Here is a 72089-nt window from a genome sequence, read left to right on the forward strand (position 1 = left end):
CTGTATGTTTATGGCTGAAGTTCTCATTCTCATCTCATTATCTCTAGCCGCTTTATCCTTCTACAGGGTCGCAGGCAAGCTGGAGCCTATCCCAGCTGACTATGGGTGAAAGGCGGGGTACACCCTGGACAAGTCGCCAGGTCATCACAGGGCTGACACATAGACACAGACAACCATTCACACTCACATTCACACCTACGGTCAATTTAGAGTCACCAGTTAACCTAACCTGCATGTCTTTGGACTGTGGGGGAAACCGGAGCACCTGGAGGAAACCCACGCGGACATGGGGAGAACATGCAAACTCCGCACAGAAAGGCCCTTGCCGGCCACAGGGCTCGAACCCGGACCTTCTTGCTGTGAGGCGACAGCGCTAACCACTACACCACCGTGCCGCCCCATGGCTGAAGTTGATGACGTAATATTAACCACTACTAAAAATGTAAAATTTCATTTATAGAAAGAGATATAAAGTGTATAGTTGAAATTGATTCAGTATTAGCAATTGTAACTGTCATATCTGGACTCCAATTTCCAGAACACACATTGGGCTACAAACATGGCCACCATGGACTACAACGCCCATACACCCTGCTGATTTTCATGTTCTCAATCACCGGACTTCTAATCACACATACCTGTTCACAATCACAGTCACAAATGATTTAATAACTCTAAACACACACTTTGTGAAGTATATGCTTTGTGTCATTATTGGCAGTCGTTACCAAGCCTTTTGACCTCATGTGCATTATCTTTGAGCCACTGATTCAAATTTTTTTCCTAATCATGGCAGAACTCGCTGTGCCATGGGAGGAGGTTATGGAGGCAGCCTTCAAGAGAAAAACAGAAGTAAAGTGAGCTTGCTGCATCATGCAGAGAAGCAGGGTGGAAGGCATGCACCTACCCTGTGGAAGTTGGATACAGAGGCTTCATTGGAAAATCTACTCAGTGGCTATTGAAAGTTCTTGGAGTCACTGGGTCCAAGCCAAAAAGGACACTCAAGGAACTGGCTGAGGAGGTGGAGAAAAATAGCTTCTGGCTATGGCTTAAAAGGAAAGCCCCAAAAGGGGGGGGGGGGGGGGGGACTAAGGATCTTAGGGCCAGCTGCAGAAAGCAGTAGGTCGGGAGATGTCCCTACCATTGCCCCACCACCCAGAGATGTTCTGGGATCAAAGGGGTGAAACATCTGTGAAGGGTGGCTCCCAGCTGATGATGCTACACCTGGCCCTCTGGCACTGGCGGAGGTGTGGCAGGCAAACACCTTGCAGTTGCCAAACACTTGTGATTTCAACTAACTTTACCTCTGATATTCTGTTTGCTCATCTGACCCTGTGCCTGTTTTCTGCATACGAGTCTTGATCACATTTTGGATTTTTTTGCCCTGCATTTATTAAATGCTTTAAATTGTAGCTGTATTCACCTCCAGCAACTGCAATTCTGCCCCTGTCTTATGCCCCTGACTGTCATGAAGATCTTGTGCAAGTAGTGATTATGACTTGGAGTTAGTAGTTATGCCTTGGAAAATTAACTTGGAAATTTTCTGAGAAATTAGATCAAAGGTGTATTTGAATATCAAATTGGTAACTTTACATGACATACAACAATATGTAGTAAACATAATTTATTGGGAATCGGAGCTTCTAACCATTCTTGAGCAAAAACGGGAATGGTACAACATCCTATATATCTGGCATATTTCAATGGCCAAGATAATGCAACCTCTCTTTAAAAGAAAGTTTATCTAATTAATTATTTACTAACAAATAAAAGCAACTATAACAGCTGATATGAAATTCTAGCAAAACAAAACAGTTAAATAAGCACTCATGGATTCATCCATTATCTGTAGCCACACAGGGTCGCAGGCAAGATGGAGCCTATCCCAGTTGACTATGGGCAAGAAGCGGGGTGCACCCTGGACAAGTCGCCAGATCATCACAGGGCTGACACATAGAGACAAACAACCATTCACACCTATGGTAAATTTAGAGCCACCAATTAGCCTAACCTGCATGTCTTTGGATTGTGGGGGCAAACCAGAGCACCCAGAGGTGACCCACACAGACATGGGGAGAACATGCAAACTCCACACAGAAAAGGCCCTCATCGGCTGCTGGGCTTGAACCCAGGACCTTCTTGCTGTGAGGCAACAGTGCTAACCACTACACCACCGTGTCGCCCCAGCATAATAGATATAACATTTTGAATTGTACTTTATATTGGGCTAATCATAGTTCTTTTGACTTTATCTGTTTATGTATGCTTTTCATGACATGTAGTAATTCCCATGAGGGCTTGGGTACATAAAGCATTTGAAGTAAGCAATCTACCACATCCTTTGCAAACTTAACTACAAATCTTAACTACAAATATGTAGTTTGCAAAGGCTGTAGTAGATTGCTTAATTAAATGATTCAGGTGCCCAAGCCCTCATGCTTGCACACTACAGTTCTACTCCCCTCTTTTGGGGGGGTTTACATTGTCTTGCAGGAGGTGATCTTTTGGGCCCAAAGCAGGTAGCTGTCATATCAAGTTAAGTTAAAATCTACACAGTCAGTAAGTTAATTGTAGCATTAAACCTCACCAGAATGAGTAGTTAGTGATTGCTTCCAAAAGTAGCAATGAACTTCTCTGATTATTATTAGCCCACATGAGTGATCAGCTTCCTCATGATCAAAATTTACCCCACACAATTATTTGCCACATATCATACATAATTAGAGCTGAGCAGGGAAGAGCGGGGAGACTTGGGACAGGGGAGACTTGGGACAGTTTGTATTCCCATAAATTAATTTTAACCAATCAGGTTTTAGATTACATCAGAAGTTAGATGTTGCCCCTTAGAGTAACCAACTTCCTTTGGAACCACGAAGCTGGACACTGCAGTAAGGTTTGTGCAGTTCAATATTTTTGTCAACCAAAACTTGTATTTTCTACTTTGCCTCCACCTCCATTCTATGATGTAATGTATGCTGGTGAATTCGGGATTTGTTAGGAATTAAAATATGTAGCCAAGAGTTACCACATATTATTTATTACAATTCAATTCTGGTGATTTTTAATGGCCTGGTGGGGAGAGTTGGGACAGTTCATCATGTTACAGGTTTTCTTTTCATTGTTTATTTTTTTTTATTGGTTTGCAAGTCTAAAATTGTTTAAAAATTGTAGTTAACAATGTGGGCATTTCCTTGCATGAAGATACTAAAGCTTATTTCATTCCTTCTTGAGAATGGAACTGTTTCGTCGAGGCAGGTTTGGGGCAAACTGACTTTTTTCTATTGCAGTACCAGCATTATGTGTTCATACAGTTCATATGGGACAAGTTTTGATCATGAATAAAAATTAAACATGTCAGCCTAGGTATTTTATTTTTGTTCCATGTCTCCCTGCAAAAAAAAAAAAAAGACAGAAAAATTGAAGTCTGAAGGCCAGTATATGTGGCAAGCTGAGAAACTAATCTTGTGATAAGAGAGTATAAGAGGTAAATGCTCTGTAATGCAATATGAATGTGAGTGATACCTGCAAAGAATGTCACACAATCTACAAAAGCTGAAAACTGATCCCAAGTCTCCCTACTCTCCCCTACTGCTTGGTTGTCAACATTTTTTCGGTCTGAAAGTCAAAGTTGTGTTTAACTTTGGATTTGATGGTTGTACAGTATGAGCTTGCATGAGTTCTGTTCAGTCAGTTAACTGCCAGAGGGGATTTTTTAATAGTTGAGTAAAAACAAAAAAAAAAACAACAAAAAACACCTTGGGGACAAAAGCAGTCACGCTCCTTCACTACAAAACTTCCACTGTACTATACTGTGCACATTACAAAACCTTATCTACCGATTGGAACACTTCAGCTTATGCAGACTAAATTTTTGCAATCATGAGTTTATCGAGATCAGACGTTTCTCAAAACAACTGGTTCTGTTCTAACACCTGCTTCCACTCTGGACACCAGCAAGTCTCCAATCCAGTAGGTTTATATCGTGTATTTGCAATATTTGAATGAATGTCAATGTCATATACAGGTGTAAATGTTTTAACAGTTCATGTTTCCACCTAACAGTGAACAAGTACATGTGCACTTTGCTTTTGTTTCTATTAAACATTATGTATGGATGTGAAATCATTTTTCATCAATTTGTAGCTTTTTATCATAGATTATACACTGTCTTTTGTGCTACAGGTAATTCCCTATGTTGGACCAATAATATCTGGTGGATTAAAGCCAGGAATGGTTCTCAATGTGCGAGGGGTTGTTTCTGATAATGCCAACCAGTATGATTTTTATTTCTATTTTAAGTACTGCAAATACTAAATGTTTAAACTGTTTATGGTAAAAATTAGATGTTTACGTTATCTAATTTGACTGTGAGGTTTGAATGATTTTACTCTGTTTCACAGGTTTTCAATAAATTTCCAAACAGGCCAGAATAAATATGATGACATTGCTTTTCACTTCAATCCCTGGATCGGTCAATATGTATATTTAAACAGTTTCCAAAAGGGAAACTGGAAGGTGAAGGAATGTATTCCTGATGACTGTTTCACTAGGGGAGAAGCCTTCAATATGTTCATTGACATCAATAGAGATGGTTATGAGGTGTGTTTTATGAATTGATTCACTGTTATTTGTTGTAAATATAACATAATTTCATACAGTTTTCCTTTTCAGGTTTATGTGAATAATTTACGGCACTACATGTTCAAGCATCGCATTCCTTTAAAGAAAGTTACAACACTTCGAATTTGCGGAGATGTTAGCATTGAATTTTTTGATTTGTGTGAAGTAAGTAAAACAAACAAAAACAAACCCTTTCATTCCTTTGTATCATAATGTCATCTGCAATATGTGCATGTAATTTTAAAGTCGAGGTGGTTTACTGAAAATGTTATATATGAGTACTGTGCAAAAGTCTTAGCTCCCCATTTTTTTAAAATACAAACTTTGTTATAGAAGCTATTTTATGACTTCTCTATTATCGAGTCAGTACAAAAACATTTTAGCATTCCAAACATTCAATTTCCAGCACAAAATTAAATATTACAGAAAAAAAGTTTGTATCTGAGCAGCACATTCCATAAGAGACCACTTTTCAGATTAAAAAAGAACACATAATGAAGGCTACTGGGTTTTGCTGCAAAATTAAGAAGCAAACATGACAAAGTGTCCAGAAGAACTGTGGCTGGTTCTGCAAGATGCTCAGTAAAACCTACAGCTCATTTCCTTATAAAACTGCACTCATTGTACCTGAGACTTTTTTTTAAGCAAAGGGTCATCACACACTGAATATTTACTTTGTTTCATTTATTATGCCTTACTGCTCTTTATAGTATTTTTGTATGTTACAACATTTCATTTTATTGTTTTTAAGCCATTTTTGGTCTACAGCATTTCTTTACATGTGACTAAGAATTTTGCACAGTAGTGTGTGTAATATATATATATATATATATATATATATATATATATATATATATATATTTTTTTTTTTTTTTTTTTTGCCATAAGAACTGGAGAAGCTCATGCTTTACAGAGCAAGCAATTACAAGCTCAGGGATCTCATTGCTGAACATGTTCCCAAACCCATCAGAGGTGTCACATCAAGTCATTCAGCCCGTGAGTAAAACAGCACATAATGGACATGAATTTTGTCTGAAAGAACTTCCTAGTTATTTGCTATAAATTTGCATCTCTCCCTTTTTCTCCAGAAATGACACCAGTTCTACATGTTGCACTTTTCTGTCCCCTTGTTAAATTTTCTGCTCCTACTGCCCAATATTTTTGAGTTCTCCAGGCTTTCTTGAGTCCCACGGTCACTCGTGTCATTTAGTTATTAGTGTGCTAAAATATGTGTTGTGTGCACTCATGACTTAGTCCAATGATATGTTTGTAATGAATTTAATTCAAATTTGAATCGAATTAGATTAGCACTTTGAGATTTCATATCAGTATTTTCGTAGAAATACGATAACTGAATGACTAATAACACTTAATGCATTTCTTTTGCTAATTCCTTCACTTTATGAAGATAAAATACCAGAAGTGTCATATGTCATTTGTGTAATCATGAATTGTGTGTTTTTATTTTATACAGACACAGTTCAGTAGTATTTAGTTAATCGTTGGGTGAAGAAGCTTAATTACAGTCAACTAGGGTGACATACAGTAAATATTGTTCATCCATATACCATGTCCTAAGAAATGTGACCTATAATCCTTTGCTTGAAGAAAAGTGCCATTTTTTGCCTTCTGTCAGAGCTTGGAAGGGGTCTGGAGAAGAAGAGATGTTTGCGTAATTTTGAACCAGTTAGGGTTTGAAAACATCACTGCACTGGCAGATTTTGAATATCACACCTCCTGTTGCATTTCTCCACCAATGGCAGCACATTTGCATTGACTTACCCCTAAATTATTTGTATGCCTGCATGAAAACAGTGCCATGGGCTTCTATTTGCATGGGTTAATGCTGGTTTCTTACTAATAATACAAGAACACAAGCAAATATTTTCAGGTTTGCAAGTTGATGCTATTTTTTTTTCAGCCATTAATTAATGCACTGTGGGTGGAACACCATTTCATACCTGTAGTTGGTCGCTTATCTAAAACCCAAGCGACCCATTGTGAACTACTGAAGCTCACTCAGCAGCCTTGGCTTCTTTTGGCTCATGTCTATATAACACTTTGCTTACTGCTTGAGAGAGAGAGAGAGAGAGAGCGCATCACCCCCCTCCCACTTTAGCCTGCTGTTAAACCACACCCCTATCGGCTACAACACCAAAACCTTTTATGATACTTCTTTTAGTCATACATAAACTTCTATTTAAACTAGCTGAGACATTTCAGCTTTATGCATCCTTAAAAATAAAGCAGAATGGTGTTGTGTATATTTTCTCACAAATCCATTTACAAATAAAATTAGATTAGATTAGATAGAACTTTATTGATCCCTTTGGGTAGGTTCCCTCAGGGAAATTAAAATTCCAGTAGCATCATTACAGGATAAACAGAAAACAGAAATAGAGAAAACTTCTAGATAAATTAAATTAGGTATTTACATATACAAATATAAAAAAGAATAAGATATGGGGAAGAGGAAGAAAAAAAGGCCAACAGAAGAGGTATTGCACATTATATTGCACATTGTCCAGTATTGCTTATTGTCAGGCTAGGCTACTGCTCCTTCCCATCCTCTGTCCTCCTGTTACCCCTCCTCCCCCCCAGAGAGGAGTTGTACAGTCTGATGGCGTGAGGGACAAAGGAGTTTTTTTTAAGTCTGTTAGTCCTGCACTTGGAAAGGAGCATTCTGTCACTGAACAGGCTCCTCTGGTTGCTGATGACGGTGTGCAGAGGGTGACTGGCATCGTCCATGATGTTCAGTATTTTGTCCATAGTCCTCTTCTCTGCCACCGTCACCAGAGAGTCCAGCTTCATGCTGACCACAGAGCCGGCCCGCCTGATCAGTTTGCCCAGCCTGGATGTGTCCTTCTTGGATGTGCTGCCCCCCCAGCACACCACGGTGTAAAACAGGACACTGGCGACCACGGACTGATGGAATATCCACAGGAGTTTCCTGCAGATGTTAAAGGACCGCAGCCTCCTCAGGAAGTATAGCCTGCTCTGTCCCTTCCTGTACAAGTGGTTGGTGTTGCAAGTCCAGTCCAGCTTGCTGTCCAGCCACAGCCCGAGGTACTTGTAGGAATCCACAGCCTCCACCTCGACTCCCCCGATCAGAACTGGTCGTGACCTCCCAAAGTCAATGACCAGCTCCTTGGTCTTCGAGGTGTTGAGCTGCAGATGGTTCCTGTTGCACCACACAGCAAAGTCCCTCACCAGGCTCCTATACTCCTCCTCTCTGTCATCCCTGGTACACGCCACGATGGCTGTGTTATTGGCGAACTTCTGGATGTGACACAACTCAGAGTTGTAGCAGAAGTCCGTGGTGTACAGGATGAAGAGAAGAGGGGCCAGCACTGTGCCCTGGGGTGCTCCGGTGCTGCTAATCACAGTGTCAGACGTGATGTCCTTCAGCCTGATGTACTGCGGCCTGTCGGTGAGGTAGCTGGAGATCCAGGTGACCAGGCAGGGGTCCACTCACTATGACCCTGATCAGGATAAAGGAGTTACTGAAGATGAAGGAATGATTTAAAGTCATGACTCAAATCTTTAGGTGCAGTTTTAAAAATAAGTACTTGTTTTTTGCAGTTCTATATTTCACAATTTCACATGAATATTGCATTTTACACTGTTTGTAGTATAAAAACCATGCTAATATGGAAATGAGGGTGTCCACAGTACACTGCCAATTAACTTTGTGTCATTCGGTCTATATTTATTATTGGTCCTTAGTCCTGGGTATGACTTTAAACTGCAACTGGTGGTGAGTTTCAGATCTGAGAGGATGAGAGTACTGGGGAAAGTGGAGTTACCCTTTAATCACCATTGCTTCCAGGTCCGCTCTGACCCGAAGTGGTAGCACCTGCCTGGGTTCAAGCTACAGTGGTGCTTGAGAGTTTGTGAACTCTTTAGAATTTTCTATATTTCTCCATAAATATGACCTAAAACATCATCAGATTTTCACACAAGTCCTAAAGTAGGTAAAGAGAACCCAGTTAAACAAATGAGACAAAAATATTATAATTGGTCATTTATTTATTGAGGAAAATGATCCAATATTACATATCTGTGAGTGGAAAAAGTATGTGAACCTTTGCTTTCAGTATCTGGTGTGACCCCCTTGTGCAGCAATAACTGCAACTAAACATTTCCGGTAACTGTTGATCAGTCCTGCACACTGGCTTGGAGGAATTTTAGCCCATTCCTCCGTACAGAACAGCTTCAACTCTGAGATGTTGGTGGGTTTCCTCACATGAACTGCTCGCTTCAGGTCCTTCCACAACAATACGATTGGATTAAGGTCAGGAATTTGACTTGGCCATTCCAAAACATTAACTTTATTCTTCTTTAACCATTCTTTAGTAGAATGACTTGTGTGCTTACGGTCGTTGCCTTGCTGCATGACCCATCTTCTCTTGAGATTCAATTCATGGACAGATGTCCTGACATTGTCCTTTAGAATTCGCTGGTATAATTCAGAATTCATTGTTCCATCAATTATGGCAAGCCATCCTGGTCCAGATGCAGCAAAGCAGGCCCAAACCATGATACTACCACCACGATGTTTCACAGTTGGGATAAGGTTCTTATGCTGGAATGCAGTGTTTTCCTTTTTCCAAACATAACGCTTCTCATTTAAACCAAAAAGTTCTATTTTGGTCTCATCCATCCACAAAACATTTTTCTAATAGCCTTCTGGCTTGTCCATGTGATCTTTAGCAAACTGCAGACGAGCAGCAATGTTCTTTTTGGAGAGTGGTGGCTTTCTCCTTACAACCCTGCCATGCACACCATTGTTGTTCAGTGTTCTCCTGATGGTGGACTCATGAACATTAATATTAGCCAATGTGAGAGAGGCCTTCAGTTGCTTAGAAGTTACCCTGGGGTCCTTTGTGATCTCGCCATTACACACCTTGCTCTTGGAGTGATCTTTGTTGGTCGACCACTCCTGGGGAGGGTAACAATGGTCTTGAATTTCCTCCATTTGTACACAATCTGTCTGACTGTGGATTGGTGGAGTCCAATCTCTTTAGAGATGGTTTTGTAACCTTTTCCAGCCTGATGAGCATAAACAACACTTTTTTCTGAGGTCCTCAGAAATTTCCTTTGTTCGTGCTATGATACACTTCCACAAACGTGTTGTGAAGATCAGACTTTGATAGATCCCTGTTCTTTAAATAAAACAGGGTGCCCACTCACACCTGATTGTCATCCCATTGATTGAAAACACCTGATTCTAATTTCACCTTCAAATTAACTGCTAATCCTAGAGGTTCAAATACTTTTGCCGCTCACAGATATGTAATATTGGATCATTTTCCTCAATAAATAAATGACCAAGTATAATAGTTTGTCTCATTTGTTTAACTGGGTTCTCTTTATCTACTTTTAGGACTTGTGTGAAAATCTGATGACATTTTCAGTCATGTTTATGCAGAAATATAGAAAATTTTAAAGGGTTCACAAACTTTCAAGCACCACTGTATGGGTTAAATAGAACATCATCTATAAGGTGCTAGCAGCAGGGCACTTTTCATTGCAATGTGGCAGATGAACCCAACAGGGTCAATGGCACACTACCAGATGGCATGTGGAAGAGCCACTCAAATGGCATCACTCGGCAAGTCAGTTGTCACTGTGGGGCAACTTCCATACCTGTCAGGTCTGTGGTGCTTTTGTACACCACTTGGCATCGGGTCTGGAGGTCCAGGGAGACAACACAATGGGGGCATGACATAATTTGTCTTACCTTACCATGCAAGGTGCTTCATTAGGAGAGAATAGTATGCAAGAGCTCACGAGGCCAGACATTTCCATGGTGGCTTGGCCGGGCTGTTCGTGCCACTGCTGCGGGCGACTCTGTCGCTCTGGTGTGGGCCCATCTGTGTTTCTGCGCATCCTAATGAAGCAGTCATCATCACTAGCAATGGACAGCCGCCACCAATGATCATTGGTCCTGCACTTTTTTTTTTCATTAGCCTTTATGTTCAATTGTATCTTTTACATGTAACCACTTGCATGGTGAGTGTTTGTGGATTTTGTATCATACCTAAAGTACATGCTGTTTGTGCTCTCCCTAGGTACTTCCCCATGTGGGTAAAATCAGAGACAGGTTAAAACCAGAGATGGCTATATTTTTCCAAGGAGCTCTTCCTACACATCCCAAAGAGTATGTGATCACTTTCATTGTTAAGTAAAGCATGGGGGAAAAACAGCTATAAAAATATACATTTTTGTTTTATTTCGTTTTCATAGATTTGAGATAAATTTCCAAACAGGACAATCTGATGGTGATGACATCGCTTTTCACTTCAACCCCCGTATTGGGCAATTTGTTTACCTGAACAGCTTCAGAAATGGAAGCTGGGAGAAGGAGGAATGTGTCTCTGATGAACTCTTTACCAAGGGAGCAGCCTTTTATATGTTTGTTATAATCAGCACAGAGGGCTACGAGGTTTGTTTTTTGACTTAATTTGCACACAATGCTTTTAAGTATTACAATCATATAAAATAATTAACAGTTATTCTACGAAATCAAGTCATACATAAGCTGATAGCCGATGAGGCGTGTAGCACCTAGTTGGCTATAAGCCATGTACCACGAGATTGAGTGAAATAATTGTTTTATTCTGTCCACATTTACTGGATTTTCAGAAGCAGAGGATTTTTAGTTTTTGCAAATTCGATAAGTAAAACCTTTATACAAAACGCCTGACAAAATAATTTCTGCTTAGAATGTAAACAAACCGGTGAAATGACAGTAGCAATCTGTGAAAAATGCTACAATAATAATTCTTGAAAAATAGAAAAAAGATATATTCTTCCCATGAAATACTTTTATTCCATATTTTGTTACTTTTTTTGTATTTTTTGGGGATTTGTTTTCGAGTAGAGTTTTTATTTTGTCCTCGGTTGGTTCAGCAACACACTTCACCATTTTGTTTATCTCTACTCACAGTATATGAGCAGATTGGCTACTCTATGACTAGGCTATCAGAGCATGTGATTGCTCATATTCAGTGAATGTGGATAGAATAATATATATACAAAAGCATTAAAATTCTTTAAATTATTCTGATGTGTCTTCCCAGGTTTATGTGAATGGCATGCAATACTGTAGGTTTAACCATCGCATTCCTCTAGAGAACATTTCAGCAATAAGCATTTACGGAGATGTTACCATCCCCATCTATGGTTTCATTGATGTAAGTAATACAATTTCTTGTTAATATTTTTAAATGGATGAAATGTGTTTTCTTGTTAAGCTGCTTCTTAAAGATAACTTTTGATATTTCTATTTTCTTATCAGAACTGGAGCAAACCCTTTACTGTTATGGACCTTTTAAAAATCACAGGCATGGGAAGCTCGTTCTCGAGCATGTTACCCATCCTGTCAGAGGCTTCACGTCCAGTCATCCTTCCTGTGAGTTAAAAAGCAAATGCTTTGTCTATTTATTCTTACTCACACAATTGAAAATTGATCAGGCATATTGTTTTGCCCCACAGGCACTTCCCTATGTGGGTACAATAAAAGGAGGGATAAGACCAGATATGGCCATTTTGTTCCATGGGGCAGTTTCTGAACATGGCAAAAGGTAATCACCTGAGTTTATTATTAAGGTTAATTAAGGAAAAATTCAAGGTACAACAGCTACATGAACATCACAATTAATTTCAGTATTGAAGACCTTAGTATTGTCTTTTGAGCCAAGCCAATGTTTCACCCAAATATTTCTATGACATTTCTTTTTATTCACAGCTTTGAGATAAATCTTCTGACAGGTGACTCTGATAATGATGACATTGCTTTTCACATCAGTCCTCAAACTGGTAAATCTGTGGCCCTAAACAGCTTCATTAATGGCAGCTGGGAGACTGAGGAATATGCCTCGGACAATCCCTTCACCAAGGGAGCATCTTTTGATTTGGTTTTTGTTATCAACTCAGAGGGCTATGAGGTATGTTTCTTAAATTCAATGCAGAAAATTCAGTATTTAGACTCTTAAGTCAGTTATATATATATATATATATATATATATATATATATATATATATATATATATATATATATATATATATATTTATATTTATTTATTTTTATTTTTTTATCATGCTTCTACAGGTCTATGTCAACAGCTTGCAACACTGTACATTCAAACACCGAATTCCTTTGGAGAAAGTTTCAACACTTGGCATCCGTGGAGATGTTACCATTAACTACTTTGATTTTGTTGACGTAACTAAAACTCTTTTCTTTCACTAATGTACTTTATGTGAATTGAAGAACCATTTTTTGAATAGTGTAACAATCCTAGCTCACTAGAATATGCCATATGTTCAAGAACATGGGATACCTGGCAGTCATCTGACTCTGCCCAAGCTGTAATAAATCTCTAATACTCAGATGTTTAGTTCGTGCAAAAAGGAGTCTGCCCAATTCAAAGCTGATTGGAACACATTTAGTCCAAAATGTTCTTGTGCTATTTGGGTCACATTCAGAGTCGACAGTTACAGTACTCAGCGTAAATGAGTACACCCCCTTTGAAAAGTAACATTTTAAACAATATCTCAATGAACAAACAATTTCCAAAATGTTGACAAGACAAAGTTTAATATTAAATTTGTTTAACTTAACAGGAAAGTAAGGTTAATAATATAAACTTAGATTACACATTTTTCAGTTTTACTCAAATTAGGGTGGTGCACAAATGAGTACACCCCACAACAAAAACTACTACATCTAGTACTTTGTACGGCCTCCATGATTTTTAATGACAGCATCAAGTCTTCTAGGCATGGAATGAACAAGTTGGCGACATTTTGCAACATCAATCTTTTTCCATTCTTCAACAATGACCTCTTTTAGTGACTGGATGCTGGATGGAGAGTGATGCTCAACTTGTCTCTTCAGAATTCCCCACAGGTGTTCGATTGGGTTCAGATCAGGAGACATACTTAGCCACTGAATCACTTTCACCCTGTTCTTCTTCAGAAATCCAACAGTAGCCTTAGATGTGTGTTTAGGATCATTATCATGTTGGAAAAGTGCACGACGACCAAGGGCATGGAGTGATGGTAGCATCTTCTCTTTCCGTATAGAGCAATACGTCTGTGAATTCATGATGCCATCAATGAAATGCAGCTCCCCGACATCAGCAGCACTCATGCAGCCCCACATAAGGACACTGCCACCACCATGTTTCACTGTAGGCACCATGCATTTTTCTTTGTATTCCCCACCTTTGCGACGCCATACAGTTTTGAACCAATCAGTTCCAAAAACATTTATCTTGGTCTCATCACTCCAGAGTAAAGAGTCCCAGTAGTCTTCATCTTTGTCAGCATGGGCCTTGGCAAACTAGGCGGGCTTTTTTGTGCCTGGGCTTTAGGAGAGGCTTCTTTCGTGGACAGCATCCATGCATGCCATTCCTCTGCAGTGTACGCCGTATTGTGTCACAGGAAATAGTCACCCCAGTTTGGCTTTCTACAACTCCGATTCCAAAAAAGTTGGGACAAAGTACAAATTGTAAATAAAAACGGAATGCAATAATTTACAAATCTCAAAAACTGATATTGTATTCACAATAGAACATAGACAACATATCAAATGTCGAAAGTGAGACATTTTGAAATTTCATGCCAAATATTGGCTCATTTGAAATTTCATGACAGCAACACATCTCAAAAAAGCTGGGACAGGGCAATAAGAGGCTGGAAAAGTTAAAGGTACAAAAAAGGAACAGCTGGAGGACCAAATTGCAGCTCATTAGGTCAACTGGCAATAGGTCATTAACATGGCTGGGTATAAAAAGAGCATCTTGGAGTGGCAGCGGCTCTCAGAAGTAAAGATGGGAAGAGGATCACCAATCCCCCTAATTCTGCGCCGACAAATAGTGGAGCAATATCAGAAAGGAGTTCGACAGTGTAAAATTGCAAAGAGTTTGAACGCATCATCATCTACAGTGCATAATATCATCAAAAGATTCTGAGAATCTGGAAGAATCTCTGTGCGCAAGGGTCAAGGCCGGAAAACCATACTGGGTGCCCATGATCTTCGGGCCCTTAGATGGCACTGCATCACATACAGGCATACTTCTGTATTGGAAATCACAAAATGGGCTCAGGAATATTTCCAGAGAACATTATCTGTGAACACAATTCACTGTGCCATCCGCCGTTGCCAGCTAAAACTCTATAGTTCAAAGAAGAAGCCATATCTAAACATGATCCAGAAGCGTAGACATCTTCTCTGGGCCAAGTCTCATTTAAAATGGACTGTGGCAAAGTGGAAAACTGTTCTGTGGTCAGATGAATCAAAATTTGAAGTTCTTTATGGAAATCATACAAAGTACTACATTAAGTATGGAGGCCATACAAAGTACTACATGTAGTAAGTTTTGTTGTGGGGTGTACTCATTTTTGCACCACCCTAATTTGAGTAAAACTGAAAAATGTGTAATCTGAGTTTATATTATTAACCTTACTTTCCTGTTATAAGTTAAACAGATGTTATATTAAACTTTGTCTTTTCAACATTTTGGAAATTGTTTGTGTTCACCGAGATATTGTTTAAAATGTTACTTTTCAAAGGGGGTGTACTCATTTACGCTGAGCACTGTATGCTTATCCAAAGTCTGGTTATACAGTACATATTCTCCATTGCTTGCATACAACATAAAGCAAGCAAGAGGTAAAAGGTTCCCTTAGAATCACACCTTGCATTTACCCAGGTTACATTGCAAGTGTTGATTGAAATGCATTTTGTATGGTACAACACTTCTGAGGATCAAGAAATGGAAGATGTATAGACAGGCAGGTTAACACAACTGGTGTTTATTTTAGTTTCACTTTTCATTGCATTAAAGGCATTCAGTGGATGCTCTTACGTATCCAGAGCAACGCACAACATACCCAGAGCAGTTGGGGATTCAGTGCCTTGCTCAAGGGCACTTCAGCCATTCCTGCTGGTCCAAGGAATTGAACCAGTAACCTTTTGGTCCCAAAGTTTAAAGAAAAAGAAACCTTTATTTGTCACATGCACACTTCAAGCACAGTGAAATTCATCCTCTGCATTTAACCTATCTGAAGCAGTGAACACACACACACACAGAGCAGTGGGCAGCCACACCAGAGTGCCCAGGGAGCAGTCAGGGGTCAGGTACCTTGCTCAAGGGCACCTCAGCCCAAGGCCACACCATGTCAACCTAACTCCATGTCTTTGGATTGTGGGGAAAACCGGAGCACCCAGAGGAAACCCACGCAGACATGGGGAGAACTTGCAAACTCCACACAGAAAGGCCCTCACCGGCCGCTGAGTTTGAACCCGGAACCTTCTTGCTGTGAGGCGACTGTGCTAACCACTACACCACCATGCCGCCCCGGTTGCTTCACTAACCATTAGGCCATGACTTTTCCATGTGGCTTCTCTTTTTATTTGTAGGTATCTCACTGAGGCACACTTAAAACACATACATCTCTATGCTGGTTCTCAGCTCTTTCCCCTTTATGCCTTTGCCCCTTCACTGCTCCAGAGAACACACTCATTAGCATTAATTTGTTGCAGGTGTAACTCACCTCTTGTGGCATCACTTTCTATTCACATCTAGGTGCTTAATCCCACCACCATCTCCACATATCCTGACCGCCCGACTCAGGCCGAGGAACCGTCCAGGATACTGTGCGTTGGCATTCTTCATGCAGTGGAGCCACTGGAGCAAGGCATAACCTAAAAATGGGTGAAAGGATATCTCTGCAGTTAGTAATGGAAAGTGATGACCATTGACTTGATGGTCAGATGTTCCATTACTATAGTGCTGTACTTTGTCTCCTGCTATGAGAATTTCTGGCTGATGTACAGCACAGGGTGCTCCTCCCCATCCATCATCTGGGGAAAAAAATGCCCTTAGCCCTCTTTCTGATGTGTCAGTCTGTAAAATAAAGGAGAAAGAAAAGTTAAGACAGTGCAGGAGTGGTCTGCCACAGAGTGCAGCTTTTACCTGAGTGAATGCCTGTTGGCATGATTTTATCCACTGGACAGGCTTTTTAGTAAGGTTTAAAACCCTGGCAAATTTGTCTGCAACATCAGCAAATGGGTGAGGTAGGGACTAATTGCCAACTCAACACCATGCTTTACCCCTGAAACTGAATTAGGATCGACAGCAGGGGATACCCATGCACATCCCCATGCATACACCTCACCTTCACCCATCCTGGTGTACCTTGAACCAGGCATTGGTGAATTAAGGTCTGATTACACCATGCATGGTCAGTACCCGCTTGGATACTTACAGGTATGTGGTATGTCTCAGCTTGATTGGGGTGGCCAGCAGTGTATCAGGGATCCAGAAATTGTTTGGATCCAGAGATTGGTACCGGAAATGCCCGGTCTCCCAGGAGCACCAACAGACCAGCTCAGGCCTTACTCTCCTGCACCTGTGGCCTGGGAGTCATCCACCAGCAGTAGCTGGACTGTCCACTGTGATTCTGAACAACCCTACACCTTTGCAGTTCACTTAAACAAGTGAATAAATGGTTTGGGGTCATCCTGCAGTCCCAGAATGTTGTAGGTTACATGGTGTGAGCCATGGGTGCTGTTGCTGGGAGCTATGTCCAGCTCATTCAAAGTGCAACAAAGAAGGGAGACCCACAATTTAATTAAATCAACAATTTATTAACGATTACCCAAAATCAACCAAACTGAAGCTAACTAAGGCTAACCTAAATTACATGTGGCTAAACAAAGGATAAACTCAACACAAATCAAACCAGATGAAAGCAAATTGGGTGCCAGCTTTCCAAGTGGGAGAGAAACCAGTTTTCCATCTTAGGAGGAAACCAGCTTATAAAGACTCCCAAGCAGGTGAAGCCAATCCCTCAATGAGGTAGGAGGAGCAAAGGATAAGGACCTGAAGAGGGAAATAGAAGGCAGGCCATAGCAACTAATCCTGCTACATGGTCAAGAGCCATCACCCCCCCAAATGAAGACCACATTAATGGAGTCTTTGGAACATCAACAAGGTGCTCAAGAAAGTGCGTCAGCATTACATTTTCCTAACCTTTAATATGATGCACGTTAAATGTATAGAGCTAAAGGAAAAGTAACCAATGCATAAGTGTAAGAGGTCCCAGGTTCAGCTCCCGGACAAGCCCCCAATCAGTGAGCCCAGTTCATTTAAGGCATAACAAAGATGGGAGACCCACACAGCAACAACTTAATTAAATCAACAATTTATTAACAATAACTTAAAATAAATCAAGCTGAAGTCAAATAGGGCTAACCTAAACTACATATGGCTAAATAAAGGATAAACTCAACACAACCAAACCAAGTTGAAATATCTGGCAAACCCTGGACAACTTCCATACCTCGCTTAGATTTCCAATGTTCCCATGGGATTGTTGGTTACATACAGTTGTTGGGAATAAGCACAGACATGTGTAGTTGTAGGCTGTACTAGGTTCTCTCACTGAAATGGAAAGAATGAATATATATATATGTATGTCCCCCCATTAGAATTGGAGCACATCCTTCATGGCTATGAAAATTAATGAAGTTCCAGACAAGTTGAGCGTTTCTGGTAGCCCGGTGCACATTCCATCAGAAATTTCACATCCAGTCATCAGTCCTGTGAGTATAATTGTGTAGTAAAATTATACAACACCAATTCAAAAAAAGTTGGGATTTCTGATGTAAAATATAACGAACGTAAAACCAGAGTGTGATGATTTGCAAATCATGGAAAACCTAGATTTCATTGAAAATAGGACAAAGACAACATATCAAACATCGAAATTGAGAAACCTTATTGTTTTTTGAAAAATATATGCTCATTTTGAATTTAGCGCCAGCAACAAGTTTCAATTAAGATGGAATAGGAGCTAGTTTACAACTGTGTTGCATCACCTATTCTTGTTAACAAACTCTGTAAAGGTTTGGGAACTAAGGAGACCAATTGATGTAGTTTTGAAAGTTGTCCCATTCTTGCCTGATATAAAAGTTCAGTTGTTCAGCAGTTCATGGTCTCCTTTTTCATATTTTGTGCTCCATAATGTGACAAATGTGTTCAATGGGAGACATGTCAAGACTGCAGGCAGGCCAGTTTAGCATCATCACATTCTGTTTTTATTTGTTTTACACAACATCCCAACTTTTTTTGGGAATTAGAGAGCTACGTCTTTATCATAATTAGTACCTGTTTGCTAGAAATAATGGCTCATACAGTGCACATCTTTGATCTTTACAGGAACTTTCATGTGCAGTTGGAATCCCAGAAGATTTAAAGACAGGCACAGATGTAACTTTCCAAGTGACTCTTCCTACAGATGACAAGGAGTACAAGTTCATTTTTTTTCTATTAAGTACAACCTGTAAAAATACTCATGAGAGTTTCATCAAATATATTAGTTGAAAAAAAAAGTAATTTAGAACAAACATGGCTTTTTTTTTTAACAGTGCAGTGGACACCAAAAGTATTCCCTTGACTGAAGTAAGTGCAATTGTTTTTATTGCTTTTGCTCATTGAATATGGGGAAATTAATTCCTGGTCAACTTTGAAGTATTTAACATGAGACAGCATTTGATATTTTTATTCATCTCTCAGAAGCAGAGCAAAACAACCATTGTTACAGAAAGTAAAGACACCCAAGATGTGGCCATCACTTCTGGGAGCCTGACAGACGTCCTAGAAGAGATTTCACATCCAGTCAACAGCCTTGTGAGTTACAATGGATAACCTATTGTTGCTATTTCTTTTTCTGATAAAGCATTTGGTGTACAAAATTATATCCCTCATCAAAAAATTCCCATGCAGGGATTGGCCAAGGATGGCTCACCTGACATAAAATAGTTCCATCACTGTTTAAAGCAATGTATCTTGTGACAGCCAAAGTTAAAAAAAAAAATATATATATATATATATATATATATATATATATATATATATATATATATATATATATATATGGTGTGAGTCAATCATGGTATTGTAGCCCAGGCTTACTAATGACACCCCTCTGTCATATTTCTCTTAAAACATTCATTTTAGTGCTTGAACAAGCATACTCATTTAATGGAGGTTCAACTCATGTTTAAAAAAGGGTTATTAAAATGTGGCTAGAAATCCTTTTCACAATCCTTTTCACAGTATATTGCATTGCCTGTTTGCACCGTGGGTCAGAGAGGACTGAAATTTCATCTGTGCTGTATGTCGAGCATGTATAGCATATTTGACAATAAAGTTGATTTGACTTTTTGATAAGGGGAATGATTGATTTAAAAAACAAAAAACAAACAAACAAAAAAACCTATAGTGTTATCTGGTTGTCTGACCAAGTCACCACAAAGGGTTAATTTTATATGGGTGGTGTTTGTTCAGTTTGATGGAATTTTAAGTGAGCCAATCATTAATGGCAAGATCCCCAGCCAACCAATCAGCTAGCAGTAGGTTCCATTGGTAATTTTGGCTCTGTTTTCGTTTTTTTTTTTTTTTTTTTTTATCGCTGCTGTCTCTGGCACAGGGAAGTTGTGCCCGTTTTCTACCTGCATTTTCATTTTGTTTGTCACTGCCATCCTCAAGTTAGGGTGTTTCCTTCATTATCATTTGCTTGAACAGCACAAGAGCCATAGAGGCATTCACCAGGGTCACCAAGTGAAACGCTGTAAAATACACTCAGCGGTCAGGTTTTGGTATATGGTAAGAGTTGGAAGTACATGCAATGCCCAGAAGAGGCTCTGAAGCCAAAATCTACTTCACTGATTGATCCAGGCTTGTACAAGGTTGCAAAATCTTCAGATTCAGAGATTCCCAGTGTGAGCTGGGTGGTGAGCCAGACTGAACACTGACTGTGTAACAGACTCCCTCCACCACATCTAGTGTGGTAGGAGAAACACTGACACAAATTAAAACAGGCTCCAATGCAAGACTGAACTTTGGGGAAAACAAGGGGGGGGGGGGGGGGGGGTTATGTGCACACTATTGTTTTAGGTTATTGTGTTAAAAATTGTGTTTTATTCTTTCTGCTCTTTATCAATATATGTGCTGTTACAAAAAATTCAGTTCTTATCTTGACTCATTATTGATATTCATTTTCTGGCTCATAAAAATCTGGGTTCTTCTGATACTGGTCCTCAGTGAAATTTTCAACTACTTGACTACTATTATACTATAATCTATAACAACATCGTAAAAATGGTTAAAGAAGTGGCGAGCCAGCCAGGAACCAGTTAATTGAATATCAATATTGGGATCATGTGCAACATGGATTTCATACACAAGTCTGGTATTAAGATCCCAAATGCAGTCATTTTTAGTGGGGTAACCCAAGTAGCAGATCAAGATAAACAGGTTCTTGACTTCCTTAAGAAATATGGTTCTATTGCAAGAATCTTTTCTATCAATGATACCTCATCCAAAATTTACCAAAACCTGATTTTTGAGTATTCAAGTGGCTCAGCTCTAGAAAATTTAGAGCCACTTTTGCCATACAGGTACACCATGCAAGGTGGCCCCTGTGTCAGTTATTGTGTAAGGGCACTAAGCAGTGTGTACACTACCCAAGATTGGCAGTAATGCTATCCAGACATATCTAGCTGAGCTCAAGGGTTTAAGCTAAGCTAAGTGGCAAAGAATACAGGGAAGTGTTGAAAGAAATGATGTCTCAGATCGGTGAAGATACTGAAATTATGCAACCCATAGCTGAAGAATCTTAATCTTCCCCTACACACATTGAGACCACTAGCTTATCACCACAGCCTGTTAGCCCCAAGGAATGACAACCCCTTATCTCGTTCTTGGATATTCCTCAGGATAGCAATGCCTTAGGTGCCACTGTCTCAGTCACATTCACAAGTGAAAGGAGGGCTCTGTCCCTTTCAGTTAGTGATATGAACCCACCTGACAACTAGAAGGTCATGGTAGAGCATATTGCAAGGAGGGAATATGTTGGCCCACACTTTCACTCCCCAGTGAGTCTCCGCTCCTTCTCTGGAAAGACTCCCAGACCTGATAATGAAACAGACTACAACACTTGGCACTCACATATTGAGCTACTTCTAAATGATTCCAGCATATCCCATCTGCAGATATCCAAAAAGATCCTTGAGAGCTTGCTTCCACCTGCAGCTGATGTCATCAAGGGACTACGGCCTGAATCGCCTCCAGTAACCTACCTGCAGCTGCTAGACTCAGCCTATGGTACCACTGAGGATGGGAGGAGCTTTTTGCTCGGTACTGGAACACCCTCCAAGATCCAGGTGAATAACCATCCACCTACCTTCATCAGCTGCAGCTAGTACTGAACCTAGCCATAAAAAGGGGTGAGATTGCATCAGAAGAAGTAGACAGACACCTGCTTAAGCAGTTCTATAGAGGGTGCTGGGACAATACTCTGCTCTCTAACCAGCAACTTGAACAAAAGGAAAGCAACCCATCTTCATTCTCAGACCTTTTGCGAATGCTACACACTGAAGAAGACTGACAGCAAGCAAAAGCTAGTTGTATGAAGAAACACATTGGCACCACAAAGCAGTGAGTCCAGCTTCAGTCCCATAGTACATGTACTGTCAAAAGAGAAGCATAAGGACAGTCCCAATGCTATTGAAGAACTTAGGAAGCAGGTAGCTAGTTTGCAGAGTCAACTAACTTCCTTCATGACTTAGAAAAAGACAAAGGGGGCTGATAAGGGTGGAACAGCAGGTAAATTTCAGAGCAGGGTACCAAAAACAGACATGCCCAGACAGACAAAAAAGAATCAAACAAACAAACCCAAGCTTTGGTATTGCTTTAACTGTGGGGACGGGCACATTGCCCCATCTTGCATGGGCATTGCAAACCCTGCTTTAGTAGCTGAAAAGAGGAAGCAGTTAGAGGAAAAATAAAACAGATGGGAAACACAGAACAGCCCTAATTCAAATTTAAATGACTAACAGTCCCTGTTGTAGGACAAGCAGGGGCTGAGGAGAGCCAACAAAGTCCCTCAGATGTAGATAGCAAAGTGCTCAAATATGTGCCAGCCTAGAACATTTGAATAAGAAACAACCTTTTAATATTCCTAAATGGTTGGTTGGCTTCAAGAGTACAGCTCGAGTGACTATAAAAGGTGAAGAAATCAACTGCCCACTTGACTCGGGTACACAAGTTACAACAGTTCCCCAGTCATTTTACGAACAGCACTTTTCAGAGCAGGAGATTAAGCCACTGTATGATTTCTTGGAGGTGGAGGGGGTGAATGGCCAACCTGTGCGCTACCTTAACTACTTAGAAATGACTGTAACCTTCCCAAAGGAGTTTATGGGAGTGTCAATAGATGTAAACACACTTGCCTTGGTTGTCCCCAACATTCGAACCACCTCACAGTCTCTTGTCCTAATAGGCACCAATACCCTTGATGTATTGTTTGACATCTACTCTGAAACTGGAATGACATACTATCAGCCCATGCCACCTAGCTACAGAGCGATCCTCAAAATTCTTAAGCTGAGGCCAAGTGAATGACAGTCATCATGGCATAGTGAAAATGCAAGGAATGGACTCCCAGGTCATTCCAGCTGGTGAAACTGTAGTGGTCGAGGGTGTTGCTCTTGCAAACAGGTTTCAGAATGAGAAATCAGTTGTTATTGAATATCCCTCTTCATCCCCCATGCCAGATGGCCTGCAAGTAAAGGCTAGCTTAGTGTACTTATGACTGTTATCAGTAATGAGTCTGATCATGATAATGTCATTCCTGCAAAATGTATAATTGCAGAAATCAGTGCTTACCAGAGCATCCCATTACAGGAACACAGTGTAGCTAAGCAACCGGAGTCACTCCAAGTCACCAGAGACTCAACCATCCCAAAAGTCCAGCGTAAACTGTGATTTTGGTGAGTCCCCAATTCCATCTGAGTGGAAAGAATGCATCACTCAGCAGCTTAGCAACATATTTGATGTGTTCATACAGCATGACTTGAATTTTAGCCAGACAAGATGAAACACCACATAAAACTCTCAGATGAAACCCCTTTCAAACAGCACGCTTGACCAATACACCCACAGGATATTGAAGCTGTCTGGAAACATATCCAAGAGCTTCTTGAAGCAGAAGTTATCAGGGAGTCAGAGTCACCATTTTCATCACTAACAGTGGTGGTCAGGAAATAGTATGGCGAGGTCCGGTTGTGCATCGACTATAGGCTTCTAAATCTTCAGACCATAAAGGATGCATACTCCCTTCCAAAGCTGGAGGACACATTCTCAGCACTCAGTGGCTCCCAGTGGTTCCCTATCCTCAATTTAAAATCAGGGTACTACCAGATTGAAGTTGAAGAGACAGACAAACCAAAAACTGCTTTTGTGTGCCCTTTCAGGTTCTGGGAATTTAATCATGTGCCTCAAGGGGTGACAAATGCACCTAGCACATTTCAAAGATTAATGGAAAAGTGCATGGGGGACATGCATTTAAAGGATGTGCTAGTTTTCCTTGATGTGATAATATTCTCAAAGACCCTGGAGGAGCATGAAGCAAGGCTAATGAAAGTGCTCACTTGCCTCAAAGAGTTTGAGTTGAAGCTATCCTCAGAGAAGTGCGTGTTCTTCCAGACATCAGTCCTCTACCTTGGGCATGTAGTCTCCAAGAAGGGAGTTGAGACCAATACAGAGAAAATTGCTGCTCTTAAGACCTGGCCCATCCCTCAGACCCTGCAAGAGTTGAAATCTTTTTTAGGGTTGGCTGGTTATTACAAGAGGTTTAAGGGCTACTCTAGCATTGTCAAGCCCCTCTATGATTTAACCTCTGGTTACCCACCTCCCCCTCAAGAGATCAAGACCGAAACAGGGAGCAGATCAGTACCACAATCCAAAGGAGGCCTTTGGGAATTGGTGGATACCTGCTTGCCAGCAAGCATTTGAGCAGGTCATTCACAGCCTTACCACTGACCCTGTGATGGGTTTCACCAATCCTCAGAAGCCCTATGTATGCCATACTGATGCCAGTACCACCAGGCTCGGTGCTGTTTTGTATCAGGAGCAGGAGGGCCAGCTTTGAGTCATAGGCTATGCAAGCAGGGGGCTGTCATGAAGCGAGAGTCACTATCCAGCACATAAGTTGGAATTTTTGGCACTCAGGTGACTGAAAAGTTTAGTGATTACCTTTATGGCAACCACTTCACTGTTGTAACTAATAGTAATCTGCTAACATAGATACTGACCTCAGCAAAACTCAACACAACAAGCTACAGGTGGCTGGCAGCACTATCCACATTATCATTCAAACTCCTTTACAACCCTGGAAAGCAGAATGGTGATGCGGATGCACTGTCCCACAGGCCTCATGGGAAGCTGATGGATGATTTGAAATCTCAAAGAGAGAGAGAGAGAGAGAGAGAGAGAGAGAGAGAGCATATATGACAGTTCACCCAAGATCACCTCTCTGACCCAGAAAACATCGATGCAGTAGATCAAGCTGTGGTATGAGCAATCTGTGAGAGGCAGCTCATCTACAGTGTCAGTCATGATGATAAGAGTTGTGTAGATGGTGCTATCTTAGTGGAAACTCTTGCCATCTCCACTGATGCTGTGCCTGACAGCTATGAGCAAGAAGGTCAGTTAGGAGGATTGCCAACTATTCCCCATGTGACTAAGGCAGAGCTGGTAAATAAGCAGAGAGCTGACCAATGTTTAAAACGCATAATTTCCCAGCTTGAACATGGAGATAAATCACACCCACTTTGTGGAATGAACTCCGTGACCTCCCACTCTTGCTCAGAGAGCTAAATCACCTTGAGCGCCTCGATAACATTTTGTACAAGAGACACCAAGTAGGGCCTCAGACAACTTATCAGCTTGTATTGCCAACTGAGCTTCATGACACAGTTCTGACCAGCCTGCATGACCATATGGGTCACATGGGGGTCGATCGTACAATGGATCTTGTAAGGACCAGATCCTACTGGCCAAGAATGGCTGGAGATATTGAGAGGAAGGTTAAAACATGTGGCAGGTGTGTGTGGAGGAAGGCACTGCCTGAGAGGGCAGCGCCTTTGGTTAACATCAACACCACAAGAACTCTGGAGCTCCTCTGTATGGATTTCCTTTCTCTCAAACCTGACAAAAGTGGACCAGAGGCATACTTATGATCACTGATCGCTTCACCAAATTTGTGGTTGCTGTCCCAACTCCTAACCAAAAGGCCTGCACGGTTGCAAAATGTCTGTGGGAGAATTTTATGGTGTACTACGGGATCCCTGAAAATTTACATAGCAATCAGGGACCAGATTTTGAATCCTGCACAATAAAGGAGCTCTGTCAATTGGCTGGCATTCATTAAGTGAGGACAACCCTGTACCACACTAGGGGCAAACCTGTAGAGCGATTTAATTGCACCCTCCTAGACATGCTTGGCACTTTGCAGGACCAGGAGAAGTCTCGTTGCCATGGTTTTTTAAAACCCCTGGTCCACGCGTACAGTTGCACCAGGAATGAGGTGACAGGCTTCACCCCATATGAACTGATGTTTGGCCACCAGCCTCGGTTACTTTTTGATCTGGCATTTGGGTTGCCAGTACAAGGGGGCCAACACACATCACACTCAGAGTACGTGCAAAGCCTCAAGTCTTGAAGAAAGCTACAAGATTGCTATGGATAATGCTGCAAAAAGAGCACACAAGAACAAAACGAGATATGATGGGTGTGCAACTGTCTCAGACCTGGAAGCAGGAGACCGAGTATTGGTCAGAAACGTCCGCACTTGGGCAAACATAAGATTTCAGACAAAAGGGAGCCATGTGTCCATGTAGTGGTAAGAAGAGCAGGCACCTTCCTGGTTTACACTGTCAGACCCGAAAACAAGGATGGTCCTCTAAGGACACTGCATAGGGACTTACTACTCCCATGTGGGTACTTACCTATGGATGGGAGCAATTATCCTGTCCAGCAGAGCACAAGGCACAGGCCAAAAACCTGTGCAAATCCTACTGTAGATAAAGATCAGTTCTCGGAGGAGGAGGAGGAGGATGAATTTATTCCGGCCCACTGGTTCAGGAAACCTCAAAAAGCACAAGTCCCCACAGTCCCTGAGAGTCCAGTACAGCCTGATCCAACTATGTCTACTGTGCAGGATACCCAGCATACTGGACCCAGCATACTGGAGGCAATGAGTAACAATGAGACAATGGTACAAATAGGCACAGTTATTCCTCTCAGGAAATCAGAAAGGCACCATCAGTCTCCAAGAAGGCTTGACGACACTGAACTAGGAAACCCCTTGGTCACCATGGTTAAATCATTCTTTCAAGACTTAAGCACAGCCATTATTGATTCCTTGAATGTAGAATACTTGTTACAAAGTCAAGCCTTTGGAATAACAACGCCAATTCTGGAGTGACCATGTACAGGGACATACATGAATTCAGGGGTGGGTGTAGCCCAGGCTTACTAATGACACCCCTCTGTCATATAATTTCTCTTAAAATATTCCTTTTAGTATTTGAACAAGCATACTCATTTAATGGAGGCTCAACTCATGTTAAAAAAGGGTTATTAAAATGTGGCTAGACATCCTTTTTACAATCCTTTTCACAGTATATTTACATAAGGGGAATGATTAATACATAAACAATAGTGTTATCTGGTTGTTTGATCAAGTCACCACAAAGAGTTCATTTTATATGGGTGTTGTTCGTTCAGTTTGATGTATTTATAATCATTAATGCTGATATCCCCAGCCAACCAATCAGCTAGCAGTAGGTTCCCTTGGTAACTTTTGCTCTGTTTTCATTCTGTTTTTTTGCTGCTCTCTGTGGTGAAGGGAAGTTGTGTCTGTTTTCCACCTACACTTATATTTTGTCTGTTGCTACCAACCTCAAATTAGGGTGTTTCCTTCATTATCATTCGATTGAACAGCATGAGAGCCGTAGTGGCATTCACTGGGGTTGCCGACTTAAATGCTGTAAAACACACTCAGCAGTCAGGTTTGGGTATATGGTAAGAGATGGAACCATGTCCAATGCCCAGAAGAGGCTCTGAAGCCAAAAGTCTACTTCACTGATTGATCCAGGCTTGTACAAGGTTGCAAGATCTCCAGATTCAGAGATTCCCAGTGTGAACTGGGTGACAAGCCAGATTGAACACTGACTGTGTAAGAGACTCCCTTTCCCACATCTGGTGTGGTAAGACAAACACTGACAAATTAGAACAGGCCCCAACGCAAGACTGAACTTTGGGGAAAAAAAAGGGAGTTTTGTTTATGTGCGCACTTTATTGTTTTAGGTTATTGTGTTAAAAATTGTTTTATTCTTTCTACTCTATCAATATGTGTTGTTACACAAAATTCAATTCTTGTCTTGACTCATTATTGATATTCATTCTCTGGCTCATAATCTGGGTTCTTCTGATACTGGTCCTCATTGAAATTGTCGACTACTTGACTACTATTATACTATGATCAATTACATCATGAAAATGGTTACAGTATATCCTGGATATACCATGAACTGAGGCCACAATTTCAAGCTATATGGCCGACTCAAGTTGCAGCTGTGGCTCCATGAGCATCTGTGTGTGTAGATCTACAGATTATGATCATGCCTAGGGAGGGAGGTGATAGCATGAGACATTGCACATGTTCAGGTCGAAGGTCATGTCGATGTAAACAACAAACATGGCTGCCTCCAGTATTTATTTATTTATTTTCAGATTTCTCTCTAATTCTTTCTAGTTAACACTTAGTTTGGAATTTGTTGATGAGGGATATAAATCTAATACACAATGAACTGAGAGGCACCGGTTATTATGGAATCTCTTCAGTGACTGGCATAGTACTATTTTCTTTGGGACTGCACCACTCAGAAAATAGTACTATGCCAGTCACCTCAGAGAATCCATAATTTCAACCAGAGCATCTCAGTGTATCGTATGTTAGATTAATATACTGTACCATTAACAGATATTTGAAATTTATACATCAGTCTCGTCAATTAGTACAATTTTATCTCAATACAGGACACCTACTGTGCACATTTTTGCTCTTCGCAGGAACTTCCATATGTCGATGCAATCTCAGAATGTTTAAAACCAGACATGGATGTAACCTCCCAAATGACTATTCCTACAGATGACAAGGAGTATGAGTTCATTTTTTTCTATGAAGTATAACCTGAAAAAAATACTCATGAGAGTTACAGACATGCTTGAAAGTTTGTGAACCCTTTAGAATTTTCTATATTTCTGCATAAATATGACCTAAAACGTCATCAGATTTTCACACAAGTCCAAAAAGTAGATAAAGAGAACCCAGTTAAACAAATGATACAAAAAAAGTATACTTGGTCATTTATTTATTGAGGAAAATGATCCATTATTACATATCTGTGAGTGGCAAAAGTATGTGAACCTTTGCTTTCAGTATCTAGTGTGACCCCCTTGTGCAGCAATAAGTGCAACTAAACATTTCTAGTAACTGTTGATCAGTCCTGCACACCAGCCTAGAGGAATTTTCGCCCATTCCTCCGTACAGAACAGCTTCAACTCTAGGATGTTGGTGGGTTTCCTCACGTGAACTGCTCGCTTCAGGTCCTTCCACAAAATTTCGATTGGATTAAGGTCAGGACTTTGACTTGGCCATTCCAAAACATTAACTTTATTCTTCTTTAACCATTCTTTAGTAGAATGACTTGTGTGCTTAGGGTCATTGTATCGCTGCATGACCCACCTTCTCTTGAGATTCAGTTCATGGACAGATGTCCTGACATTTTCCTTTAGAATTTGCTGGTATAATTCAGAATTCATTGTTCCATTAATGATGGCAAGCCATCCTGGCCCAGATGCAGCAAAACAGGCCCAAACCATGATACTACCACCACAATGTTTCACAGATGGGATAAGGTTCTTATGCTGGAATGCACTTTTACTTTCTCCAAACATAACACTTCTCATTTAAACCAAAAAGTTCTATTTTGGTCTCATCCATCCACAAAACATTTTTCCAATAGCCTTCTGGCTTGTCCACATGATGTTTAGCAAACTGCAGATGAGCAGCAGTGTTCTTTTTGGAGATCAGTGGCTTTCTCCTTGCAGTCCTGCCATGCACACCATTGTTGTTCAGTGTTCTCTTGATGGTGGACTCATGAATATTAACATTAGCCAATGTGAGAGAGGCCTTCAGTTGCTTAGAAGTTACCCTTTGGTCCTTTGTGAGCTCGCCAACTATTACACACCTTGCTCTTGGAGTGATCTTTGTTGGTTGACCACTCCTGGGGAGGGTAACAATGGTCTTGAATTTCCTCCATTTGTACACAATCTGTCTGACTGTGGATTGGTGGAGTCCAAACTCTTTAGAGATGGTTTTGTAACCTTTTCCAGCCTGAGGAGCATCAACAACACTTTTTCTGAGGTCCTCAGAAATCTCCTTTGTTCGTACCATGATACACTTCCATAAACATGTATTCATTGTGAAGATCAGACTTTGATAGATCCCTGTTCTTTAAATAAAACAGGGTGCCCACTCACACCTGATTGTCATCCCATTGATTGAAAACACCTGACTCTAATTTCACCTTCAAATTAACTGCGAATCCTAGAGGTTCATATATTTTTGCCACTCACAGATATGTAATATTGGCTCATTTTCCTCAATAAATAAATGAGTAAGTATAATTTTTTTTGTCTCATTTGTTTAACTGGGTTCTCTTTATCTACTTTTAGGACATGTGTGAAAATCTGATGATGTTTTAAGTCATATTTATGCAGAAATACAGAAAATTCTAAAGGGTTCACAAACTTTCAAGCACCACTGTACATCTAAAATATTAGTTTAAAAAAGGTTATTTATTTTAAAAAAAACATGCATTTTTTTTTAACAGTGCAGTGAACTTCAAAAGTATTCCCCAGACGGAAGTAAGTGTAATTGTTTTTATTGTCTTCATTCATAGAATATGGGGAAATTAATTCCTGGCCAACTTCGAGGTACTTACCATGAGACAACATTTGATATTTTTATTCATCTCTCATTACCAGAGTGAATCATCCATTGTTGCAGAAAGTAAAGACACCCAAGATGAAGCCATCACTTCTTGGAGCCTGATGGATATCCTGCCAGAGAGTTCACATCCAGTCAGTAGCCCTGTGAGTTACAATGGGAAACCTATTGTAGGTACAACCCCGATTCCAAAAAAGTTGGGACAAAGTACAAATTGTAAATAAAAATGGAATGCAATAATTTACAAATCTCAAAAACTGATATTCTATTTACAATAGAACATAGACAACATATCAAATGTCGAAAGTGAGACATTTTGAAATTTCATGCCAAATATTGGCTCATTTGAAATTTCATGACAGCAACACATCTCAAAAAAGTTGGGACAGGGGCAATAAGAGGCTGGAAAAGTTAAAGGTACAAAAAAGGAACAGCTGGAGGACCAAATTGCAACTCATTAGGTCAATTGGCAATAGGTCATTAACATGACTGGGTATAAAAAGAGCATTTTGGAGTGGCAGCGGCTCTCAGAAGTAAAGATGGGAAGAGGATCACCAATCCCCCTAATTCTGCACCGACAAATAGTGGAGCAATATCAGAAAGGAGTTCGACAGTGTAAAATTGCAAAGAGTTTGAACATATCATCATCTACAGTGCATAATATCATAAAAAGATTTAGAGAATCTGGAAGAATCTCTGTGCGTAAGGGTCAAGGCCGGAAAACTGTACTGGGTACCCGTGATCTTCGGGCCCTTAGACGGCACTGCATGACATACAGGCATGCTTCTGTATTGGAAATCACAAAATGGGCTCAGGAATATTTCCAGAGAACATTATCTGTGAACACAATTCACCGTGCCATCCGCTGTTGCCAGCTAAAACTCTACAGTTCAAAGATGAAGCCGCATCTAAACATGCTCCAGAAGCGCAGACGTCTTCTCTGGGCCAAGGCTCATTTAAAATGGACTGTGGCAAAGTGGAAAACTGTTCTGTGGTCAGACAAATCAAAATTTGAAGTTCTTTATGGAAATCAGGGACGCCATGTCATTCGGACTAAAGAGGAGAAGGACGACCCAAGTTGTTATCAGCGCTCAGTTCAGAAGCCTGCATCTCTGATGGCATGGGGTTGCATTAGTGGGTGTGGCATGGGCAGCTTACACATCTGGAAAGACACCATCAATGCTGAAAGGTATATCCAGGTTCTAGAGCAACATATGCTCACATCCAGATGACGTCTCTTTCAGGGAAGACCTTGCATTTTCCAACATGGCAATGCCAAACCACATACTGCATCAATTACAGCATCATGGCTGCGTAGAAGAAGGGTCGGGGTACTGAACTGGCCAGCCTGCAGTCCAGATCTTTCACCCATAGAAAACATTTGGCGCATCATAAAACGGAAGATACGACAAAAAAGACCTAAGACAGTTGAGCAACTAGAATCCTACATTAGACAAGAATGGGTTAACATTCCTATCCCTAAACGTGAGCAACTTGTCTCCTCAGTCCCCAGACGTTTACAGACTGTTGTAAAGAGAAAAGGGGATGTCTCACAGTGGGAAACATGGCCTTGTCCCAACTTTTTTGAGATGTGTTGTTGTCATGAAATTTAAAATCACCTAATTTTTCTCTTTAAATGATACATTTTCTCAGTTTAAACATTTGATATGTCATCTATGTTCTATTCTGAATAAAATATGGAATTTTGAAACTTCCACATCATTGCATTCCGTTTTTATTTACAATTTGTACTTTGTCCCAACTTTTTTGGAATCGGGGTTGTATTTCTTTCCTGGTAAAGCAATTGGTGTATAAGAATATACCACTCACAAATACTATTTGAAATGTATACATCATTCTTGTTAATTAGTACAATTTTACCAAATACAGTAGACCTACTGTGCTCATTTTTGCTCTTCACAGGAACTCCCATATGTCGATGAAATCTCAGAATGTTTAAAAGCAGACATGGATATAGCCTCCCAAATGACTATTCCTACAGATGACAAGGAGTATGAGTTCATTTTTTTTTCTATTAAGTATAACCTGAAAAAAAATACTCATGAGAGTTACAGACATGCTTGAAAGTTTGTGAACCCTTTAGAATTTTCTATATTTCTGCATAAATATGACCTAAAATGTCATCAGATTTTCATACAAGTCCAAAAAGTAGATAAGGAGAACCCAGTTAAACAAATGATACAAAAATATTATACTTGGTCATTTATTTATTGAGGAAAATGATCCAATATTACATATCTGTGAGTGGCAAAAGTATGTGAACCTTTGCTTTCAGTATCTGGTGTGACCCCCTTGTGCAGCAATAACTGCAACTAAACATTTCCAGTAACTGTTGATCAGTCCTGCACACCGGCCTAGAGGAATTTTCGCCCATTCCTCCGTACAGAACAGCTTCAACTCTGGGATGTTGGTGGGTTTCCTCACGTGAACTGCTCGCTTCAGGTCCTTCCACAAAATTTCGATTGGATTAAGGTCAGGACTTTGACTTGGCCATTCCAAAACATTAACTTCATTCTTCTTTAACCATTCTTTAGTAGAATGACTTGTGTGCTTAGGGTCATTGTATCGCTGCATGACCCACCTTCTCTTGAGATTCAGTTCATGGACAGATGTCCTGACATTTTCCTTTAGAATTTGCTGGTATAATTCAGAATTCATTGTTCCATTAATGATGGCAAGCCATCCTGGCCCAGATGCAGCAAAACAGGCCCAAACCATGATACTACCACCACAATGTTTCACAGATGGGATAAGGTTCTTATGCTGGAATGCAGTGTTTTACTTTCTCCAAACATAACGCTTCTCATTTAAACCAAAAAGTTCTATTTTGGTCTCATCCATCCACAAAACATTTTTCCAATAGCCTTCTGGCTTGTCCACATGATCTTTAGCAAACTGCAGATGAGCAGCAATGGTCTTTTTGGAGAGCAGTGGCTTTCTCCTTGCAACCCTGCCATGCAGACCATTGTTGTTCAGTGTTCTCTTGATGGTGGACACATGAACATTAGCCAATGTGAAAGAGGCCTTCAGCTGCTTAGAAGTTACCCTGTGGTCCTTTGTGAGCTCGCCAACTATTACACACTTTGATCTTGGTGTGATCTTTGTTGGTTGACCATTCCTGGGGAGGGTAACAATGGTCTTGAATTTCCTCCATTTGTACACAATCTAACTGTCTAAGGCTACGTTTACATTAGACTGTATCTGTCTTGTTTTCTTTGCGGATGCACTGTCCGTTTACATTAAACCGCCTGGAAACGCCGGGAAACGGGAATCCGCCAGCGTCCACGTATTCAATCCAGATCGTGTCAGCTCCGGTGCTGTGTAAACATTCAGAATACGCGGATACGCTGTGCTGAGCTCTAGCTGGCGTCTCATTGGACAACATCACTGTGACATCCACCTTCCTGATTTGCTGGCATTGGTCATGTGACGCGACTGCTGAAAAACGGCGCGGACTTCCGCCTTGTATCACCTTTCATTAAAGAGTATAAAAGTATGAAAATACTGCAAATACTGATGCAAATACTGCCCATTGTGTAGTTATGATTGTCTTTAGGCTTGCCATCCTTCCACTTGCAAGTGGTAAGTGATGTGCGCTGGGATCACACACACAGCGGCTCAGTCCCGAATCACAGCTTGTTCACTTCACTCGCGTGCTCTGTGAGCTGCGCAGGGCCGGAGTGCGCACCCTCCAGAGGGCACTCGCTGTTCAGGGCGGAGTGATTTGGAGCGCAGGATGCCTGCGGAGCCGAGCGTATCCGTGTATTGGTATTGCTGTGTGCACGCAAATCGTGTATTGGTGTTGCTGTGTGCACACTAATCGTTTTAAAAACGTTAATCTGATGATCCGCTGATACGGTCTAATGTAAACATGGGCTAACTGTGGATTGGTGGAGTCCAAACTCTTTAGAGATGGTTTTGTAACCTTTTCCAGCCTGATGAGCATCAACAGCACTTCTTCTGAGGTCCTCAGAAATCTCCTTTGTTCATACCATGATACACTTCCATAAACATGTATTGTGAAGATCAGACTTTGATAGATCCCTGTTCTTTAAATAAAACAGGGTGCCCACTCACACCTGATTGTCATCCCATTGATTGAAAACACCTGACTCTATTTTCACCTTCAAATTAACTGCGAATCCTAGAGGTTCATATACTTTTGCCACTCACAGATATGTAATATTGGCTCATTTTCCTCAATAAATGAATGAGTAAGTATATTTTTTTGTCTCATTTGTTTAACTGGGTTCTCTTTATCTACTTTTAGGACATGTGTGAAAATCTGATGATGTTTACGTCATATTTATGCAGAAATATAGAAAATTCTAAAGGGTTCACAAACTTTCAAGCACCACTGTACATCTAATATATTAGTTTAAAAAAGGTTATTTATTTAAAAAAAAACATGCATTTTTTTTAACAGTGCGGTGAACTTCGAAAGTATTCCCCAGACGGAAGTAAGTGTAATTGTTTTTATTGTCTTCATTCATAGAATATGGGGAAATTAATTCCTGGCCAACTTCGAGGTACTTACCAAGAGACAACATTTGATATTTTTATTCATCTCTCAGTACCAGAGTGAATCATCCATTGTTGCAGAAAGTAAAGACACCCAAGATGAGGCCATCACTTCTTGGAGCCTGATGGATATCCTGCCAGAGAGTTCACATCCAGTCAGTAGCCCTGTGAGTTACAATGGGAAACCTATTGTAGGTATTTCTTTCCTGGTAAAGCAATTGGTGTATAAGAATATACCACTCACAAATACTATTTGAAATCTATACATCATTCTTGTTAATTAGTACAATTTTACCAAATACAGTAGGCCTACTGTGCTCATTTTTGCTCTTCACAGGAACTCCCATATGTCGATGAAATCTCAGAATGTTTAAAAGCAGACATGGATGTAGCCTCCCAAATGACTATTCCTACAGATGACAAGGAGTATGAGTTCATTTTTTTTTCTATTAAGTATAACCTGAAAAAAAAATACTCATGAGAGTTACAGACATGCTTGAAAGTTTGTGAACCCTTTAGAATTTTCTATATTTCTGCATAAATATGACCTAAAATGTCATCAGATTTTCACACAAGTCCAAAAAGTAGATAAGGAGAACCCAGTTAAACAAATGATACAAAAATATTATACTTGGTCATTTATTTATTGAGGAAAATGATCCAATATTACATATCTGTGAGTGGCAAAAGTATGTGAACCTTTGCTTTCAGTATCTGGTGTGACCCCCTTGTGCAGCAATAACTGCAACTAAACATTTCCAGTAACTGTTGATCAGTCCTGCACACCGGCCTAGAGGAATTTTCGCCCATTCCTCTGTACAGAACAGCTTCAACTCTGGGATGTTGGTGGGTTTCCTCACATGAACTGCTCGCTTCAGGTCCTTCCACAAAATTTCAATTGGATTAAGGTCAGGACTTTGACTTGGCCATTCCAAAACATTAACTTTATTCTTCTTTAACCATTCTTTAGTAGAATGACTTGTGTGCTTAGGGTCATTGTATCGCTGCATGACCCACCTTCTCTTGAGATTCAGTTCATGGACAGATGTCCTGACATTTTCATTTAGAATTTGCTGGTATAATTCAGAATTCATTGTTCCATTAATAATGGCAAGCCATCCTGGCCCAGATGCAGCAAAACAGGCCCAAACCATGATACTACCACCACAGTGTTTCACAGATGGGATAAGGTTCTTATGCTGGAATGCAGTGTTTTACTTTCTCCAAACATAACGCTTCTCATTTAAACCAAAAAGTTCTGTTTTGGTCTCATCTGTCCACAAAACATTTTTTCCAATAGCCTTCTGGCTTGTCCACATGATCTTTAGCAAACTGCAGATGAGCAGCAATGTTCTTTTTGGAGAGCAGTGGCTTTCTCCTTGCAGTCCTGCCATGCACACCATTGTTTTTCAGTGTTCTCTTGATGGTGGACTCATGAACATTAGCCAATGTGAGAGAGGCCTTCAGCTGCTTAGAAGTTACCCTGTGGTCCTTTGTGAGCTCGCCAGCTATTACATGCCTTGATCTTGGAGTGATCTTTGTTGGTTGACCACTCCTGGGGAGGGTAACAGTGGTCTTGAATTTCCTCCATTTGTACACAATCTAACTGTCTAACTGTGGATTGGTGGAGTCCAAACTCTTTAGAGATGGTTTTGTAACCTTTTCCAGCCTGATGAGCATCAACAACACTTTTTCTGAGGTCCTCAGAAATCTCCTTTGTTCGTACCATGATACACTTCCATAAACATGTATTGTGATGATCAGACTTTGATAGATCCCTGTTCTTTAAATAAAACAGGGTGCCCACTCACACCTGATTGTCATCCCATTGATTGAAAACACCTGACTCTAATTTCACCTTCAAATTAACTGCGAATCCTAGATGTTCGTATATTTTTGCCACTCACAGATATGTAATGTTGGCTCATTGTGGCAGTGGGGGCATGGTCAAGCGTCGGTCTGTGACCAGAGGGCGGAGTCAGGGAAGGTAAGTGGCAGAATCACTGCACCTGAGGTTGATTAATGTGTTTGTGTGTCCTCCCCAGTGACCGCGCCCTATTTAAGGAGGAGAGCAAGAGCAGAGCGGGCTCTCTCCCGACCAGAACATGTGTGTATGGCGTGTGTGTATGTATATATAAGTAAACGTGTAGAAGCTGAAAAGCTGACAATAAAAGAGTTATTGAGAACTCAGTACTGGCCTGCCGTGCTTCTGTGCTCCACCCACCTAGAACACTTGCTACAGTGGTGCCGAAACCCGGGGCGGAGCGCAGGAGAGAACAGCCCCATGGAGTCCTCCCCCTTCAAGGACCTGGTCCATGCCCTCGCCACGGCCCAACAGAGCCAGCACCAGGCGCTGGTCGCCCTCCGGGAAGAACAGGAGCGAAGGTTTGAGGCCCTGGTGCTGGCGCAGCAGGAAGATCGCCGGGCGTTCCGGCACCTACTTGCGTCGGCGGGGTCCACCACCGTGGGCCCTTCCCACCTCACCCTGACGAAGATGGGCCCGCACAACAACCCCGAGGCCTTCCTCGTTCTCTTTGAGCAGGCAGCAGAGGAGTGGGGTTGGCCGGTGGAACAGCGCGTGGTGTGCCTCCTCCCCCTCCTCACGGGCGAGGGGCAGCTGGCCGCGCTACAGCTCCCCACCGACAGCCGGCTGGTCTACGCGGACCTCCGCAGGGCCGTTCTCCGGCGCGTGGGTCGCACTCCGGAGCAGCAGCCGCAGCGCTTCCACGCGCTGCGCCTGGAGGAGGTCGGCCAGCCATTCGTGTTTGGCCAGCAACTCCGGGATGCCTGCTGCCGGTGGCTGAGGGCCGACAACCGTGACACTGAGGAGATCATTGATCTGGTGGCGCTGGAGCAGTTCGTCACTCGACTTCCAGAGGGAACCGCGGAGTGGGTCCAGTGCCATCGCGCGGCGTCACTGGATCAGGCCATTGAGCTGGCGGAGGACCATATGGTGGCCGTTCCAACGGCAGGACAGCATGTCTCCCCTTCTCCCCCCCCTCTCGCTCTCTCCTTCTGTTCCTCTTCCTCGCCCCATTCCCCCACTGCGGAGGCAGGGGCCGGCTCCACCCCAGCGGGCCCGCCACACCTGCGGTGTTCTATCTTCTCCTACTTCCATGTCTGTGTCTTTCCCCCCTCAGGTGAGTGATATCCGGAACATCGGTGCAGAGAGAGAGCCCGGGCCAGTGTGCTGGCACTGCGGGGAGCCAGGGCACCTCCAGCATCAGTGCTCGGCGATGGAGGTGGGCACGGTGGTCCAGATCCCCGATGTGCCAGGAGCCACCCTTGATCGGGCCGGAGCGTATCGCATACCGGTGAGTATCCAAGGGGATACATATCAGGCTTTGGTGGATTCCGGCTGTAATCAGACCTCAATCCACCAAAGCCTGGTGCAAGACGAGGCATTGGGGGGAGCACAATTGGTGAAGGTGTTGTGTGTGCATGGGGATGTTCACAGCTACCCTTTAGTGTCAGTCCACATTCTGTTTCGGGGGGAGAAATTTAGAGTAAAGCCGGCGGTTAATCCTCGCCTCACCCACTCTATAATTTTGGGGACTGATTGGCCTGGATTTCGGGATTTAATGAGTCACCTAGTGAAGAGTGGGTCCTGCCGTAGTTTAATAAGGGGAGGTCCCGGTGTCGCGTTGGTGGGAGCAGCTGTCACAGAGCCGTCTACGTCAGCTCCGCGTCAGAGTGAGGAGCCGCTGGCTCCTCCTCTCTCTCTTGGGGAATCCCTCGCGGATTTTCCATTAGAGCAGTCGCGAGACGAGACTCTGCGGCATGCGTTTGACCAAGTGAGAGTAATCGATGGTCAAATGCTCCAGCCAAACGCCACCCCGTCCTTCCCCTACTTCGTGATTATGAAGGATAGATTATACAGAGTGACGCAGGACACTCAAACTAAAGAGCAAGTCACGCAGCTTTTGATTCCAAAGAGCCGCCAGGAATTGGTATTCCAGGTGGCTCACTTTAATCCCATGGCTGGACACTTAGGGCAGGATAAAACACTAGCCCGAATAATGGCCTGGTTCTATTGGCCAGGGATTCGCGGTGATGTCCGTAGGTGGTGTATGGCATGCCGTGAATGCCAGTTAGTAAATCCAGTGGCCATTCCAAAAGCGCCTTTGCGCCCTCTACCATTAATCGAGACACCGTTCGAAAGAATTGGGATGGATCTCGTCGGGCCATTAGATCGGTCAGCACGAGGGTACTGCTTTATATTAGTTCTGGTGGACTATGCAACATGATACCCGGAAGCAGTGCCTCTTCGCAATATCGCAGCACGCAGTATTGCGGAGGTGCTGTTCTGCGTTATCTCCCGAGTTGGAATCCCAAAAGAGATTCTAACTGACCAAGGCACCACATTTATGTCACATACACTAAAGGAACTGTATAGGTTGTTGGGTATTAAGCCGATCCGCACCAGCATTTATCACCCACAAACGGACGGTTTAGTTCAGGGGTGCCAGGGTGAAATTGGTAAGGGGGCCAGATTTTTTTCAAGTGGGACCTTGGGGGCCGAATTACACTTTTGGCCTGAAAAGACCAGACACTAACTCAACAAAAGGACATTATTTTATATGATTTTTGAAAGCCTATATGCCCAAAAGGAATTGTAAAGCTATAGCCTCAAAATGAGGCACACAATAACATGGCAGACAAAAGCAATTTACCCTCTGAAAATGTAACAGTCTAATAAGCATGCAAGTAGCCTACATTTATAAAAAAAATGCTACAGAAATGGACTAAGACACAAATAACACAAGTGTAAACTGTAAATGACTTAGATCAGATTTATTGATCTTGCACATCAAAAACATGTCAATGCATAGGCCTAATTAGGCCAATTAAAATGATTGGCAAGTAGGCCTAAACGAGTCAAAAGAAAGAAGTGCCAGGGTAAATAATTCCACCAATAGGTCAAGTGACTAAATATCCAGTAGCATTAGTTTAAAAGAGCCAAATATGACTGAACATACCAATAAAAACAAACAACAGATAGCACATTAACTTTGCTGGTCAAGTCCCACATATATTTCCACACACCCATCCTGTTTATTCCTCCTCAAGCACACAGCACAAGGTTACATGGGGGAGAAATACCAGCTACATTTTACATGTGGAAGCCAGAAGTCTTTTACTTTTTACCAGCTTGTCGACATTGGGGGACAGACTCTGGGCAGTTGCTATTTTCATGACATCGTTGAGATGTCCATGGGTCAGACGACTACGCAGTTTCGATTTATTAATATTCATTACTGAAAATGCCTGTTCACATAAATATGTTGTCCCGAACATACATTGTATTTTACCGGCAAAGGCCGTGATAATTGGGTACTCTGGTGGCAATGACTGATAGAAAGATTGGATTTCAACAGATGCGTATTTATCCTTGATGAATGCACCCTCCGAAAATGGCTTGGACACTTTTTTGCGATCTCCCACACGATGATGTAGCTCGCCTTCACTGCCCCTAACATGAAATAAAATGTACAACAAAGATATTGAGACACCCCTCTTTGAAAACAGCCGCATTTAACATTAAAGGAGAACTGAAGATGATGTATGATATTAAAACGAACCTTCATGTGTCTCTCGAGACTTTGAGAAAGCTGCTTGCTGTTTTTGAAGGTTTGAGGCAAGCTCATTTAGCTTTTCAGTCCTGCGTTGCCCGGTGAATTGGCTGTATTTGTCGGCGTGGGTCTCATAATGTCTTTTGACATTGTATTCCTTCGGTACAGCCACTTGTTGCGAACAAATCAGACAAACAGGTTTTCCCCCTACTTCCCATAAAAAGTATTTCTCTCTCCATTTTTCCTGAAAGATGCGACCCTCAGAATCAACTTTTCTCTTTTTAGACTGTTGTTGCTTGTGAACAAGCAACAACTAGCCTACTCTACATTAAATCCGGGTCATTGCACCTGCGCATGCTGCAGCAAGCAGAGAGCAGCTAAAAACGAACCGATGGATTACACGAAAATGGAATCAAATTGAAACATTAGATTTAAAATCATTACGAAAAAAAAACACAACATTCGATTTTTATTAATTTATTATTTAAAAAAAAAAAGTCTCATGAACCACCGGGCCGGATGTGATGACCAATCGGGCCGTATCCGGCCCGCGGGCCGTTACCATGGCACCCCAGGTTTAGTTGAACGGTTCAATCGCACCCTCAAAAATATAATTAAAAAATTCGTAAGTGAGGATGCACATAATTGGGATAAGGGGCTCGAACCCTTGTTGTTTTCAGTGCGAGAGGTCCCACAAGCCTCCATGGGGTTCTCCCCGTTTGAATTGTTATACAGGCGTAAGCCGCGCGGCATTCTAGATGTGCTGCGGGAAAATTGGGAGGAGGGACCTTCACAAAGTAAAAATGAAATCCAATATGTTATTGACCTGCACGCAAAACTCCACACACTCACCCACCTAACGCAGGAGAATTTGCGGCAGGCGCAAGAACGACAAACCCGCCTGCACAACAAGGGTACACACCTCAGGGAGTTCGCACTGGGAGATAAAGTACTCGTACTGTTGCCCACATCGAGCTCTAAATTAATCGCCAGGTGGCAAGGACCCTTTGAGGTCACACGGCGAGTCGGGAACATCGACTATGAGGTGAGGCGAATGGACAGGGGTGGGGCGTTACAGGTATACCACCTTAATCTGTTAAAACGTTGGAGCGAGGAGGTCCCCGTGGTGCTGGTGTCGGTGGTTCCTGAGAAGGCGGAGCTGGGGCCGGAGGTTCAAAAGGGAAAATTGGCATCACCCACCGCTCCGGTCCCCTGTGGAGCCCACCTCTCACCGACCCAGCTCGCGGAGGTCGCCCGGTTGCAAACAGAATTTTCTGACGTGTTCTCGCCCCTGCCCGGCTGCCCCCACCTCATAGAACACCACATTGAGACGCCCCCGGGGGTGGTAGTGCATAGCCGCCCTTACAGACTGCCCGAACACAAGAAAAAGGTGGTTCTTGAAGAACTCGAGACCATACACGAAATGGGCATTGTCAAGGAGTCCCACAGTGACTGGAGCAGTCCGGTGGTCTTGTTACCCAAGGCCGATGGGTCAGTCCGGTTCTGTGTGGACTATAGAAAAGTCAACATGGTGTCTAATTTCGACGCATACCCAATTCCTCGTATTGATGAGTTGCTCGATCGACTAGGCACGGCTCGCTTTTACTCAACACTGGATTTGACAAAGTGTTATTGGCAGATCCCCTTGACTCCATTATCCCGAGAAAAAATGGGCTTTTCCACACTGTTCGGCTTATACCAGTTTGTCACACTTCCTTTTGGGCTGTTTGGGGCGCCCGCTACGTTTCAGCGGCTGATGGATAGGGTCCTCCGCCCCCACGCCACCTATGCTGCCGCGTACCTTGACATCATTATTTCTAGTAATGACTGGCCGCGGCGCCTACAACACCTGAGGGCCGTCCTTAGGTTGCTGAGGCGGGCGGGTCTCACAGCCAACCCGAAGAAGTGTGCGATTGGGCAGGTGGAAGTACGGTATCTGGGCTTCCACTTGGGCAATGGGCAGGTGCATCCCCAAACTAACAAGACTGCAGCGATTGCGGCCTGCCCGAGGCCCAAGACCAAAAAGGGGGTGAGACAGTTCCTGGGGCTGGCTGGTTACTATCAGAGGTTCATACCTAATTATTCGGACATCACCAGCCCGCTGACGGATCTCACTAAAAAGGGAGCACCAGATCTGGTCCAGTGGACAGAGCAACGCCAACAGGCTTTCTCTAAGGCAAAGGCTGCACTGTGTGTGGGGCCACTGTTACACTCCCCTGACTTTTCTCTCCCTTTTATATTGCAGACGGACGCATCGGACAGAGGGCTGGGGGCTGTTTTGTCCCAGGAGGTGGAGGGAGAGGATTGCCCAGTGCTGTACATAAGTCGTAAGCTGTCATTGCGTGAGGGGCGCTACAGCACCATAGAGAAGGAGTGCCTGGCCATCAAGTGGGCGGTCCTCGCCCTTCGTTACTACCTGTTGGGATACCCTTTCACCCTCTGTTCAGACCACGCGCCCCTCCAGTGGCTCCACCGCATGAAGGATGCCAACGCGCGGATCACCTGTTGGTATCTGGCACTCCAACCCTTTAACTTCAAGGTGGTCCACAGGCCGGGGGCGCAGATGGTTGTGGCGGACTTCCTCTCCTGTCAAGGGGGGGAGGGGAGTCAGCTGCGGGCCGGACGGCCGCCCCGCCTGAGTCGGGCGGTGGGGGTATGTGGCAGTGGGGGCGTGGTCAAGCGTCGGTCTGTGACCGGAGGGTGGAGTCAGGGAAGGCAAGTGGCAGAATCACTGCATCTGAGGTTGATTAATGTGTTTGTGTGTCCTCCCCAGTGACCGCGCCCTATTTAAGGAGGAGAGCGAGAGCAGAGCGGGCTCTCTCCCGACCAGAACACATGTGTGTGTGGCGTGTGTGCATGTATATATAAGTAAAGGTGTAGAAGCTGAAAAGCTGACAATAAAAGAGTTATTGAGAACTCAGTACTGGCCTGCCGTGCTTCTGTGCTCCACCCACCTAGAACACTTGCTACACTCATTTTCTTCAATAAGTAAATGAGTAAGTATAATGTTTTTTGTCTCATTTGTTTAACTAGGTTCTCTTTATCTACTTTTAGGACATGTGTGAAAATCTGATGATGTTTTAGGTCATATTTATGCAGAAATATAGAAAATTCAAAAGGGTTCATAAACTTTCAAGCACCACTGTACATCTAATATATTAGTTTAAAAAAGGTAGTTTATTTAAAAAAAAACATGCATTTTTTTTTAACAGTGCGGTGAACTTCGAAAGTATTCCCCAGACGGAAGTAAGTGTAATTGTTTTTATTGTCTTCATTCATAGAATATGGGGAAATTAATTCCTGGCCAACTTCGAGGTACTTACCATGAGACAACATTTGATATTTTTTTTCATCTCTCATTACCAGAGTGAATCATCCATTGTTGCAGAAAGTAAAGACACCCAAGATGAGGCCATCACTTCTTGGAGCCTGATGGATGTCCTGCCAGAGAGTTCACATCCAGTCAGCAGCCCTGTGAGTTACAATGGAAAACCTATTGTAGGTATTTCTTTCCTGGTAAAGCAATTGGTGTATAAGAATATACCACTCACAAATACTATTTGAAATGTATACATCATTCTTGTTAATTAGTACAATTTTACCAAATACAGTAGACCTACTGTGCTCATTTTTGCTCTTCACAGGAACTCCCATATGTCGATGAAATCTCAGAATGTTTAAAAGCAGACATGGATGTAGCCTGTCAAATGACTATTCCTACAGATGACAAGGAGTATGAGTTCATTTTTTTCTATTAAGTATAACCTGAAAAAAAAATACTCATGAGAGTTACAGACATGCTTGAAAGTTTGTAAACTCTTTAGAATTTTCTATATTTCTGCATAAATATGACCTAAAACGTCAACAGATTTTCACACAAGTCCAAAAAGTAGATAAGGAGAACCCAGTTAAACAAATGATACAAAAATATTATACTTGGTCATTTATTTATTGAGGAAAATGATCCATTATTACATATCTGTGAGTGGCAAAAGTATGTGAACCTTTGCTTTCAGTATCTGGTGTGACCCCCTTGTGCAGCAATAACTGCAACTAAACATTTCCAGTAACTGTTGATCAGTCCTGCACACTGGCCTAGAGGAATTTTCGCCCATTCCTCCGTACAGAACAGCTTCAACTCTGGGATGTTGGTGGGTTTCCTCACATGAACTGCTCGCTTCAGGTCCTTCCACAAAATTTCGATTGGATTAAGGTCAGGAGTTTGACTTGGCCATTCCAAAACATTAACTTCATTCTTCTTTAACCATTCTTTAGTAGAATGACTTGTGTGCTTAGGGTCATTGTATCGCTGCATGACCCACCTTCTCTTGAGTTTCAGTTCATGGACAGATGTCCTGACATTTTCCTTTAGAATTTGCTGGTATAATTCAGAATTCATTGTTCCATTAATGATGGCAAGCCATCCTGGCCCAGATGCAGCAAAACAGGCCCAAACCATGATACTACCACTACAATGTTTCACAGATGGGATGTTTCTTATGCTGGAATGCAGTGTTTTACTTTCTCCAAACATAACGCTTCTCATTTAAACCAAAAAGTTCTATTTTGGTTTCATCCGTCCACAAAACATTTTTCCAATAGCCTTCTGGCTTATCCACATGATCTTTAGCAAACTGCAGATGAGCAGCAATGTTCTTTTTGGAGAGCAGTGGCTTTTCCTTGCAGTCCTGCCATGCAGACCATTGTTGTTCAGTGTTCTCTTGATGGTGGACTCATGAACATTAGCCAATGTGAGAGAGGCCTTCAGCTGCTTAGAAGTTACCCTGTGGTCCTTTGTGAGCTCGCCAACTATTACACACCTTGATCTTGGTGTGATCTTTGTTGGTTGACCACTCCTGGGGAGGGTAACAATGGTCTTGAATTTCCTCCATTTGTACACAATCTAACTGTCTAACTGTGGATTGGTGGAGTCCAAACTCTTTAGAGATGGTTTTGTAACCTTTTCCAGCCTGATGAGCATCAACAACACTTTTTCTGAGGTCCTCAGAAATCTCCTTTGTTCGTACCATGATACACTTCCATAAACATGCATTGTGAAGATCAGACTTTGATAGATTCCTGTTCTTTAAATAAAACAGGGTGCCCACTCACACATGATTGTCATACCATTGATTGAAAACACCTGACTCTATTTTCACCTTCAAATTAACTGCGAATCCTAGAGGTTCATATACTTTTGCCACTCACAGATATGTAATATTGGCTCATTTTCCTCAATAAATAAATGAGTAAGTATATATATTTTTTGTCTCATTTGTTTAACTGGGTTCTCTTTATCTACTTTTAGGACATGTGTGAAAATCTGATGATGTTTTAGGTCATATTTATGCAGAAATATAGAAAATTCAAAAGGGTTCATAAACTTTCAAGCACCACTGTACATCTAATATATTAGTTTAAAAAAGGTAGTTTATTTAAAAAAAAACATGCATTTTTTTTTTAACAGTGCGGTGAACTTCGAAAGTATTCCCCAGACGGAAGTAAGTGTAATTGTTTTTATTGTCTTCATTCATAGAATATGGGGAAATTAATTCCTGGCCAACTTCGAGGTACTTACCATGAGACAACATTTGATATTTTTTTTCATCTCTCATTACCAGAGTGAATCATCCATTGTTGCAGAAAGTAAAGACACCCAAGATGAGGCCATCACTTCTTGGAGCCTGATGGATGTCCTGCCAGAGAGTTCACATCCAGTCAGCAGCCCTGTGAGTTACAATGGGAAACCTATTGTAGGTATTTCTTTCCTGGTAAAGCAATTGGTGTATAAGAATATACCACTCACAAATACTATTTGAAATGTATACATCATTCTTGTTAATTAGTACAATTTTACCAAATACAGTAGACCTACTGTGCTCATTTTTGCTCTTCACAGGAACTCCCATATGTCGATGAAATCTCAGAATGTTTAAAAGCAGACATGGATGTAGCCTGTCAAATGACTATTCCTACAGATGACAAGGAGTATGAGTTCCTTTTTTTTCTATTAAGTATAACCTGAAAAAAAATACTCATGAGAGTTACAGACATGCTTGAAAGTTTGTGAACTCTTTAGAATTTTCTATATTTCTGCATAAATATGACCTAAAACGTCAACAGATTTTCACACAAGTCCAAAAAGTAGATAAGGAGAACCCAGTTAAACAAATGATACAAAAATATTATACTTGGTCATTTATTTATTGAGGAAAATGATCCATTATTACATATCTGTGAGTGGCAAAAGTATGTGAACCTTTGCTTTCAGTATCTGGTGTGACCCCCTTGTGCAGCAATAACTGCAACTAAACATTTCCAGTAACTGTTGATCAGTCCTGCACACTGGGCTAGAGGAATTTTCGCCCATTCCTCCGTACAGAACAGCTTCAACTCTGGGATGTTGGTGGGTTTCCTCACATGAACTGCTCGCTTCAGGTCCTTCCACAAAATTTCGATTGGATTAAGGTCAGGACTTTGACTTGGCCATTCCAAAACATTAACTTCATTCTTCTTTAACCATTCTTTAGTAGAATGACTTGTGTGCTTAGGGTCATTGTATCACTGCATGACCCACCTTCTCTTGAGTTTCAGTTCATGGACAGATGTCCTGACATTTTCCTTTAGAATTTGCTGGTATAATTCAGAATTCATTGTTCCATTAATGATGGCAAGCCATCCTGGCCCAGATGCAGCAAAACAGGCCCAAACCATGATACTACCACCACAATGTTTCACAGATGGGATAAGGTTCTTATGCTGGAATGCAGTGTTTTACTTTCTCCAAACATAACGCTTCTCATTTAAACCAAAAAGTTCTATTTTGGTTTCATCCGTCCACAAAACATTTTTCCAATAGCCTTCTGGCTTATCCACATGATCTTTAGCAAACTGCAGATGAGCAGCAATGTTCTTTTTGGAGAGCAGTGGCTTTCTCCTTGCAGTCCTGCCATGCAGACCATTGTTGTTCAGTGTTCTCTTGATGGTGGACTCATGAACATTAGCCGATGTGAGAGAGGCCTTCAGCTGCTTAGAAGTTACCCTGTGGTCCTTTGTGAGCTCGCCAACTATTACACACCTTGATCTTGGTGTGATCTTTGTTGGTTGACCACTCCTGGGGAGGGTAACAATGGTCTTGAATTTCCTCCATTTGTACACAATCTAACTGTCTAACTGTGGATTGGTGGAGTCCAAACTCTTTAGAGATGGTTTTGTAACCTTTTCCAGCCTGATGAGCATCAACAACACTTTTTCTGAGGTCCTCAGAAATCTCCTTTGTTCGTACCATGATACACTTCCATAAACATGCATTGTGAAGATCAGACTTTGATAGATTCCTGTTCTTTAAATAAAACAGGGTGCCCACTCACACCTGATTGTCATCCCATTGATTGAAAACACCTGACTCTATTTTCACCTTCAAATTAACTGCGAATCCTAGAGGTTCATATACTTTTGCCACTCACAGATACGTAATATTGGCTCATTTTCCTCAATAAATAAATGAGTAAGTATATATATTTTTTTGTCTCATTTGTTTAACTGGGTTCTCTTTATCTACTTTTAGGACATGTGTGAAAATCTGATGATGTTTTAGGTCATATTTATGCAGAAATATAGAAAATTCAAAAGGGTTCATAAACTTTCAAGCACCACTGTACATCTAATATATTAGTTTAAAAAAGGTAGTTTATTTAAAAAAAAACATGCATTTTTTTTTAACAGTGCGGTGAACTTCGAAAGTATTCCCCAGACGGAAGTAAGTGTAATTGTTTTTATTGTCTTCATTCATAGAATATGGGGAAATTAATTCCTGGCCAACTTCGAGGTACTTACCATGAGACAACATTTGATATTTTTTTTCATCTCTCATTACCAGAGTGAATCATCCATTGTTGCAGAAAGTAAAGACACCCAAGATGAGGCCATCACTTCTTGGAGCCTGATGGATGTCCTGCCAGAGAGTTCACATCCAGTCAGCAGCCCTGTGAGTTACAATGGAAAACCTATTGTAGGTATTTCTTTCCTGGTAAAGCAATTGGTGTATAAGAATATACCACTCACAAATACTATTTGAAATGTATACATCATTCTTGTTAATTAGTACAATTTTATCAAATACAGTAAACATACTGTGCTCATTTTTGCTCTTCACAGGAACTCCCACGTGTAGATGCAATCCCAGAAGGTTTACAGATAGACACAGATGTAACCTTCCAAGTGACTCTTCCTACAGATGACAAAGAGTATGAGTTCTTTTTTTTTCTATTAAGTAAAATCTGGGAAAAAAAATCCGTCAGTTGCATTTTATATCAAGTCAAACAAACTCAAAGTCCCTTCCACACCAGGATCTGGCTTCCCAGGCAGTCTCCTATCCCAGTACTAACCAGCTCTTTTGAGGTGCATGGTTGCAGCAATAATCTCCATTTTCATAGCCCTTGGCCTCTCACCTACCGTATACAGCTAGGGTTATGGGGGGCACTAGTCCTCGGGTTACTTCCTTACTCACATCTGTATTGCATCGTGCCTTGCCAGATGGCAGTAGGTACCATTTTTACGATGGTCTTTGGTATGACCCAACCACGAGTAGAACTCATGATCTCCTGGTTGAGAGGCAGACACACCAACCACTTGGCCAACTCATGGTTGTATTTTACATATTAGTAAAAAAAAAAGTACTTTATAAATACATGGCTTTTTTTTTGACAGTGCAGTGAACTTCAAGAGTATTCCTTTGACTGAAGTAAGTGCAGTTGTTTTTATTGACTTCATTAATGGAATATGGGGACATTAATTCCTGGTCAACTTTGAGGTACTTACCACTAAACAACATTTGATATTTTTATTCATCTCTCAGAACCAGAGCGAATCATCCATTGTTACAGAAAGTAATGACACCCAAGATGTGTCCCTCACTTCTAGGAGCCTGACAGACGTCCCATCAGAGATTTCATATCCAGTCAGCAGCCCTGTGAGTTACATTGGAAATGCTGTATACGGGTACATGACTGCGACAACCTTTTGTACCTAAAGTCTATTTACAGAAAAATATTGTTACATTTTCAAGCATATCCCATAAAGACCCAGACCCATAACCCCTTTATGGGGGACGTAACACAGACTAAATAGACCCTGTAGAACACAATTCTAGTGTTTTTTTTTTTTCCCAATGGCACCCTTCCTTCATGTAGATCTGAAATGTGACATATATGTCACATTGGGTCTTTAAGATAAATTTATTTTACTAATGTGAATGAATGCAACTGATAGCTGAAACCAAATAAGCTGCTTTTTTATTTGCATCAACATAACATTATAATTGTACATCTTCACTTCAGTAATAAACAAAAATGTAGACTTATATACCTTGCATATATTTGCATTTTTCTTGCATAATTGCACAAAAATGTAAACTGAACACAAACGGTACCTCATGTTAGAGGTCTTTGAAAAAACTGAGTGTAACTCTGGAATACTAATGAACAGAATCCAGTTTTCAAATCGAAAACACAGTTGCTTAACAAAAAATGCAAAACGCTTGTCATAACAGAGCACTACATTTAACCCATATCATTGCTCTTTTAGACTACGGCATGTGATACTCTCTGAAACAATTTCTGTCTTCGGTGAAGCACAGACGCACATCACATTTCTCACACAAGGTGGAGGTCACATTCTTCTTGCAGATTTTGCAATGGCCACGCTTCTTACACTTCACTGGCCAGTGACCAACCTGGTCTAGGCGAACATCACGTGGAAGCCCAGGATGGATTCTGTAGGGGTTTGGTGGTGGTGGTGGAGATGAGCTTGATGGGCGGCCCCTTTGTGTTTGCACAAGTATAAGGCTGGTTGCAACTTCTGCCTGAAAACTTTTGTTTGAGTGGCTTTTCTAGCCCCAGTAGTTTGCAATCACGGCGATAGATCAACCATGCATTAACAAGGCCAAGCATTAGGGTTTGCCAGAAGAGATACAAGTACCACCTCCGTGACCGCATGTTGTACTTGTACCTTGCAACACATGCATCAAGAAGGTCTATACCCTCCATGAATGTGTCGTACTCTTTGATTATGCAAGGTCTGGGGACTTCAACAAATGCTTTTGCTGTTTTACTCCACTGGCGAGCTGTGTCTTCAGGTAGAGCTCCGCAGCAAGATGAAATCATAGTGACAGACTTGTTGTCATGCCACCTGACAATGGCCACCCGGTCTTCTCTCTCCACCATCATGTCAAAGGACCCTCTGCCTCTCTTGGCAAGACTTTTCTCATCCTCAAGCTCACAACCAGCCAACCGATTGTTGTGAAGTGTACCTGTGTAGAAGATCTGTCAAGAAGCTCAAGTACCAGTGGTACTGAAGAAAACAGGTTGTCTGCGAATACCTTGAAATTCTGGTTTGGTGGGAGAGTTTCACACAACCTGAGAACGACGTCACCTCCCATGCCAAATGAGGTTTTTCTCCCAGTGCCACCTTGATACACCTCAAAATCACAGAGGATTCCAGACGAAGTGCAGCGACCCCAAATTTTCAATCCCCAAGGATGGGGTTTTCCTTTCACATACTGCCGTATTGGGCTGTGAGTGCCTCTGAATGGAACCATCTGTTCATCAATTGAATTTGATGAACAGATGGTTCTGTTCAGATGCACTTTTTCTACTTTCAGAGGCTGAAAGTAGAAAAATATTTAGTATGTGTCATTGTTATTGCTATATTATTATTGTTATTGATGGTTATTAATTAATTGATATTGATCTATTACTATTGTATTGTTAATTGTATGTGCTGATGGTTGAAAAGTATTCCTCATGCATTTTATTGGTATTTGTGTTAGCATTACATGCTAATTCTTATTGAGTAAAACATGATGATTGTAATATTTTTGTTTCAATATGTTGTCAAGTTAAGACAAAATAGTTTCTTACTTTAACATCATATTAACTGAAAATACTATGATATTTGCCTAAATGTGACATACGTCACATCGTTTTTTTCACAGCGGTTTTGAGGCTGAAGTCCCTATGTTACATATATGTCACAATGATATTTTTATTACCTGTTCTATATGAAAACACACAGTAAACATAATTCTGACACCAAATATTTACAACAGCATGTCTTATATTTTCATTACAATTGTTAAATGACTCTAAACTTACCTTAAAAATGAAAAAAATACTTTTTAGCATGAGCTGCTCTGACCAGCATGTCTCCCCTTACTGTCAGCCATTACTGGAATGTTTTTTTCACCAAATAAAAGTCACATGACTGGACACATGACCACCCAGGACGTTATACAGGTGCCACACTGGGACTTAATGAAAAAAAAATTACAGATAACAGTTTACATGGAAAATTCTAGACCATCAAATGTCATGTTACACCCATGTAACACTGGGTCCTTTATATATATATATATATATATCATCTCATCTCATCTCATTATCTCTAGCCGCTTTATCCTTCTACAGGGTCGCAGGCAAGCTGGAGCCTATCCCAGCTGACTATGGGCGAAAGGCGGGGTACACCCTGGACAAGTCGCCAGGTCATCACAGGGCTGACACATAGACACAGACAACCATTCACACCTACGGTCAATTTAGAGTCACCAGTTACCCTAACCTGCATGTCTTTGGACTGTGGGGGAAACCGGAGCACCCGGAGGAAACCCACGCAGACACGGGGAGAACATGCAAACTCCACACAGAAAGGCCCTCGCCGGCCCCGGGGCTCGAACCCAGGACCTTCTTGCTGTGAGGCGACAGCGCTAACCACTACACCACCGTGCCGCCATATATATATATATATATATATATATATATATATATATATATGGAATCAGTATAAATTTTAAAATGATAAATTACCAACATGTAACCATATTTTATCAAATATCTAATCTTTACATCACTGTACATAACTTTCTTTTTCCACAGGCACTTCCATTTGTGGCCACCATCCCAGGTGGGGTAAAGGCAGATATGGCTGTCCTGTTTTATGGGACAATTCTTGCAGATTCAAATGAGTAAGGTTTTATCCAACTAAAGAACTATAAATGTGTGTGCATAGATTTGCTTTGACCCAACATTTCACTGTGCATTTTTTTTTCCTTCTCAGGTTTGAAATAAATTTCCAGACATCTCAGTCCTCTGATGATATCGCATTTAATATCAATCCCCAGATTGTTCGTTTTCTGGTGCTAAGCAGTCTCAGAAACGGTAGTTGGGAGACTGAAGATTTTGCTTCAGACAAAGGAGCACCCTTCAATATGCTTATTGTCATCAAATTAGAGGGTTATGAGGTGTGTTTCTTATATTGATTTACATATATTTAAATAATTGAATCTGAGGCAACAAAATAACAAAAAAATTGCCAATTTTCTTCAGGTCTATGTGAATGGCCTGAAATATTGTATGTTCAAGCATCACATTCTTTCAGAGACCATTTCTTCACTTGGCATTCATGGAGATGTTTCCATCAACTTCATTGGTTTTATTGATGTAAGCCATACACATTTTTATTTGCTGTTTAATATTTATTTAAGAAATTTCATGGTGACTTTTTCATGGAGATCTTAACTGGAAAACATTTTTTTTAATCTCTTATCTATTCTATTAGAACTGGAGTAGCTCTTCCATGGTTATGGAAAACATTAAAATCACAGGGATAGAAAGATCATGCTGGAGACCAATACTAATTCCCTCAGAGGTTTCACATCCAGTTAGTAACCCTGTAATTTAAATAGCACATAATGTGGATTTGTGGAATCCATAAATCCATGAAAATTCCATTTGAATTACAATAAAATAAGTGGAATTTTAAGAATACAATCTTACCAACTGATTATTCTTTTACTCCACTTGATTCTCCACTTTACTCTGTCCTAGGTCCTTCCTTATATCGCAGTGATCCCAAGAAAGATAAGACCAGATATGGCTGTCTTGTTCCAAGGGACTCTTCCTGCAGATGCCAATGAGTATGCCTTCATTTTAGCTACTATAAGATATTATAAAGGTTAGAATGAACCGTCTATAAAATACACCATGTAAGGATAAAAAGAAGCAATAATCAAGAACTTAGAATTTTAATTACTGGAGTGACAAAATAAAAATGCAATTTTCAGTATTTTTTTGAATCAAATATTTGAACGTTTTCCTTTTTTTCCCCTGAAAATGTTTACTTGACAGGTTCGCAATACATTTCCGAATGGGTGAGTCTGACAGTGATGACATTGCTTTTCACATTAACCCCCATCTTGGCCAATATGTGGCACTAAACAGCTTCAGAAATGGTAGCTGGGAGACTGAGGAATCTGCCTCCGACAAACCCTTCACCAAGGGAGCTGCCTTTAACATGTTCGTCGTCATTAAATCAGAGGGCTTTGAGGTGTGTACCTTAAATTTAATGCTTCAGTCATTGAATGTGTAGCAGTCTGGGAAAACCCATTGGAGAAACCCTGTGACTAAACTCTGGCAAACAGCCAAAAAACAAACAAACAAAAAATCCCTCATCTTTCTACCCTTTAGTAATACTATAATTATTTGTTGCTGAGATATGTGCAAAAGAGGCAACACTTTTAGCTCAAGGCAACCTAACTTTATATAGCGGATAGTAGATGTGAAGGGTTTTCCCAGATTTTCACAAAAAATACAATAAAAATCTATACTTGGAGCGCTATAAAAGTCCAATGCCAAATTTCCATGTCTGTACAGGTCTATGTGAATGGCTTGGAACTTTGCACATTCAAACACCGCATGCCTTTAGAAAACATTTCTATGCTTGGTATTTGTGGAGATGTTTCCATCAGTTTCATTGGTTTTATTGAGGCAAGTTATGGTTTTCTATTATATGTTTCTTGAAAGTTAATGAAAATATTTTCTAATGAATTCATTTAATTGGATATTTTGTCTCCTATGTCTTTTTTTTTCAATCAGACCTGGAGCAAATTTTCCTTCATCATAGAAAATAATGAAATCACAAGCATGAGAAGCTCAGCTCATCCTGGAGATGTTCATCTCATCAGATGATCTAAACATCATCAGAAGACTAATTCAAAAATTATAGTGGAAGTACAAGTTTTTATAACTGTGCTGGTTTTTGTGTTGTAGTCCTTTTGCATCGTTATATGGAAAAGCATTTCATTTTGCATACATTTTTAATTCCAGCTAAAGTTTTAATTAGAAATAGAATAGTTGTCTTTTGCATAGAAGCATTCAGTTAGGTACTGGAAATAGAGCGAAGACTTTACATTAAGGATGTCTTAATTAACATTATTTACTGCATTAATTAACATAACATTTGTTTTATTAATACTGAAGGTAAACAAAATATAAGTACACAAATTAGTATTGGTGAAATTACAGCAAGGTGGTGTAGTAGTTAGCACTGTCGCCTCACAGCAAGAAGGTTCTGGGTATTTTTTTTTTAAATAAAAAGTTGATTATTTAGTTATTTTTGGATAATCCTTCATTGTTAATGTTACTAATGTTTATGGTTGGCTGATGTTAGAATACAATAGGAGAACAGATATTTTATTGCCATCTGCACAGTTACTGGACAGTAGAGTGTCAGAGTGCAGGCACTTACGGATGTATGTGCAGGGGAGAGCGGGGAGCAAACTGAAAACGAAGCCACATCACAAGACAAGAAGTGTGGTCAGAAAGTAGGCAAGGGTCAGTTGATCAGCAAATAGGGCAATAGGGGCAAGACAGGTAACGTAAACAAAGAGAGATAGCAAGTGTCAGAAATACTAGAGTCAGGCAGAGAATGAAAGGCTTGGTATGGACTGGAAAACACAGAACAACACTTTACATTGAAGGTGTGTGTGTGAGAGAGAGGCTTAAGTAGCATGGCTGATGAGTTTGTGAATAAACGACAGCTGGTTTCAATGACAGGGGGCTCTGTGCTCTCTGGGAGTTATAGTTCTGAGTGGCCATGTTTGTAGTTTGGCTCGCGCTGTCGTTCTCAAGGCCTTTACTGACATAGAGGTACGTTGAAGTTCTTGTGTGTATCAAACAGTGTTTAGCTTTTAAGAAACAGGCAAATAAAGGCAATTAAAAGTGAAGGATATAAAATAAACAATAAATACACACTATGTAAAAATACACATTCTGAATTATTGCACTCTGAATCACTGCACAAAACAAAACAGTGGACTGGGGAAACTGACAAAGGCCTTGTTCACATCTGGTATTAACATGGGTACTGGGTGATCAGGACAGCTCCAAGTACTGTACATCTGTTCATACCTGGTATTTATTATATCTCCACACACATCTTGAAAGAAATCATTTCCATTCCATTTGCAAAGACCTAGTGCATTGTTGCTTTCAACTGATGGGAGGAAGCAATGTATGTCCCATGCCCAGCAGGGTTTACATTAGCTGGCATATGCCATCTTCTTTTCTTTTAGCCAGTATCACATGCAGTTGTCCAGCAGATGAAAATATCTATGGCCAAAATGTCCAGTGGGAAATATCCCAAATAAATAAATAAATTCATTAAATGCCCTGCCATTGTGTGACCTTGCCAAGTCAACTTAAATATAAACTTATATTATGCATACGTTTGGTGTTGCCTCCACTGTTATGGCAGGTTCACTGAGTGTTTGGTCATATGACAAAGTGTTGCATGTACTGAAAATGTCTACCAAGTTTTATGATGATTGGACAAATTGAGAACGAGTTATGGCCAACTTCCTGCTAAGTCCTATCAATGGTGATATGGCCATTTATAACAGAATTGTCAACCTCAGTCCAGAAAGGCTGTATACCAAATTTGGTATTGATATAGTTTTGAAATCCAAAAAGTAGATGACACTGTGCTGTTTATTACATCATGCAAATTAGCAAAAAAAAAAAAAAATCAATTAGCTGTTAGAGAGCAGCAACTGCAAGTTGTGTGTATTCTTCATTCAAGATTACAGGCTTTGAATGCTTTTGAAAATCCTCATCAAAACTAGCTATAGTGGTATTTACTCACCATGGCAAGCTGTTTTAACATTTAACTGAACCACACTCCTATCTGTAATTACATATTTGATATGCATAATAGCATTTCTTCTACTTAAAATGGTATTCTCACTAATCAGAACGGTAATTAAAGGAATCCACATTTACATTCTTACTAGTAAAAATATATTTCATGATATCTACAACTTTGATTATACTAGTTAAAACTAAATTTAAGATATTTAAAAATTCTTAAAACATCTGACTGACTGGCTAATAGGATTATAATTTTGACTCAGATAAATGATATTATGGATATCTAAAATATAACTGTGGATAGTAAATTAACACAACAGTGTTCTGTCTACCTGTTGCACTGATTCCCATCTTGTGACTGTTTAAAAAACTCAGTGCACATTTCAGTTCAGCCATCTTCTCACTGAAATAAGCACATGTTTAATTCACTTTCACATACAGTCCTTTGCAAAAGTCTTAGGCACATGTAAAGAAATGCTTCAGACCAAAAATGGATTAAAAATTATTAAATGAAATCCCCTCATCTCTAGCCGCTTTATCCTGTTCCACAGGGTCGCAGGCAAGCTGGAGCCTATCCCAGCTGACTACGGGCGAAAGGCGGGGTACACCCTGGACAAGTCGCCAGGTCATCACAGGGCTGACACATAGACACACAACCATTCACACTCACATTCACACCTACGGTCAATTTAGAGTCACCAGTTAACCTAACCTGCATGTCTTTGGACTGTGGGGGAAACCGGAGCACCCAGAGGAAACCCACGCGGACATGGGGAGAACATGCAAACTCCACACAGAAAGGCCCTCGCCGGCCACGGGGCTCGAACCCAGACCTTCTTGCTGTGAGGCGACAGCGCTAACCACTACACCACCGTGCCGCCAATTAAATGAAATGTTTCAAAATAAATTAAAAAAAATACTGTAAACAGCAGCATGCTACGGTATAATAAATTAAACAAAGTCAATATTTAGTGTGAGACAACCCTTTGCTTTAAAATAAATAGTAGTCTCAGGTACAATGAGTGCAGTTTTAAAGAAATGAGCTGTAGGTTTTACTGAGCATCTTACAGAACCAGCCACAGTTCATCTGGACACTTTGACTGTCACATTCGCTTCTTAATTTTGCACCACAACCCAGCAGCCTTCGTTATGTTTTCTTTTTTAATCTGAAAAGTGGTCTCTTGTGTAATATGCTGCTCAGATACAAGCTTTTTTTTCCTGTAATATTTAATTTTGTGCTGGAAAACAAATGTTTGGATATCTAAAATGTTTTTGGACAGACTGTAGAAGTCATAACATCGAAATTTATAACAAAGTTTTTATGAAAAAAAAAGGTGGCCTCAGACTTTTGCACAGTACTGTTTAAAGGTAGTCTGAACCACGTAGTCATGACTTTGTAGTTAGGAAAATGTGGTATACCTAATGTTTTGATAATTTTTGTTTATTTCATGGTACATGTTGCAAAAACTACTATATTTTCTTTCTTTCTGGATTCACCAAGGAGATGAATAGTCAGTATTTCTTCCTTTTCAGATGCAAGGATTTGAGACATAAATATGTGATTTAGTTTTTCTTGTCCAATACTACAACATATACAATCCTCATGTGCTGCCGTTCAATATCAAATTTTGTTGTTTAAGCTAATGTTTTATCCTTGAATGTATGAAAGACTCATATTCAGGGACAGAAGGCTGTTCACTTGAAACTGAACAATAAACCAAATTCATATTTCGACTGCAGTAGGGCAACTTAATTTATAAAGATCACAGTATGAACAATTAAAAATTTTTCACAATACATAATAAATCCAAGACAGGATAGATCACAATCATCATTGGTCATTGTAAGGTTATTACCTAAGAGTTTTAAAATCCAACACAAGCAAATGTATATTTTAAATTGTACATTTTAAATTGGATAAATAATTACATTATTATCCTCTGATCTATACAGACCCATGCATGTGCTCTTAATAAAACCATTGGGAAAAGTCACGTGACTGGGCAGATACAGATTTTTGAATCTGGTCTGGAAAAAGCCGTATGCAGTCCTGGACCTGTTTCCCTCGCTTCTGCCATTTTCATTTTGCTCTGAATTAGTACTTTGAAAAATGAGCGACACAACTGAGTACAGTGAAAGTGAATTTTATTATCCAGATGATTTATCAGACACAGACCTAATTGAACAAGGTTAAATCTCAACTCATTATCTCTAGCCGCTTTATCCTGTTCTACAGGGTCACAGGCAAGCTGGAGCCTATCCCAGCTGACTACGGGCGAAAGGCGGGGTACACCCTGGACAAGTCGCCAGGTCATCACAGGGCTGACACATAGACACAGACAACCATTCACACCTACGGTCAATTTAGAGTCACCAGTTAACCTAACCTGCATGTCTTTGGACTGTGGGGGAAACCGGAGCACCCGGAGGAAACCCACGCAGACATGGGGAGAACATGCAAACTCTGCACAGAAAGGCCCTCGCCGGCCACGGGGCTCGAACCCGGACCTTCTTGCTGTGAGGCGACAGCACTAACCACTACACCACCGTGCCACCTCCAAGGTGAAATTGTCAAAGAAAATGAAAAAAAAAGTACTTTCAAGTAAAGAAAATCACTTGTTTATCCAAGGACAACAACAAGAAAACACTGTTTAAAAAAAAAAGTATGACCTGAACATTTTCAAAAGATTTCTTGCTGAAGTTAAAGAGACATAACAGTCATCCCCTCTAAGGAGCGAGAAAGCTTGCTATGGAGTTTCTATAGACAAGCGAAGAAAAAAGGAAATTTAAACTACAAACCTGACACTTTGTCTTCCTTTTTACAAAGTATTCAATGCTACTTTGATGACAACAACAAAAGTAAGATAAATATTTTCCACTGTGTAAGTTAAAAAAGGTCATATGATAAAATGCTTACTGACATGACTTAGGTCAGGCCGGATGGGAAAATATTTGGCTCTTGGTCATTTGTATGACCTCGAGCCAAATTTTCCTGTACGGCCCTCCCACTCAGTCAATAATATTGGATTTGTCAGCTAAAATACTTATGATATCATACTTGTTTATTGTTCAGCAGATCTCTCCAATATTCATTGTTGGTTCAATTACTTTTTTTTGCCATTTGAAAATAAACATAGCTGCTGAATCAATGCAATGAGTGTTTTCAATGCAATGTTTTAGGGAATTATTATAGTTGACACAATGTATTTATAGATAAATTATTACGTGTTGTAATTGTTATAGTACAATTCGCTGAAAAATGGTAAGTAGAACTAAGTGTTAATGTGTGGTTAGTGACTGATGTAGGATTCGATTTGTATCAAAATTATCACAAATCATGGCTGTTACACTTCATAAACTTAAAGTTTGTTAGTTTTACTACTCAATTTAAGTAATGCACACTGAAAATAAACAGGTTATTTTAAGTCACCATCTAGTTTACTTTACCTAGTTTTTCTGAGGCAATGAGTTTGCATCCTTTTTTAAGTAAAGCCAAATTATTATATTTTACCAGAGGGGAACCGTTAGGGCTTTCCAGACCTTCACAGAAGGCCCAAACATATCAGCATATCAAATGTTATATTTAATTGCTTTCATTCTTTCATAATTTCATAATAATTATTTTCTTCTAATTCTAATTTGGCCTCATTTTCTATCAAATTTGCTTCCGAAATGAAAGGGTTACTGTCCTGAAAACATTAAAATTGAGTTACCCTTACGAAAATTAACCATGGTTTTACTATGGTTTATAGTTATTCATGGTTTTCATGGTTTTTTGGGTAACCATGAAAACCATGGTGCATTTTACCTCAATGTTCACTTAAATTTTTAGGTTATAAGTAAATGTTAATGTATCTGGGCTGTTAATCGAGATCCTTCTCTACAGCATTGACTGTTGGACGAAAGCATGGTAATACTACAGTTAGTGCATCCTTTTAAAAACCATACTATCCCTTTTTAAACTAATTTCGTAGTTACTATGACCTATTACACATACAACTATGATGCTACCACAGCTACTGCAGTACTATGGATAAACCACAGTAATGCTATGGTTGGTTCATAGTACTTAGAATCACCATGAAATACCATAGTAGAACCATGGTTACTACCATGGATGAACCATAGTAATACTATGGTTGGTTCATAGTACTTAGAATCACCATGAAATACCATAGGAGAACCATGGTTACTACCATGGATGAACCATAGTAATACTATGGTTGGTTCATAGTACATAGGCTAGGCTGACACTTGCACGATTCCGTGGCACGCATTGGCACGACTCGAGTCATGCCAGTGTGCAAACTAGTCGTAAACTGGCGTGAAGTGTGCGTAAACCCGTCATGTCTGCGTGCCATGTCGGGACGAGAATTTTGAAATGTTCAAAATTTTGGTCACGGCAAAATTTCGCGACCGGGTCATGAACTATGCGCTGTTCGTGATCTCGTCGTGAACTCGTCGGGATGATGCGGGAGGATGCGTGCCAGTGCGTGGAAGTGCGCGCCATGACACGACTGTCACGAACTGCCACGAATAGTTCACGAACAGCTCACGTCGAGTTCACGAGTAGTTCACGACATGTTCACGAATTGGTGCGTGTCGCAGCATGGCCGTGCCTTCCCACTGACACGGTCACGCATTGATGGCACAAGCAGTTCACGACTAGTTTACGCACTTCACGAACAGTTTGCGCATGGCACGAGCAGTTCATGACGAGTTCACGAGCAGTTCACGAGCAGTTCACGACTACTGCGCGACAGTGGCGCTTGCGTCGGTGCGGGGGTATATATAGGGCTTCCCGGACACTTCTCGCCATTCGCAATTTTTTTTCTTGCTTTTTTCTTTAATGTCTTTTATTTTCTATTCCTTCATGACTTTTTTGGGGGGGGGGAGTTTCGTTTCTTTTATTTCAAAAATGGAACAACTGTGGATGCAGCTCATGAAGCTACTACCATTCTTTCTTGCCAAGGGACAGCACCAGCAGGGGACATGTAGTAATGTGACAGGTAGTCTCGCTGATCCTTTGCATCCTTCTGGGTATGATGGCCGGTTAGAGGCAGCAGCCCCTGCAGGTGTCGGTCAGTCCTCCATCCACCAGGGATCAGATCATGTGTGTCCGGATCTTCGCGATCCACTTCTGAAATTGCGTGTGGGTATCTGATGAGGATGAGGTTGTGCATGACACAGGCATGCCCAAGTTGGCATGACACCGTCCGAATTGCGCAAACTCGTCGTGCCAATGCGGGAAGTGCGTAAACTATGCACAAACTATGCGTGAACTCATCGTGCAAGTTCGTGAATGTGGACGGGCACGCATTCGTGAACTCGTCGTGAACTATGCGTGAACTAGTCATGAACAGTGCGGGAGCCTCCCAGTTCGTGCCCCAAAATGGCACGACTTGCCACGACAAAATTGTGGCCAAAAGTCGTGCAAGTGTCAGCCTAGGGTTAGAATCACCATGAAATACCATGGAAGAATCATGGTTACTACATAAAAACCATGGTAAAACCATAGTAAACCATGGTAGATTTTCGTAAGGGTATCCAATGAGATTTTTTTGTTTGTTGTCTCTAGGCTGAGAAGAGTTTAGAGCTGGCTCACTCATTAGTTAGGACTTCATTGCTGGGACAGAAGGCCATGGCAGTGTATGTTTATGAAGGAAGTGACAGATGAATTAACCAATCAGATTTTGATTTATAGTGTGAGGGACCAAAAATTTACCACCCTCGGCCTTCTTAAAGGCCAGTGCTAACGTAACCGCAAGTCGGCGCCGTTAGCACAGCAGTGAAGTCACCTTCCAGCCGGTGTAGTGTTCATCAGTAGTGTTAGCAAATGCTAATAAAGTGGTCAAGCTAGTGCTATCAAGAGCAATTAGCACAGGCTAACGACCAAGAAACTAAGATTTCTGTCTCCAGACACTTCTTCCACGCATGCTCGCCACAGTATTTTTCACACAATATTTTTCTCAATGGAGCTATCTGGCATGCTGCCACAAATACCTTGCAAAATCCTTTGCCCTGTTGCTTTTTTGGTGTGTCTGGCTAAGTTTTGGCTGAGCTCAAGTCTCAGCTCTAATAGTTACAGTTCGCCACTGTATTTTACAGTGTAGCTGCTTGTGGGCAGACACAGAATAGACAGAGAATAAGTAACGGTTCAGAACTTCTCATCTCATCTCATTATCTCTAGCCGCTTTATCCTGTTCTACAGGGTCACAGGCAAGCTGGAGCCTATCCCAGCTGACTACGGGCGAAAGGCGGGGTACACCCTGGACAAGGCGCCAGGTCATCACAGGGCTGACACATATGGCCCTTTTCCACTACCCTTTTTCAGCTCACTTCAGCTCGCTTCAGCTGGTGAGGAGGAGTGTCCTCACATGCCCACACGCCCCGCGAGCACCCTGGGATCTGTAAACACCATAAACCCGGAAGAAGAAGAAGAATTACGAATTACGAGAATTTCTGAAGCCTTATGCGCCTCGCCTCATCTATACGCTCTTGCCAGTATCTGTTGGCGTTGTCGGTGACAACAAGCCACAGCACCAAGACCAGCAACACTAACGACTCCATGTTTATTGTTTACTATCCAGGTCATGAGACTACCGCTTAAAAGGTCACTGATGTCACTGTTTGCGCCGCCTAACGACATCACGTGACAGCCACCCAATGTGTCCACCCACTTCCAGCCAGCACGGTTCAGCGCGGTTGTAGTCAAAATGCAACTCCAACAGCCCCGCTCAGCTCAGCCCAACTCAGCCGCGTTGGTAGTGGAAAAGCGGCAATAGACACAGACAACCATTCACACTCACATTCACACCTACGGTCAATTTAGAGTCACCAGTTAACCTAACCTGCATGTCTTTGGACTGTGGGGGAAACCGGAGCACCCAGAGGAAACCCACGCGGACACGGGGAGAACATGCAAACTCCACACAGAAAGGCCCTCGCCGGCCACGGGGCTCGAACCCGGACCTTCTTGCTGTGAGGCGACAGCACTAACCACTACACCACCGTGCCGCCGGTTCAGAACTTATATGAGAAATAGCAACATGCAAGGGTTCACAGGGAGCACATATGACCATGTGCTTCATATAATGCTTGAACAGGAAATAACTGCCAACTGAGAAAGAGTTCTGAGAGTTCAGGACAGGGTGTCTTTAGAACCATAAAGTGGGTGGGAAGGAGGACTCACTCAAATTCAAGAAATCTTTACAAGCTGGCTTTAAGTGGAAAATTTGGAAAATTTTGCATAGTTATCTATATTGCAAAAGTCTAGAAAGAGAAAGCTGGATTATGGAATAATAATGTAAGTTTATTTCAGATACTGCTAATAAGCCATGCATGTGTGTCACTATGAGCTTGTTTCCTATACTGACTGAGAAAAAAGAAGAAATACTGTATATCTTCTCTATTCAAAGCCAGAGCTTTTTTTATTTTTTCAGATGTACAGTGGTGCTTGAAAGTTTGTGAACCCTTTAGAATTTTCTATATTTCTGCATAAATATGACCTAAAACATCATCAGATTTTCACACAAGTCCAAAAAGTAGATAAAGAGAACCCAGTTAAACAAATGAGACAAAATGTTATACTTGGTCATTTATTTATTGAGGACAATGATCCAATATTACATATCTGTGAGAGGCAAAAGTATGTGAACCTCTAGGATTAGCAGTTAATTTGAAGGTGAAATTAGAGTCATGTGTTTTCAATCAATGAGATGACAATCAGGTGTGAGTGGGCACCCTGTTTTATTTAAAGAATAGGGATCTATCAAAGTCTGATCTTCACAACACGTTTGTGGAAGTGTATCATGGCACGAACAAAGGAGATTTCTGAGTGTAGGAAGACTCTGGTGTGGGTGGAGCACAGCAGGCAGTTGTTTGCGATTCATTTTCGACTTTATTGCTGCTTTACAGAACACAACTTAGACACACTCTCACAGATGCACACACATATACACACACAGGCTAGAAGCAAGGCCTCGGCACCGTCCTCCCCTTCTCACCCTCCTTTTATCAGGCGCAGTCACTGAAGGAGACACACAAACACACGGTAATTGATAACAGGTGTAGTGACATGACCACTCACCTTCCCTGACTCCGCCCTCCATTCACAGACTGACGCTTGGCCACACCCCCGCTGCCACACTGAGGACCTCAGAAAAAGCGTGGTTGATGCTCATCAGGCTGGAAAAGTGGTTACAAAACCATCTCTAAAGAGTTTGGACTCCACCAATCCACAGTCAGACAGATTGTGTACAAATGGAGGAAATTCAAGACCATTGCTACCCTCCCCAGGAGTGGTCGACCAACAAAGATCACTCCAAGAGCAAGGCGTGTAATAGCTGGCGAGGTCACAAAGGACCACAGGGTAACTTCTAAGCAACTGAAGGCCTCTCTCACATTGGCTAATGTTAATGTTCATGAGTCCACCATCAGGAGAACACTGAACAACAATGGTGTGCATGGCGGGGTTGCAAGGAGAAAGCCACTGCTCTCCAAAAAGAACATTGCTGCTCATCTGCAGTTCACTAAAGATCATGTGGACAAGCCAGAAGGCTATTGGAAAAATGTTTTGTGGATGGATGAGACCAAAACAAAAGTTTTTGGTTTAAATGAGAAGCATTATGTTTGGAGAAAGGAAAACACTGCATTCCATCATAAGAACCTTATCCCATCTGTGAAACATGGTGGTGGTAGTATCATGGTCTGGGCCTGTTTTGCTGCATCTTGGCCAGGACTGCTTGCCATCATTGATGGAACAATGAATTCTGAATTATACCAGTGAATTCTAAAGGAAAATATCAGGACATCTGTCCATGAACTGAATCTCAAGAGAAGGTGGGTCATGCAGCAAGACAATGACCCTAACCACACAAGTCATTCTACCAAAGAATGGTTAAAGAAGAATAAAGTTAATGTAAAGTTAATGTTAAATTAAGGTCAAAGTCCTGACCTTAATCCAGTCAAAATGTTGTGGAAGGACCTGAAGTGAGCAGTTCATGTGAGGAAACCCACCAACACCCCAGAGTTGAAGCTGTTCTGTACGGAGGAATGGGCTAAAATTCCTCCAAGCCGGTGTGCAGGACTGATCAACGGTTACCGGAAACGTTTAGTTTCAGTTATTGCTGCACAAGGGAGTCACACCAGATACTGAAAGCAACGGTTCACATACTTTTGTCACTCACAGATATGTTATATTGGGTCATTTTCCTCAATAAACACAGTAAATGACCAAGTATAATATTTTTGTCTCATTTGTTTAACTGGGTTCTCTTTATCTACTTTTAGGACTTGTGTGAAAATCTGATGATGTTTTAGGTCAGATTAGATTAGATTAGATTAGATTAGATTAGATTAGATTAGATTAGATTAGATTAGATTAGATTAGATTAGATTAGATTAGATTAGATTAGATTAGATTAGATTAGATAAAACTTTATTGATCCCTTTGGGAGGGTTCCCTCAGGGATTTATTTATTTATGCAGAAATATAGAAAATTCTAAAGGGTTCACAAACTTTCAAGCACCACTGTACCTAGCTGATGTTGGAAGTTTGCTGAAACATGGCAATCCCTCCCTCGAGCTTCATGATTTGCATGAAAGCAAAACTTCACACTCACAAAACTTGTTTTGTCATGTTGGTGTTCAGTCCTGATACCTGCAGTGTTAACGTGAATCCTTCTGGCAAGTTTTCGTCAAAAACTGTGTGTGTCTCCTATTTGTGTCTCTCTCTGTCTTTATTTAAAACACATTATCAGTACAAATAATGTATTCATTTTTGGTTACATCGCAAGCATGCAGTGTTGGATATCTCACATTGGATAGTTGTGTGTTCTATTCCCACAGTGCACTTTGGTCCAAAGTCCCTTGGCAATGCACCAATAATCAGGCAGGGATAGTTCTTACATGTGACAATACCAGCCTATGAGTTCAAGTATGCTGTTTCTACAAGATAAATAAGAAAGAAAGAATGACAAAAATAAAAATAAATTGCTACAGTTTATCATGATAACATGACAACAAAACCATACAGTAAGTGCACATGACATTTTTCTGTAGCATGAAACAAGTTGCCATCATACTACTCATACTCGGGTGAATAAAACTACTTACATTTAAAATTGTTTCTTAATAAACATTTTAAATTCATAAACACAGCTTGATGTCACAGCTCCAATCACATTTATTTATGTATCTTATTCAGGAGCTTATATACTCTGTAAACCTTAAACACCATCAAGCTTTGGGGAGTATGAATTCACTGTAATATGTTACTGTTCATGTTTTCTACACGATAAGCATCTGCATGTTTAAGAACATTTAATATGCATATATTGTACCTAACTTTGTTGGGGTGTAGGGGGGCTCTGAGTAGAGTTAATACCTTTGTTGCTTGGCAGCTGCACTTCTTCATGGGGTGGACAGGCACACTGGTCCTCACTCATCTCCTAAAACTCTCACGTGCTGGCTTCAAGCACCACACCCCGGTAACCGCTTCAGCTAGTGGGCTAAACCACATGAGGGGGTCATGTTTACACTGCATCACTGGGCATAAGAACTTCAAAGTTGAAGTCACTGGCCAGGGTGGAAGAGCTCGAGTGAACTCAACAGCCAAGTGTACAGGAGCAAGGCATTCACAGTAGTGGACCACGGTTGTGGTCTACCAGCTATGGTTTGAAATAGCAGGGGAGGCAGGCCTCTTCAGCCCAGCACAGCAACTTGCCTAGGAGAGGAAAACTCTGATGTAAAACCTACAATCTGGGGCCTCACTGTCACCGTCCCAGCTCGCTAGGCCATGACAGATGAACCTCAGGTGTAAAGGGTGGGGCCAGTTCTGTGCACACTGCACTCCACCTTAAAGCTCCATTGCACAAGGCATGAAGGGAAACACCACGTCACCTTCATCTAACACTCAAGTCCTGTAGTGATGGGGGAGGGGCGAAAACGGCAGGCGGAAGATGTCACTGGAAGCCACAGCCCCAATCCTGCATGCAGGTGGCTCAGGATATTGGTTGTTTGATGCCGACCTGGAGATGCCGACTTAATCCGGCAGCACCCTGTGTGACCAAGCAGCCTTATTTAAGGACAGCACTGCTTGCCCCACATGGGGAGGGACCTAGAAAAGGTGGTCTAACAAAAGCTTGTCTCTTTCAACCCCATTTGGCTCGTCGCAATCAACAGGCATCTTCAACATGGCTGCAAAGGCAAAAGTGAGATAAGGTGCTCCTCACTCACCTCAAGTAGTGAGAAACGACTCAAGTTTGCATGCTGGAACATCAGAACCTTGCAAGACACAGCTGACAGCAATCACCCAGAGTGTCGTTCTGCCCTAGTAGCTCATGAGCTCCAAAGGCTGGACATTGACATTGCTGCACTCAGTGAAGTCTGCTTCACCAGAGAGGGTAGTCTGAAAGAACATGGCACTGGATACACCTTCTATTGGTCAGGGAAAGCCGAAGCAGAAAGACGGCTGTCTGGCGTAGGATTCGTAATCAAAGATGCCATCACTTCAAAACTCGCAGATCTACCCAGAGGGCATTCAGACCATATCATCTCCTGCAACTTCTGCTTCAACACAAGCACAACATCACACTTATCAGTATATACGCCCCAACTCTTCAAGCAGACCCAGCAGACAAAGACAAATTTTATGCTGATTTGCTTAGCATTCTACAGCAAGTCCATGCAGATGATAAAGTCATCATCCTTGGAGACTTCAGTGTCAGGGTTGGCTGTGAGTCAGTAACCTGAAAAGGAATTCTCGGTAAGTACGGCATTGGCAACTGCAACAACAACGGATGTTTGCTTTTGGAATTCTGCGCAGAACAGCAGCTTGTCATCACAAACACCATCTTCCAGCAGAAGGACAGGCACAAAACAACCTGGATGCATCCTCATTCAAAACACTGGCACCTCATTGACTACATTCTTGTGCGTCAACACGACCTCCAAGACGTCTTGCAAACCAGAGTGATGCCTAGTGCTGAATGCCAAACAGACCATCACCTCATCTACTGCAAACTGAACCTCAAATTAAAGTCCAAACTGAAGAGAAGAGGCATGCCCACTAGAATGATCAAGGTCACCAGTCTCCAGTCAGCTGAAGTGAAAGCTGACTTCCAGTCAAATTTGCAAACCAAGCCTGAAGGCGAGAATGACTCCCTTGACAATTCCCCAGAAGGATGCTGGGAACACCTAAAGTATTCTGCAAGCTTCCAAAGAAGTTCTGGGATATACCTCCAGGAAAAACCAGGACTGGTTTGATGAAAACAATGAAGAAGTCCAAGAGCTACTGTCAAAGAAGCGTTCAGCCCATCAAGCCCACCTTGCTCAGCCAGACTGTCCCAAGAAGAAAGCAGACTTCCGCCTCACCTGTAGCAATCTCCAGTGCAAGCTTCAAGAGCTCCAGAATCAGTGGTGGTCCAACCTTGCCAAGAGGACTCAGCTGTGCGCTGACAGAGGAGACCACAAGGGTTTCTATGATGCCATAAAGTGGTATATGGCCCAACTTTCCAAGTTCAAAGCCCACTGCACAGCCTGATAAAGCCTCCATTTTCAGCTGCTGGTCTGAGCACTTCAAGGCCCTCTTCAGCACCAACAGTAATCTCCAGGTCTCAGCATTGGAGTGTATACCTCAGCAGCCAACCAAGGCAGAACTTGATGTTGCTCCCTCCCTGGAAGAAACCATCAAAGCCATCAAACAGCTGAAAGCAAGGAAGGCAGCCAGAATTGACAGCACCCCCAAGAGATCTGACCAAAGCATTCAACACTGTGAGCAGACAGGGACTTTGGCAGACCTTGGAACAGCTTGGCTGTCCTCCAAAGTTCCTGAACATTGTCATCCAGCTTCATGAGAACCAGCAAGGGCAAGTCAGACTGAAAAACAAGCTTTCTGAACCTTTCACCATCCTGAACGGTGTAAAGCAAGGCTGTGTACTTGTACCAACACTGTTCACCATCTTCTTTAGCATGATGTTGCACCACGCCATGAATGATTTGGGCACTGATGATGGCATCTACATCCGCTACTGCACTGATGGCAGTCTGTTTAACCTGAGGTGCCTACAGGTTCACACCAAGATGATGGAGCAGCAAATTCAGGAATTTCTGTTCGCTGATGATGCTGCTCTTGTTGCCCATACCAAGTCAGCCATGCAATGCTTAGTGACCTGCTTTGCAGAAGCTGCCCAATTCTTTGGCTTAGAAGTCAGCCTAAAAAAGACCGATGCAGGTACAGCCCATCCCATCTAAGAACTACAAATCCCATCAACTAACTTCCGCATTGACCTACGTCACGGCTGGGCGGGATCACCTACGTCACTTCCTCCATGACTCTATAAGTGACTCAGTAAACTTCCGTCCTGTCTCTTTGGCGCTGTGAACCTCATGGGTCAACAGACATAAAGAGACATCCACTCATCGGACCGTCTGAAATCACGACTTCTGCCTGGCAAGAAAGAAGACTCAGTGCACTTTCGTATTTACCACTGGCCATGGTAAAGCTACTTAAATCGTGCCATCTCACTCAGATTGAGTTACAACCGTTTTTTATTTGTTTATTATAAGTAACGTTACGACTGCTGCCCAAGCAGTTAATTAAAAGTTAGAAGCGACCAGATTCCTTCTGACTTAATCGCTGTGCACATTATTGAGCAGAGACTCTTCTTCACGAACGATGAAGCATCGGACCAAGAATTCTCTGCGCTTTCACGGAAGCGACCCACGTGCTCCTGTGAACTCCAGTCCCTTCGGGACATCTTTGCATTCCTACATAGAAGCAAAATACTGGAAGTAAGGCTGGCATTTTGGGCAAAGACTAGTCTTAGGAATTAGCTATGAGGTAGTGTGAATTTAAACTCAGGAACTGTTTAATTGTGCACACTGTAGACACTCAGAGTGTTGAATTGATCATTGTTCTATGTGTCCTCTCAGTTGTTTTTAATAGATAGGTGTTGCATGCTCTATCTCTATCCTTTCTAACACCTTTAATTTCATTATTACACATATTTTGACCTCATCAGGATTTCAGTAGATTTAGTAATGTTATAAGCTAGTGGAATTAGCTACCACGGCTAATTCCTTTGTCTCATTAGCAACCAGGGCTAATCCCTTTGTCTAGAGGGACCACGAGGCGATTGTCACACACACACAAACACACCTTAGATAACATTCCAAGCCCTGATTCATTTCAAACTTTACAGCGCATTCTCCTGCGCTCACATTCAAACTCTCTTTGTCTCCTCCTTCCCATACTGCACAGTCACGCACGGGACACACCCTAAGAGCTCAGTGGCTCGTGTAGTAGTAAGGAGAAAATCTCTGCCTCGCACCCCTCCCTCTCTCTCTCTCTCTCTCTCTCTCTCTCTCCCCTCATACACACACACACACACACACACACACACACAGACACACACACAGACACACACACAGTACTACCTCACCATTTATGCTCATATATAGATATATATCACTGATGATCATTTGAATGTATTCAACTGCTATTACTCATTTTTATCATTGTTATAATAAATTCAGTTATTCTGTTAAACGGTGCATCTGTTTGTTGCTTCTGTATATTTTTGAAGTCATCCAATCTCAAAGAATTCCAAGGTGTATATGAGTGCCATTGGCTGTAGTGTTTATGTAATACAGTAAGTGATACATTATTGCTGCATTGGTAGTGATCATAATAATTTGGAATATACCATAATTTAGCTGTTTGGTAATTTATTATTAAGCACCAAAATTAATGGTATTATTAATGAGACTGATTTAATGAGACTGATTTAATGAGACTGATCACTTAAGACCAATTGCACCCACACCGAAGTCCTCCATCAGCCTGCACCAAATCAACTGTAACAACTACCCCACATTACCATCAGCCAGTCTAAGCTGAAAGCTGTTCAGCAGTTCACCTACCTTGGGTGCACAATTTCTGTAGACACAAAGATTGACAAAGAAATTCACAACAGACTGGCAAAAGCGAACAGTGCCTTCGGCCGGCTCTACAAACAAGTCTGGAACAACAAGGACCTGAAGAAGAACACCAAAGTTAGTGTCTACCATGCTGCCATGCTGACTACACTGCTGTACGGCTTGGAGTCGTGGGTCACCTATGGGCGATATATACATCTCCTCGAGTGCTTTCACCAGTGCTGCCTCCATTCCATCCTTAACATCCACTGGAGTGACTTCATCACCAACATTGAAGTCCTTCAGGATGCAGGTCTTACCAGCATTGAATCCATGGTTCTGAAGTCCAGGCTTCATTGGGCAGGCCATGTGTCCAGGATGGAGGACCACCTCCTGCCCAAGATCGTCCTTTGTGGTGAGCTATCATCAGATTACAGAAACATAGGAGCCCCCAAGAAGCAGTTTAAAGACTTACTCAAGGCTTCCCTCTAGGACTGCAACATCAGCCCCACTC

At 41.5% G+C, this 72089-nt stretch overlaps 2 protein-coding genes across 12 annotated transcripts; both read left to right on the forward strand.

Annotated features, from left to right (window-relative positions):
* The first annotated feature begins 3800 nt into the window (after positions 1-3800).
* On the forward strand, positions 3801-55774 carry LOC132887733 (uncharacterized). 8 transcript variants are annotated; one of them, XM_060923280.1, is made up of 42 exons: positions 3801-3969; positions 4183-4274; positions 4401-4599; positions 4672-4785; positions 5509-5616; positions 10695-10783; positions 10870-11068; positions 11706-11819; positions 11924-12037; positions 12121-12209; positions 12374-12572; positions 12737-12850; positions 18128-18241; positions 18858-18946; positions 19067-19100; positions 19215-19328; positions 28587-28708; positions 30446-30479; positions 30600-30707; positions 32485-32573; positions 35009-35042; positions 35163-35294; positions 35411-35529; positions 43889-43922; positions 44043-44174; positions 44321-44409; positions 46144-46177; positions 46298-46429; positions 46576-46664; positions 48402-48435; positions 48556-48687; positions 48834-48922; positions 49386-49419; positions 49534-49647; positions 52607-52695; positions 52788-52971; positions 53057-53170; positions 53289-53390; positions 53558-53646; positions 53858-54056; positions 54383-54496; positions 54605-55774. In XM_060923280.1, exons 1-42 carry the CDS (start codon positions 3880-3882, stop codon positions 54695-54697), a joined length of 4407 nt encoding a protein of 1468 aa, XP_060779263.1. In that variant the 5' UTR covers positions 3801-3879; the 3' UTR covers positions 54698-55774. The 8 variants fall into 8 exon arrangements, with proteins under 8 accessions (XP_060779263.1, XP_060779262.1, XP_060779266.1 ...); XM_060923279.1 differs by having other exon boundaries at positions 3802-3969; positions 35157-35294; XM_060923283.1 differs by having other exon boundaries at positions 3802-3969; positions 35157-35294; positions 48556-48663.
* On the forward strand, positions 35569-43709 carry LOC132887731 (zinc finger protein 18-like). Of its 4 annotated transcripts, none has more exons than XM_060923277.1 (3): positions 35569-37210; positions 37332-38417; positions 42922-43709. In XM_060923277.1, the coding sequence occupies exons 2-3, from the start codon at positions 38082-38084 to the stop codon at positions 43450-43452; spliced, it is 867 nt and encodes a 288-aa protein (XP_060779260.1). In that variant the 5' UTR covers positions 35569-37210; positions 37332-38081; the 3' UTR covers positions 43453-43709. The 4 variants fall into 4 exon arrangements, with proteins under 4 accessions (XP_060779260.1, XP_060779261.1, XP_060779258.1 ...); XM_060923278.1 differs by having other exon boundaries at positions 43450-43709; XM_060923275.1 differs by having other exon boundaries at positions 35569-38417; positions 43450-43709.
* Positions 55775-72089: the final 16315 nt, after the last annotated feature.

The sequence above is a fragment of the Neoarius graeffei genome, chromosome 6 (assembly GCF_027579695.1).
Source record: "Neoarius graeffei isolate fNeoGra1 chromosome 6, fNeoGra1.pri, whole genome shotgun sequence".
Taxonomy (NCBI): Eukaryota; Metazoa; Chordata; class Actinopteri; order Siluriformes; family Ariidae; genus Neoarius; species Neoarius graeffei.

What these genes read in the sequence shown, in the direction of transcription:
- LOC132887733 (XM_060923279.1), top strand. Translation starts at nt 3,880, where the DNA reads ATGAGTTTATCGAGATCAGACGTTTCTCAAAACAACTGGTTCTGTTCT. An exon ending in ATTCCTACAGATGACAAGGA is followed by an intron (nt 32,574 to 35,008) that starts GTATGAGTTCAT and finishes TTTTTTTAACAG; the next exon opens with TGCGGTGAACTTCGAAAGTA. An exon ending in CTTCCTGCAGATGCCAATGA is followed by an intron (nt 53,647 to 53,857) that starts GTATGCCTTCAT and finishes TTTACTTGACAG; the next exon opens with GTTCGCAATACATTTCCGAA.
- LOC132887731 (XM_060923275.1), top strand. Translation starts at nt 37,217, where the DNA reads ATGGCGTGTGTGTATGTATATATAAGTAAACGTGTAGAAGCTGAAAAG.